Genomic DNA, 69384 nt, shown 5'->3' with positions numbered 1-69384 from the left:
CCCTCATCCCTTTCTTTCTTCTGCTCGTCCTTTAGGTTAAAGCAGCAGCGTCCCCCCTCCTTTTTTTTTGGCTTGTATTGACCTGTTAATAGTATTATCCACAGAGCGTGTGGCAGGGCCAGGGTCACATCCCTCTAGGGTTTTGGATCGTCAGCCCTCTGGCCACAGTTTGGTCAGAGAGTGGCCAATAGGACCTAAGCTTGTGGTCATCCTTCAATCTCGCTCCTTTCACATCAGAGGTCACACGAGTCAGAGGGTAATAAGTTTAACCCCTCGAGGGGTAAGGAGTCAGAGGTCACAAACAATGCTACAGGGAGAAGGTTTGCATCATCCATCAGTGGTACTCCTGATGCACGTATCGATGACACGTTTCTGCCAATCTCATTTGCATGACTTGCTAAGCACAAAGGGCATCCATTATAATCATATAAACGTGAATGAAGAGGCAGTTTGGAGTATTGGTCCAGCTTACACAATGTTTTGACCTCTTTGTGGAAATGTAATTCAATTCATTCTGCTGATGTATAAATTACATTACAAGTAATAAAATCAAGTATATATACAAGTTTTATAAAATCCATAAACCTTCATTAATGGTTATGCTGCTCAGTCGATTTCTTCAAAGAGTCCCTCTAAGAAAGAAAATATATTCTCTTTGCAGGTGTTTGGATGTCTTTTTCATATCTGACTTGTTTAAACGCTAAAAATTACAGTTATCAGTATTGAGCTCATTTAATTCACCCCTGAACTAATTTATCCAATATGTAGACTGCTTTTATGTGTTTGAGGCTCCAGCATGCCACACCTTTAAATCACGGTGCACTGAATGGAAGGCGCTCAACACGAGGCCTGCACGAACGATGATGGATTTATTTGTTAGGATGGGATCTTTTGGTGCACTTTCCCAATTTTCCACCACTATATATCATCGCTGCTTCACAGGTATCTTCAATTATATGTAATTATTCACCCTAAAAAGGAAATCTGATTAAAATAATCTTCTACGGTGTTAGTGTGACATTTTCTTAAATTCTGCCATAGATGAGCAAGTGAATCCCTCCTTGTAAATCTGAAATGGTGCTTTGCTGATGTTTCAGCATCTCCCAGAGGTCTCCTCTCCCTGGCTGATGTTAGCGATGTGTCAGCTTTAAGCTAGGCCTGCCTGCTAGGCTGCTGGGGCTGTGGTGGCGACCAGCCCAGCCTGGCCAAAAGCCAGACCAGACATGTCTTGGTACCCAACAACAGAGACGTGACAGGATCTAGGGTTCTAGGGATCTGGGGGGGGGGGGGGTATGCACAGTACAATAATGCACAGTACAATAATGCAGTATTGTTGATCCATATCATCAACTAAGTGTAACGACATTCATATAATGCTCATATTCTTCAGGACTGTAAAGATTAAAGATTTTTTCCCCTGGCTTTTCTTCTTGATTCAACAGTGTACCATGATGGGAGAAAAGAAAAGATGCGAGGGAGTGGAGTAGGGGATGAAAGAAGACATGCGACAAAGATCCCAGGTCGGTCTCCAAACCTGGATGTCGTAGTTACTGTACGTGGTATGTTCCTTCACCAAATAAGCCGCAATGACGGGCCTGATGTATATTTCTCTAAGGGAGACTCCCCATGCACATTACATGTATGACTTGTGGTGCATATACGTTAAACTGCGCACACTGTAGGATGTGTGCGTGACAATTAAGTGTGTGAATAAGAGGGATGTACATGTTGCTCAGTCAGCTATTGCACAGACAGAGACTATCAATCACAAAAGCACGGTGAGCCGCATTGCTCTTTTGCTGGTCCCTCAAGTCCTTTCTCGGGGCTGGAATTACACAGCACTTTACCTGCAACCCTGCATTTTTCTGGACTCTTGTCTCAACCCAGCACCGTAACTCGCACGTCTTTTTTAAAAAACTTTTATGACCGGAGGATAAATTTGTATGACGTAACTTATAAATCAGACACTTACACACAGTCAAATGCAATCTAATTCCCCCCTGTTTGTGTCAGGCTTTGATCCTCTAGTTGCAGTAATATCTGCACATGATGGTCTGTAATGCTTTAGGCTTCTACAGTCTTAAAATTCAAAAATACGAGAAATGTGTTAAAGACAGAGAGATGGGACACAGCGTCAGCCTTTTGTACACACTGCACAGTACAGCACACGTCATTATAGGTCTTACCCTCACTGTAACTACTTTACACCTTTTATTAGCCTCTACATGCCTGCTTGACATCATTTTCACTACATGTAACAGAGGTCAGTTGTTAAGAGCTCTGCAAGTGCCTCTCATTTTTCCTCACCTTTGAGCAACATCAATAGGCACTTTTCTCTCATGCCTTTTGTGTTTGTTCTTCTTAAAGAAATTCCCCAATTTTCTTTTTGTGAATTATTTTACAAAATTAAAATTTAACAACATATTTCATTAAAGTAAGCAAGCATGCCATCAAATGAACCATAGCTCTATGGTGTAGGTAAAAGCCAGCTATATTTGATAGACTAGTGTAAAGACCTTGGATAAAAGTAAACAGAGGAGGTGGCTGAGGGCGTTTGGCAATACTAGCAACGGTTTTGTAGAGCGCGTGTGATAAGCAGCAGGTGGATTGGTTATTGTTTTGATAAGAGGAGGTGATCGATCGTCTAGTCAAGGTCTTGCCTTTCAAACATAGTTTGGTCAGCTGAGAGGTTCACTTCACATTTATCTCGTGAACTACAGCAGCTAACATAAAGCATAAAGTGGAAAAAAGGCACACCACACAAAAGTACTTATGGTAATAACTACCTCACCTTCCTAAAACCTCTACCACAACTACATTATATTCATTCTTTGTCACTATTTCAGCCTATATTACAATAATAATAATAATACATTTTATTTATAGAGTACTTTTAACAATACTCAAGGACAAATAAAATATAGTCGGGAAAACAAAAATTATTAGAATATTACACATACATTGAAGTTTGAACAGTTTTTTCTCAGATTTCTCGGCATGTAGTTGTCAGGAAATGCTCTTTGTAAAGGTCACACATTACTGCTTGCAACGTTATGATGTGGCCAATAAAACAGCCAATAACTGACCCTGTGAAACATGCACAAATTAGACTTTGTCTGAGGTTTTATCCTCAGGATTGAAGATATATCATTTTAAGGGCCACAAAGTCGTCCTGGTAAAATTAAAAATGTACTTTTCAGTTTACAAATGTTTTACAATCAGGTTTCATCCTAAGTAACAATTTAACCAGGATCCCATCATACTGTATAGTAGTTACTAAAAACAGACTTGGATAAAGAAATTAAGATACCTTTCCACAAACTGAGGAGTAGATATAAATGATCTTCCTCATGTGTGCGCTGGGGTGCTGCAGGTTTGAATGTATACATCCCAGCAGCCCGAGGTGAGCCGTGTGCACACATTTTGAACAAACTCATCGACACAGTGTGGGGAACCACAAGTTATCACACGACGAGCACAGGGCGAAACTTCTTAGTCATGACTAAACATTTTAAAAAGTGATATTTCTCAACTGTGCAGGAAAATCGCAAATTGTTCCAGTTTATAATGTAAAAGAGAGCAGAAATTTTAAATTATGTAATGTAATCATACCGCGGGACCTGATTTCATTTAAACGAGGAACCTCTTATAAATGGAGCCTCAGATGTTTATGAGGAGAGGGGCGATATTCTTCTGAGTTAACATTTGATGTTCCCATTTAGAGGCTTTATAAAAATGACTTCATGTAACATTTGGTGATAGTGTATTCAGAACATGCTGTTTTAAGCAAGAGGAGAAGTTGATAAGATGGCGAGACCTCATCCGGTGTCAGCGCTGTCTGTTAAATCAAGGTGATGAACGGGGACCTTGAAATGACCAGAGACCTATAACAGAATGCTCCCTGTGAAAAGGCCAGCCGTCCAATGGGCCTAAATCGACTCCCCGCTCATTTACATGAGACATAAATTCACATTTAAATGGCAGAAAATTGCTTGGATGGCTGATACACTGGGGCATATGAAATTATAATTGTAGTCAGCCGTGTGTGTGCGTTTGTTTGTGAGGGTGATATAAGATTGAAGAGATGTGTGGAGGAATTATGCGTCCAATAACTGAGATGGGATATAAATATGGTCATGACAGTCAGTGGGATGTGCCATCGGCCCATTTCATCTGAGAATGCAGTGCAGGCCTAAATATCAGCAGGTCCCACACCGAGCGACTGGTAAATTAAAACCTGGTCTCCCCAGCACAATAGAGAAGTGTTTTATAATAAATCAACAGTCTCCTCTGAAGAGTGTTCACCTGAAAGCACATTGTTTTTAGTGTAGACAAGATTAGTCGTGCTGCAACTAACCATTACTTTTATTATCAATTTAATTAGGAGATTATTTTCTAAATCAATTGTTGGCTGTGTAAAATGTCGGAAAATATTGGAAAAGTCCAACGTGATGCCTTAAAATTATTTTCCTGTTTTGTCCGACCAACAGTTGGCCGACCAAGATGTTCAGTTCACACTGAAGTAAAATGGAGAAAAGCCGCAAATCTTCACTCTTGAGAAGCTAAAACTGGAGAATGTTTGATGTTTCTGTTTAAAATAATTACCGAAAGAAATTATTGATTTTTCAGATATTTGCTGTCAGCTGAATAAACGATGAATTGACTACTCATTTCAGCTTCAGAGATGAGTAATCCTGGTGTATAAATGCACGACCACTGATGACAACTTATATCAGGACTTTTGTGAAACAGCGTTCACTTTAATTTAAACACACATTAAACCAGTTTTTCTAATCTTGTTGAACCGAACATGTGGCGTATACATGGCTACATCCCTCTGTGCAGCTCGGTACTGTTACAGTTTGAACCCTTTTACTCTGCCAGATCTGTCCTGACCCCCCTCCTCATGCTCCTACTCCTCTTTCCCTCCCTTTCTTTATCCATTTTTTTGTCTTCCACCTCTGCAGTAGGACTCCTCTAATGGAAAAGCTGGAACAAATACACATGTCACATCAGTTCATGCAGATCCCAATTGTTTTTAGGCAGTGTGCACCTCCTGAGAGGTCTATGAGTTCCCTGCGTTTCTCAGCATGGCCTCGTAAATACAACCCCACACCGTTTCACAGCGCTCGCACACTGTGTAGCACACACTCAGGCTTACAGACTCATATACAGTACTTGTACATGCAGCATTTCTCTGCATACGCTCTCTCAGACTGCACCGTTATGTCCATCTGAGTCTCACCCCACATCATTCAGTCCAAACTGGACCATCAACAAACAGTACAATATGGCTCACCAGGAGGCCCCTTACAGACCTGTTTCATAATTTGGGCTGCTCTGTCCATTGTATCGGCCTCCTTTGATAAATTTACCTCCAACTGATACAATGCGTCAGTCTTTTTGTTAGAGGAAGACAATTGCTTGTACAGTGGAGGTCGAGGGCCTTAATGAAGTGCTAAAGCACACACATTGGCTATAGGGCACAAAGGTCATTTATTGCTCTTAACGTTAGATGACAGCTAACGAAGTAGACAACACTTTGAAAGGACGGAGACTAAAGTTCATACGGTGATATCATTATTTTATTGTTAAGTGCTGTATGCGGAGGTCATTAAAGCGTAAAATGAACTTGTTGAAGACTGAATTTGAAAAAGCCATTGATAAGTCACAGTGAGAGACTAACTGAAGAAAACAATGATTTGTGGTTTGAATAGATTGTCCATGTCAGGCCGGTAATGTGCAGCAAAAACTGGACCTTCCCAGCTAGCGGTTCAGAGCCCATATCTCCTTACTCCTTGTTTTTGTTTGATAATCCATAGTGCATACCTTAAGTTTTTCTTTTCAAAACCAAATCACGTAGATTAAAAGCACAGCTTAAGTTTGCTTTAAACCTGAACAGTTTTAAAATGTGTGACTAAAAAGTAAGTCTTTATTGCAATGAGATGTTTTTAAAAGAAATATATCAGATATCGGATGAGTAGAATAATCTTTATTCGTCCTTTTTTAATAGCAGTGTTGCATGATTTTTATGCTAAACTGTTGGGGGGACAGGTTGGGGGGGCCTCATGATGTTGGGACAGATGGCATTTAGCTCTAGCTGTGCCGAGCTCAGTGGGACCCAAAGCTTAAGAGGTTAGGCCTGTCAAAACCACTCTGTTCATTCACTGCCTAACAAAGTGTGGACTGTCAGCCTGTTCCGTTTAATAAACTTAAGATTTTTCTTTTGTCAACGCCTGAGCAACACTTTGCAACTCGGTGACCTGAATATCCCAACATGCAGTGGGGCTCAATGGAATAGATGGCTCCTCTGGCAAAAGATTTTCCAAAATGTGTGGACATGTGCCAACTGATTTGGTCAGTTGAACTGCAATAGCTGATAATGTTTTTGTTAATTAAACTGAATACAGTCGGGTCAAGAGGATTTTTCAGCGTGAGCTGTGCATGACCATTATGAATATGTGGATGTATTACATGTAAAACCGTGTGTTTTGTCGTAGTGGCAGAGAGAGAGGGAGGGGGATACGACATGGAAAGGTCCTCAGCCAGAATTTAGTCATGGTGAGGGGTCGTTGCGGTTTTATGGTAAAGGACTTAACCTCTAGGCCACCACAATGCCCCATATTCAGTATTTTGTGGCACCAAGTCCACATAAAATATGACATTTGCATCATACTTCACCACAAGAGGGAGACATACTGTAACCTGCAGAGTGAATTTCCATCATACTGTACAGTGCATCGCCCACACAGGACTACACTACACTTCTTATCTGCAACAAATAACCTGACGCAGAGCAGTTTGCTTCAGTTTGTCTTCTGTGATTGTGCAGAGTTGTGAACGTGCTCAGCTTTGTCGTCTCATCCTCTCGTCTCCTCCATCTCTCAATTTGTTTCAGTGTTCGGGGTCAAAGGCTGAAGGCTGGTGAGTGGTGACCTGAGTGAAAGGCCTGGATGACATCTGACCTCTAACTGGTTGTGGGCCTGACCCCAGAGGATACAGCTCAACAATGGAAGGCACGTGCCTTGGCCCTGTCACCATGGTAACAGAGGACCTTTTGGAACGTTGTTGGGGGGGTGGGTCAAACCTCAGGCTTTATGCTGATCGGTGTTAACCACCTGCTGCCAATTGACTCTTATACATATAACATGTACCCACCACTGTGTGTGTGTGTGTGTGACAGGGCACATGACAGTGACGAATCTTAGGGCTGACTGGGTAATCTCTGCAGGCAACTGTGAAGGTGCTTTTATATTCTCACAATCACCTGGAGAGATTCTGCAGTTTGTCTAATATAACAAAAACTATTAAGAATAGTTTCTGAACAACATATTTGTCCCTTTTTATCTGAATGTTTTCTCTACAAAATGTTCGGAGGAGACAGCGTGTTTACCAAAGGTTGGCTCAAAAACTGTCTGTTCACCTGCAACAGTGATCAAAGAGGATTTCACACCTAAGCTTAAGATAATGATCATTGCACAATAGAAGAAATCTCTGTGTGACGGTCTTGCTTAGTCTCTTTATTCCTGACTGTTACAAGTCAAAACATTTATATTGTTTAGAAGAAGAAAATAGGGCAGATTATTGACTTACAGTACTGAATGAGGGCCAACAGGTGCAGTCCACCTGGAAGAAAACGTTTCACATTTAGTAGTCTCTTTGATGTAGTCATGCTGCACAAGCTGCACACTCACCACAGGCGGGGGTAACCATAACCACCCTGATCCTGCCACCCCCCACCACTCAGCGAAATACACACACACACACACACACACACACACACACACACACACACACACACACACACACACACACACACACACACACACACACACACACACACAAATATCACTTTTTATCAGAATCTATGTAATGTAATATATTGTACAGATGCATTTGTTCTGTTTATTATTATTATTATTATTATTGTTATTATTATTATTATCATTACTACTACCAATCCTCCTGTCTGAGTCCTCTCCACACTCTTACCCCTCCTCCACCTCTGATTTTCATGTCTCATCCCCTTCTGCTTGTGTTCTGCTGTGTTTTGGTGAAATCTCAGCTGGCAACTGTGAGTCGTTCACTAGCTCCTCTCACAATGGCCTCTGGGATTATGCTAAACACAGCGCCTCGGCTGCTCTCCCCATCGACCGGCATCAGCAACGCCCTTTGGAGCACACAGGAAAGAGATGGAGGGCTCTCAATGAAGATGTCACTGCAATTACACAAGCGCTTTTCACAGACACCCCTCTCTGTCTGCTCTTCCTCCTCTCACATCCCCCTTCCCCACTTTTTAAAAAAAATTCTTTTCGACAGTCTTTTGAAGTGCAGCCTCATCTCTTGCAGCTCTTTCATAATGCATGCCCATTTTGAATTTGCATGAATTCACTTTCCAGATGCTTCTGCTGCCATCTTGACTTACAATGATGTGTACTGTACAGTATTGGCTATTGTATTAGAGCAGGATGAAAAGAATAAGAATGGCTTGTTTTTGTACTACTGCTCTCACCATTAAGAGATATTACAGGAACAAAATATGTTGCAAACTATTCAGCCTGTGTTTCCCCTGCACTGATGTTGGGGTGAAGAAAGAGCTTTCTGATGTGGATGATACTGCATCAGGAACTGATTGGCTGATGCTCAATAGCCAACAGTACCTGATGCATTGCCTTCAGCATCGAAAGAAACATCACAAAGCGCTGACTTTTTTTTATGCTCTGAAAAATGTACTTACTTGGTATATTTAGTTGTTAGTATGAGTTTAAAATGTGTATTTCTACCCCTAGGTCTGTTCAAAAGAGATAATAAACAGATTCTCAGCAATATACTTGCCATGTGGTTCCCCCAGAATGTGTGTGCGGACTGCGTGTGTGTATGTGTGACGTATGTTAGTCATCGTTGTGGGCTGGGGGATTAGGTAATAATGATCACAGAGATGTTGTGAAACTCAAAGCGGTACTTATGTTAAGCTAAGGTCCAATCTATCACTCTGACATTTAAATGTATGTTTCGTGCTGTCTGGTGTATTAAGTTCCCCTCGTGTTCACTGAAGTCCAGATTGGTCGCCTGGGTCATTTGAGGTCTTATTAGCATTTTGTTTCTATCACAGATGAACTATTCTGCAAAAATACAGTTTTTATAAATGTGTATCTGTAATGTTGGTGTGAGAGAGATCATCTGCTTTGACTTTAGTAATGTTTCTGTGGAGAGTTTCTCACACCTAGAGATGCACATGGTTGGGGGGGTGGGTAGGGGGATACAAATGGGGGGGAACCCACCCGCCGCGGCCTCGCCTCTGTGATTTGCAAGCACGACTGTCTCATTTGGTTCCAGTGAGAAATAGCACCAAAGGGAATGTTCTCTCTCTCTCTTTCATCAGCCTTGGATAAAATCTTCTATTAATCTCTATAAACTCTTTCAAAATGGCTTTGATTACTTAAAGGCTTTATCTTAATGTCTCTGCCTTTTTTATGCATCTGTTGAAAAGCATGCCAAGTAAAATAAACTTTTAGTTAAGAGTCTAAGCCTTTTGCACATTTATTTTTTCTAAGTGTGTACTTGCATCTACAGGTTTTTGCAATACCATTTTATTCAGTCATAATGTGAGCAGACATGAGTATCACTACAGTGCAGGAACCTGTTAAACTCTTCAAATTAAACACTTGATTTGTATCTTGAAAGAGAGGAATCTGGTTTTGGCTAAGAAAAGTCAGTTTGACTTCACACCTGCAGGATATGGCAACATCCAGAATGTATCTGCAATCCTCTGTCATCCACACCCTGTGAGGAGAGGTCAGGAGGTCAGCGTTAAAAGAAGCTTGTGCCAAGTGCCTCCTCTGTCCTCTCATATCAGCGAGCTGTTGGCAAACAGACACACATATGCACAATCACTTGCTGTCTCTTCACCCATGGGAAATCCAGGAAACCATGCCAATTCCAGCAGATGTTCCTGAAGTGCAGGCATCTTGTAAACACCATGAAATGTATTAGAGGCTAATGTAGTAGTTGCTGACAGAGGTCTTCAACACATGATTTGATTTTACCACCTGCTGCACACACATACTGTACATATACATACAGAAGCATCGTGGTCCCCCACAGCATGATGGCTTTCCCCAACCTTATTGAGGTATAATCTTAAAATAACTCACAAATGGTGTGAGAATGTAAAAATGAAATGGGAGTTCCTTGTAAATACTGAAATCATCCCAAAATATAAGAACAATACCACTAAACTCCCTAAAGAAGTGTTAAAAGAACACTGGTACAGGGAAAAGTCATTACATATTTAATTGCTGATTTTTTAAACTGAATAATCTATAATGAGTTATTGATCAATGGATTTTAGGATCAAGCTTTACTGCATGTGTGCCCAAATTAGAAATGCAGTGTTACTTGTAAGGCTTAAAAATATGTTTTCGTGAATAAACGTGCAGAAGTAGAACCAGTTATGACTATACAGGAATTTCTGATAACCCAGAATGTAAGATTTTATATTTTTATGGTGACTAGTCGTCAGTCCATAGAGGGAGCCACTGCAGCCTGCTGATCATTTACTGCAACCCGGTGAGAGAAAAACCCTGAGCTCAACCTGCCCGGTACACCGCCCCCAGCATGTCATACTGTACGAGCTGCATGTTCATCACAAGTGCTGCTTGCACTCCAACAAACCATCTGACATCCACTGCACAGTTTGCAGGATAAAAAGGCTTCGCGCGCTCTTGGATCTGCAGCAAAACAAAACACAAACCAAGGACGTTTTTCTTCTGCACGCCAAGAGAGTTGGAGATCTGCAGGTAATTCCAGGTACGTCTCCAAGGCGCCATGGGATGACAAAGCTACTGCATTCAACGCTTTGATCATGTAATGAAAACTGTACACACTAAAGAGCTGCTCATCTCTGCAGTGGCACTTGTTTCTGATTTTGTTTTGCCTGTCTCAAGGAATTTTCCAGTAACAAGTGTCAGTATCCTGAGACAAGGCTGGAATCAAGAGAGCGCACACAACATTTGATCGAGCAGCTTGTTAAGTTGGACATGTAACCTATTTAGTGCAAAGGCAGAGATTTAATCAACACGAGCTCTGTATGGCTGATTAACTCGTTCATTTTCCCGACACTGACTGACACACAAGGGCATGTTTACGCACGATCTTTACGCGTATTACGCACTAATCCTTTTGGAGAAAAACAGCAGAACAAGACTTCACTCAGTCGAAGTCGCAGATTTAGCTGGAGCGGTGCCAACATAAACATCACGCCAGCAGCGGGAGATGTTGGGACTCGTTAAGCAATGCCATCAATGATGTAATAACTGGTATTAAAACGTGTAGGCTTGTCAAGCAAAAAATGATCTTGCACGCTCTATCCACTTTGTTGCTCTGCATCTCGTTACAGTGCCGCTCCGACGGTTCGTCGACATGCTGGGGATCTGCGTCTTTCTTTGTGCGCTTCTCACACACGTCCTCTCTCAGGAGGCTGAGGAGCCCATCTCCTACACAGTAAGTGGAAGGTTTTTTAAATTAAATTTAAATGTTAGTGCAGGTTTTACCATAAGGTGCTCTGGTTGAGATACTCCACCTGCATTTCCTGATGGAGAACACAGGGTTTTTACAAATGAAAATCTTATGGTGATCATTATCTTTCCCTCACAGTGCACAGAAGGGTATGAATATGACCGTGTGAGGGAACAGTGCAGAGGTAAGAAAAAAGCCAAATTGAACTGAAAAAACTTTTCATGTTTAATGAGTGTAATCCTGTCTTCATTTTTCACCTGTTTTAATCAAAGCTTAATTTAAGTCTTACCTTTAACCAGTTCCCGTACAGAAAATGAAATGGTATATGAAATGTCTTTGTTTCTGTCTTTCTGTTACACTGCTCTTCCTGTGTCAGACATCGACGAGTGTACCTTGTTAGATGATGCTTGCAAAGGGGGGATGCAGTGTATTAACCACTTCGGTGGGTACCTCTGCCTCCCCAAGAGCGCCGTCATCTATATCAGTAAGGACGGTGAGCAGGTGCCACTGCCAGATCCTGTCCCCCCTGTTCCTCCAGTCCCACCAAGCCTACCACACCTCCCACGGGTGTTGCCAGGTGGCAGGATCTCTCAGCCTAGCCGGACCATTCGTTGTGCACCCGGATTCACTGCAGATGACCAGAACCTATGCAGAGGTAAGATCAGCTGCTCATAGGCTGGGTTTGAAAGGGGAAAAAACACTCCTCACCCTCTCCTTTCAGCTTTAAGATGATATTAAGTAACTTGAGAAACTAGCCTTTCATTTTTGACTACTTTATGCCAACACATGGAAACTGTTCCTCTTATCTCAGCAAGTGGTGTTGACAAGCTCCTCAGGAGAGAAATCGGATTCTGTCAGCAAGAACAGAGGTTGAACTACAAAATATGCTTTGCCATGCTTGCTCCATTTTTTTTTCTTTAATCTTGCAGAATATTCGAAGATTTGACTTTCAGCCAAGGAGGCCTTCATGAAACAGATTACAAGAGCCTAAAAATGTAGTGTAGATTGGATTCCCACTGCACTGACTGCTGTGTACTGCAGCATACAAACAAAATTCAATCTTGATATTGAAAAGTATTTGGCCTTAAGGGGTTCTTATCTCCTGAATATCAACAGCGTGCTTTTGTTGCGCTTGGCCAGATGCAGTGCTGCTGCCTGGAAGGATGTGTCTCTAGTGGAGCCACATACTGTAGGTATTTGATAATTACTTGCTAATGACTTCAGAGCCTCAATAAGCAAAGCTGCAAAGGTGAACTGTACATCCATCTGTCTGACAGTCATCAACAGCTAAACCATGCGTAGCAGCCAGATGTGCTGCAAGCTTCTTGTTTTTTTCTTGCCGTGATGTTATGTTTTCTAAACTCTTTGGTTGCTCACAGCATGATGTTTTTGGCCTGAGTTCAGCTACTTCCTAAAAACATAAAATGTGTTCTTATTTTGGGGTGTTGAGGTTGTCTGCTTCAAGGGAAAATCAAGAAGAATTTATAAAATTTGTGGAAAACCTTTACACCTATAGTGGATATTCCCCCGGCCTTGACTTGCTTTTGATTTTGGTAACTGCACAAGACTGTGTGGGTGTGTTTGAACGAGACTCTTTGATCCTCTCAAATGGGGAGTGGTTTAAAGATTTGCTCGCTCTCTCTCTCTCTCTCTCTATCACACGCGGACACACACACACACGCACACACACACACACACACACACACACACACACACACACACACACACACACACACACACACACACACACACACACACACACACACACAGTAGTGCCATTCGTTGCTGCTTTATGCCAGATGTTCATAGCTGAACCTTAGAAAGAATCTCTGATATCTCACTCGTAACCTCTTATAGCCTTTAGTTTGTCATCTGTCTTGGTTTAAATGTGAGAGAGTGGTTTGGGGGTGGGGGGTTGAGATATGAAGAGTTTGCTCTATAAATATAATGTTAGAAAAAGTGCATTACCGTACATGTGTTCAGTGGTTAGCAACTCTTCTTGCCAAAAAGGCAAAGGCGTGTGGTGAGTGGCGATGTGGCGAGGCCTGCGGTCACAGGGCTGCAGTGAAAGTAACAAATTTGATTTTACACCTGGGGCAAAGATATGTGTGAAGTGCTTTATGTGTTTCTCTGAATTGGAACCCAATTAGGTTTTATGGGAGTGTAAAACATGGCAGCATATCAGCTAAAGTAACCACATAAGCGAACTGGCATGGGCATAATACTTAGTCATTCGCTGGCGTGTGGTTTCAGTGCATGGGCTAAACAAAGATAGGCTGTTGCTGTCAGTGTTATTGCTTTGAAATGACTGCAGTTTTAACTGGAAGGCGTCTCGTGCTGGTTTTTTTCTGTATAGTGTTATAATCTTTGTTTACATCAGTCTCTGGTTTCTCTGTCATTACCCTTAACTTGCTACAATGAGCCAATTGTTCTTGGACACAGAATTGTCTCTTCTTCTTCTTTTCTTTTCCACAGTGGCTGTTTTGCACAGCTACGTATCTTGCTAGCGAAGGAATTCCCATTAATTTCCAATGGAGGGGGGGAAACCTCAGTGTATCAAATAGCGCTTACAGCAGGCTCCTTCCCTGCTAACTCACCACTCTGTGGAGGAAGCCTAGAGTGCCGAGTCAGGTAGGGCAAAGGGAAGGATGAAAGGCTGACACTGACTAAATAACCACAGAAGTGCCGGAGCACTAACCAAGCCAGGTTGTAACAACGTCATGGCTTGAGTTGTTTTGGTGACTTATTGCGGTGTGTGGCAAGATCAGCTAAATCCTCTGCACAAAATGGAGCCAATTTTCCAAAACACAACCTAAATTACTAAAAAAAAAGTTTCTGAAAAGGAAAAAAGCTAATATGAAATACACTATTCTTTATGCTGATTACAAGTTAAACAAACCACAGATTATATAATACACTTTACCTATATTTTTCCAATTAAATGTAGCTTATAATATTCATTTCCATGTGGTCAGCTATTTGCATATGGGCAAAAAAAAGCCCTTTGGCCCTCAGCGTGAACCTGAGCTTAAGTGTGTGTTGTTGTAGTGACACATAGGGGAAGCTGGCGCCCTACTACAGTGCTGCCACACAGAGGAACTATGAACTTTTACTGTATGTGTGACAGCTTAATGATGCCTCTCATTTCCATGACCTCCCCCTCCCATACAGTACATACATACACACACATACTTGCTGTGTTTTTCACCGGGAGATGCTGACAAGTGGCAAGGTGAGATCACTACCGCCCAGAAATTAAAGTCGTCCATCACAAGTAGTCGAATCTGTTGTGAAAAAGCAGATACAGTATATTTAACTCTCACTGTTTGTGAGTACACCCCCATGTTTAAGAAATACTAACATTACTTAACTTATCGGCATCTTTATATTGGCCAAAGATGCACGATATCTTATTTTACACCATGTGGGTTCTGTTATTCTCCTCCTGTTATCCCTCAGTTTACATACTTTAGCTGCTGCCTTTTTATTATTCATCTTTAAATTAGATACTCATGAGCTGCAGTGTGGGACATGAAAGGGCATGCCACTCCTATTTACCTGTCTGGTTTCCTGAGGTCAGGTAGGCCACATTACTACCTACATGCCTGACTAATTTCGGCTACGTCTGGACACTTCTTCACCTGCACTCGATGGAAATCTTTCCTAAATATGTTCTATTAAGACTCTTTAAGCCCTGTGTGACAGAGAACGTGTGTTCTTTTCCGAACAAGGCCGAGTGCATGCAATAACATTTTTCCACGAACATGCAATGCACTTGGGAGGAATATCTCTGGAATGTCAGTGGTGGTTGTTTTTTCCGTTTGCTCCCATCTTTTGTGATGGTAGGAATTACTCACCACCTTGACAGATAAGCATCGGATCGATCTGCGAGACGCAGGAATGCAGAGAGCAGAACAAGCAGAGAGAGCCCAGCGGTTGCAAAGCACAACAAGACGCTGCCAGCGAGCTTCATGATTTGACCTTTAGAATTTATACTTTATAGCTTCACTTGTTGTTGTCTCATCATGACATTTCCCTTCGAAGAAATAAACCCCAGCCACTGGTTTTTACCGATCCACAGACAGTGTAAAAAGATGTGAGGAAACACAGCAAGCAATTGCAGTTTTTCAGGAAATTCCTTCAGATGTTATCCTGTTACTGTTTGTTTCTCTGTAAACATCCATCAAAGATAAGGGAAAGCAGCATAGATATGGAAAATGTTGTTGCACAGAGGGAACACTGAAGTGAATACGATACAGGAGACACAGGATGTTAAATTAAGACATTCTGCAACAAATTTGTTGTTTGACAGGAAGTGAGATCAAACACACAAAGCCTTTGCTTGTTGAAAACTGACCCACTCTGATAATCAAACAAAAAGACACCTGAGACACTCCTTTGTGCCTGTTGAACCCTCCTATTACCAGCTAAGCTCTTGTCTTCCACCTGTGTTCAGACAGGTGATTTGCACTGTCCTGCATCAGTGCACCTTCAGTGTGTGGTTGTCCCAGTGCCCTGTGATTTTACAGGCCTGCTCAGGGAACCTGCTACTCTGCAGCTTAAGCTGTACCAACTAATTTTTGGTAAATGAGTGTAGCGTCTGAACATTTTAATTGCAGTTGCTTTTTAGCCATGCTAGCAGTGTGGTCCTATAGCAATGTCGTGCTGCTGGTAGGTTGAAACTGAAATATCTCAACAACTATGGGGTTAATTGCCAGACATTCCAATTCCCTCTAGATTAAATGTACTTGTTTTGGTGACCCCTTTATTTTCTAGCATCATCATCACATAAAAATGTGAATTTGACCAATCTTTGTTTTATGACTAAATACCTGCAACACTAAGGAAAATATGATTGACAATAAGTTACGTATAAATTAAGGGATGGTTTTCGGTTTCACAGTGCATGCTGATGTAGCACAAAATACCACTGTGCCTAAGTACGACCTCACAGAACTGATAGCATGGCTGTAGCCTCTTTCAAGCTCTTGGATATCAACTTTAGTAGCCGCCTCAAAAATCCAGTCATGATCTGTTGGTTAGTAGCAGTTATCAGCATTACTGATTTGTTTGACTTTCAAAACTCACATTCCGTGTGTAAACTGTATCAGAATCCCAGCCCATCAAAAGATATTTCAGCTGGTAAAAATGACCTATTGTCACGTTGGAGTGACAGATGCCATCTAGTGGCCGTAGTAATTATGACCTGGAGATGACGTCAATATAAAGTGAAAAATTCCCATCATCAGAGGTGGCCGGTTGAGTGGATGATGGCTCGAAAGATAAATGGGAAAAAGTGGATTTAGCTGCAGGAGACCGCTGCTTGCTTCCCACTTCCAACTGTGAGCGTCATCTTTCCAACCGCGAGTCAAGACAGTTTTAAAAAAAACGTAACTACAATTGTCGTGGTGTTTACTGTTGCCATGATGACGAAGGTTGCCTAACTGTAAGTAGTAACTCACACCACATGTCAAGTGATCATTTTAACCAAAACCATGATTTTTCCCTAACTGTAACCAAGTCGTTTTTGGGCCTAAACCAAACCACAGCGTTGTCACACCATAAAGCATGATCATTTTTTAACATAAAACATGACCATTTTTTAACATTGATTTGTAACCGTTTTTGATGTGGCATATTAGAAAACATTCCTGTGGGTCGTCCTGAAGTGCATGGTACAATCGACCTATGTGTCAGTTTAATTATGAGGTTGTCTTACAGAAACCTGTTGATGTTGCAACTCCTCAGCTGTTGATAAAGTTCTTAAAAAAGACTATTTAACCCTCTTTTATCGATAGATGTATTTTGACATTGGCAGTGTATCTACGGAAATGTTCTTTTAACCTTCTGATCTTAAAACAGCCAAAAAAATCCAAAGAACTTCAACAACTTACTTAAACAACCACAGCGATAACATCCAAAAACAAAATAAACACATTACACGAGGAATCTTCACATAAATGTCATTGCAGAGAACATTTCCAGTGGACATACCACTGTGACAGTATTTCTTCAGTTTCTTATGACTTTTAGTCTCCATTAATAAAATCCAGTCATCCTGCAGGCAGCTCCTCTTTTGGCCTGTGTACTTTGCTGCCAACTTTTCTCTGCCATCACATCAACGGTGGCAGAAAGGAGCAAAGGGGAAGCAGCTTTGCCGTGTCTCCTCGGTGCTAATGTTGATTCTCCCTGAGGTCGGTGACTGTTCAACAGCCAGCTGCTTCCTCCTCTGATGTGCTTACATGTGTTGATCTTTCCGTTTACCTCATGATGGAAAGGGACACAGTACTGCTATAAATCACTGTGACGCTCACATGCGCTGGCAGATGTTCTCCTCTTCTTGATTTTTGTTATCGCAGTGGTATTTTGGCCATATTTCAGCATCCTCATTTACAGGTTTCATTCCTTCCATGCCACAAACTTGGTTTAAAGGCCGTAAATGGCTACAGTCAGTCGGGTAAAGTGATTGATCTCCAGGTTGGATAGCAGGAGAGTTGCAGAGCATTTTCAGAGTAACAGGAAAGGTTATTATCTGTCGGAGCAAAATGGGAATGTAGCTGGCACACTGGATGGATTTCAAGAACGTCAAGACCCTGCCCGACCTTTAGAAGAGTGCGGAACAAACTCACAAATCAGTTAGTAAGTATCAGCATGACTGAAACTCCTGTTCCTCCTGAACAATGAGAGCGATGAGAGGGGAATCTTGGGAGGGGTGCGAATAGCCAGAGCATGGAAATATTTCATGCCCTAATACGGATGGAAATACACCAAATGTAAGGCTTGAGTGTCTTGAATTCTTTGATTTCTTATCAGCTTTGTGTTTGGGCTTGCTATGAAAGGGAAACACTACCACTCCCATTTGTCCTAAGGTCATGTACAAGACAGTAAAAGCTGCATTTCACACTGCACTATAGAGAGAATTACACACAAAAAAGAAACAACGTGCAGCACTTGCCAGGAGCGGTGATATTAAGGTGTTTAAGGTTGAGCAAAACCAAACGCTCAGGGGCTGGTGTATGACATGCTGATAAATTTGACGTTGTGAAATTTTATGGGCTATTAACATCGCACATCTTGCCCCCTGCTTTCCCAAAGATTGAATTATCCAATAATCAGAGGGAAACAGAGATGCTGTCCAACAGCAGGATGGCTCCAACTGTTCTTTGGAACAACTCCGGCTTTCCACTGCAGTGGTTCAGTGAAAACAAGACTAAATGCTCTCAAGTGATAATTACAACAAGCCCTATCATGTCAGAATAAATCTGGAGCAAATAACACATTGTTCTGAATTCAGGCCAAGCAATTTTTAGTCCCCGTTTTGGACACACATGCTTTTTTTTTGCATGCATATGCACGCACATGCACAAGCAGCAAGGAAGCACCTCTTGACAGTGTATGACCCATAAGGTGTAGAAGAAGGCCATTTAATATTCGAGCACCTCAAACAGGACCTCAGATACACACACCCACCTTCTTGTCCACACACTCACATTCTTTGAGCTGCCGCCATCCCCGTTACTCCCCCAATTCCCACAAGGCATTTAGAATTAATCTCCTTGAAAAGCAAGGAGTTTTTAACTCTGACATCACATATGCACACACGGCCGTAAATCTAACTTCAAATCTTAAAAAGCACTTTTTTGTTTAAAAAAAAAGGCCTCCACCCTTTCTCCTCATTCTTTCCTTCCACTCTTCTTCTGGACTGCCTTATCTTAGAAACTAACAGACTGTGTTAAATAAATGTTGATAAAAAAAATCTGACCTCAGAGAATAGTCACTTCTCCCCACACGCAACACATCATCACTTTTGATGTCTTGTTGCAGTAAAATCTGTTTTTCTGTGTAAACTGTATGGGCTGTACTGGATGTGGTAAGCTGTGGAGGCTTTATGGGACTGAGGAGCCAGCCAGTGTGGGATGCCCTCCCTCCCCACCCACACGCACACACAAATGTCTGTGGAACTTTGTACTGGCAGCTTCTTAAAGGTTTAGTGACAAAGTAGCAGTTACCGCAAGATATTCCTGTGAATGAACCTTTGGATTGCTTTCAGCACATATGCTTTTATTTAGAGATCTCGAAGCTTTTGTGAAGGGAGTGAGGATGACTCTGACTTTTCCGTACATAGAACTTCTTAAGAAGCATCACTAATTCATCACCTTTAAATAATTTACAGTATATCATGTGCAGGACGTTCTTTCCTGTAACAGTTCATGGTTTCTACACCTCATGTTTCAGAGTGTTGCAACAGTTGCAAATAATTGCCCTGCACCAGCAACACCTTGTTTAGTCATTCATGTAGCTATCTACGTAGCCAAAACCGCTCTGCCCAACAGTGGCATAAATGTTGTTGCTTTTTCCAACTGAGTGACACTCCAAAATCATCCCAAGTGCACCTGATGTAATTCTGATAGGCAACTATGACCCAAAACTGGAGCAAATGAGCAAATGCAGCTATATTTCAGTAGCTGATTCAAGGCCGAAGCCTTGAAGCCATATGTGGACCAGCTCTAGCTCAGATTTTGTCATAAATTAAGTCTGAACTAGGTTTGGCACTACAGCACACAATTGCTTATAACAATGTTTAAACCAATCGCAGCAGTAAAACAACTCAATCAAAGATGTAACCTCTCCTATTATGAAACCATTTTCCTGCTTGGCTAATTACCTGATTTGTCTTATAGAACCACCTTGAAATTGTTAATTAATCAAATAATCTATTGGCAAAATATTAATCTGTAACTATTTTGATAATCAAATAATTGTTTTAGTGAAGTAAAAATGGCCAACGTTTGCTGATTTCAGGTTCTCAAGTCACAATTTGATGCGTTTTTGTCAACTGAATATTTTTTGCTTTTGGATTTGGTTGGACAAAACAATACATTTGAAGACATCACCTTTGACTCTGGAAATTTAATCAAGAAAGTAATCCGTATTCATGTTCCCCTCAAGATGAATCTTAATAATTTGGTGATCCCCTTACTTTTTATCTACTTTTTATCATCAGGTCAAAATCTTTTAAATTGGGCGCAAAGGTGGTCGAGTGGTTAGAGAGCATGCCATATACGCAGCCGACCGCGGTTCAAATCCCGATTGGAGGTCCTTTGCTGCATGTCACACCCCCCCTCTCTCTCCCATGTTTCCTGTCGATCTACTGCTAAATAAAGGTGTCTATGCCAACAAAATCTTAAAAAAAAAAATCTTTTAAATTTTGTTTCAAAAATAATGAAATTGGCAGTAAATTGTAAACGTGATATCTGCTAGACTTCAGCATGCTAGCATCTCATTATTAATATGTTAGTATGCTGATGTCAGCATTTAGACCCAGGTATAGCCTAACAGAGCCACTCGTTGTAGACTCTAAAGTTAATAAGTTAATTTATCAGTTAGTGATGTCTGAAAAACTGGCAAACTCACTAAAATCATAACATTTCACCGGCATCACACTTCTGTTGTCTGCGTCTTGGCACTGTGACAACATCAACAGTGAACTTTTTTATCAGTAATCAGGAGTCTCGGACTTGTGTTGTCTGAATCTGCTGCCAGAAGGCAGGGCATTTCCAGTCTCAATGAATCACCAAATACCTCCAGTAAGTAGGCGTGGCTGTGATTCACATTCAACTTGATCTCAGCTTGCGACTGTTGCTCTGTCCTGTTAAACTATTTGTTGACATTCATTCAAATATTTTGTTGTTTTGGTTGATGCAACAAGACTGCACTCCCAGTGCTCCTGTCAGCTAACTGCCTGTCAAGGCTAGCTAACACTGTGGCGACTGTATTGTTGTCAGCCTGAAAAATTCTGCATGTTCAAATTACATCATAGATAAGTGTTGTTTTTGTTGAAGCTGTTTAACCATGTTTATAATGAATGCCACTAACCTGCAAGGTAACACGGATCTGAATATACTGTATCATTAACTGAAGGGATAACAACCGTATTGCTTGTTACCCAGACAGGACAGGTGCAACCCAATCAACCCACTTAAATCTTTATAAATCATGCAAAAGAAAGATTTATGTTGTGTTGTTATCTGTGGCCATACACACCACAATTGGAAATATATTATCCACATCCAGAGCAGGTAGATCACTTTGCCTAGGAGGCTGCATCTGAAAGTTGAAGACCCTGATGCACCAGGGCTTCCTGTCACAAAGGTTTTGGGCTTCTTCTAGTTGGTCGGTATCCCCCTGTTGGTGCCGGTTGCACTTTCCCAGATGCCTTTCAAGCCACATCAGAGCACAGATTTTCCAGGACAACACTGCTTTTATCTTTGTCCTTTTCTAAGCGGGTCAATGAGCAACAAGCCCTTTCTGTGCGCCCCCCCCCCCCCCCCGTACACAGTTTGCACCTGATGTCTCTCAGGTGCACCTCTAGATAAGCCTTGCTTTTGTCCCTAACATACTGACTTCATCTTATCACTGTGCCCCCATAGAGCTGAGCACATTTTAACCCTCCTCCTTTGACGAGTGAAGACAACTTACCTTCTGTCCACCTTTTGTTTCATGGGCTTTCCACAGCAAGTCAGGCCCATTTCTCACCGGCACTAGTCCCACTGGAGAGAGGAGGCTGTGGGATTGGCATTTGAGGTAGTCAAAGGGCATGATCTTTTCCAGCTGAGACCACATCACATGATGGATATCAGTTCAAGATATCTGTGCTGCATCAAGTTGGGCTTTCCTGCACATATAAATCAGATCAGTTTTACAGGTTGGATCATATGATCGTATCTGTTGAAGCAGCACAGCCGGCATAGGAAAGAGGAACACAACCTCAGATTCAGGTGCCTCTTTTCTGCTGACTATTATTAGGGTACATATGTGTCATATCACAATGCAGTAATAGTAATTCCCCCTCTGCTTTTGTGTATGTGTGTGTGTGTGTGTGTGTGTGTGTGTGTGTGTGTGTGTGTGTGTGTGTGTGTGTGTGTGTGTGTGTGTGTGTGTGTGTGTGTGTGTGTGTGGTATTGAGGATAACTGTCTGACACACTGTTAAACTGATGCCCACTGGCTGTCTGCATATGAAGGGTTGTGTCAGACCACCCAAGAGGAATGCTGGTGGGCCTGTAGGGATGAGAGTATATGGGTGTATTTGTAGTGTGTGTTTGTGTGAGAGAAATTGAGAAAGACAGAAGTTCAGAAAAAATGGGATGAGAGGGTTGCATCATGTGTTACTGTGAGAAAAACTTTTTTAAGAGGCTCTGGCTTCAAAGAAACCACAATTGAAAGTTTGTGTTTTAAGATCAACAAAAAGGAGAATCTTTCCCCCAATGAGTCATTTATTGTAGCCAAAGCTGGAATATTTATATTTCTGTTGAAAAAGTAACTTTTTTCACTTTAATATTCTGTAATATGGTTTAAGTCAAAAGAATAACTTGAAAGAAAAAAGGTACTTTACACTTACACTTCTGATTTTATTTACATAAACAGTTATTTTTGACATTGAGAATATCATATTCATCATAAGTGAGTCAAACTAAAGTATATACATTTACGCTGCAGTGAGAGTGGATCTTTTTCACTTAGGCTTTGTGTTGCTAAACTTCTTATTCTAACATGAAAACACTACTTATCATGTTATAACTCATTAATGATGGGGTGTGAGATAAAAGATCTGTTTGGATCTGTGCTTTTGAGCTGATGGATGTCTGTTGAGAGAGCAAGGCATTATGGTAGAAAGCACAACATCAGTAGAGCTGTTCAACTGAGTCTCTCTCACACACATATACACACACACACACACACTTCCCCCTTTCAAAAAGCTGTCCTGTTAGTAGAAGATATGATCTGTGTTTTCCCCTTCACCCAGAGCTACTGAGTAAAAGCCCTCTTTATTTGATCACCCGGTCTCTGTGCGAACACGTGTGTTTATGCCCATATGTGTGTGATGTGATGGTGTCAGTGATCACAGATTATACTGTCTGTGGAAAACAGTTCACACATCACAGATCACATGGTAAATACTGTCCAGACATGTTGCTCTGCTTTGTCTGCCATATGTTTCTACCTACAGTGGAGCAGGCATTAACTACGTGTAGCTTCTTCTCAGTGTGTCTGTGTGTGTTGTTGTGCGCGTCATTGCAGACATAGACGAATGTGCGACAAGCAGACACACTTGTGGCCCTGAACAGACTTGCTACAACACCAGAGGCTCCTACACCTGCCAGTGTCCTACTGGCTTCCAAAGGAATGGAGACCACTGTGTAGGTGAGTCTCTGTCATTAACAGACTCACAAAACACACTTTGTCCTCTCACTTTATCAAATGAATAAAACTGTAGTGTTGACCTCTTGAAAATGTTTCAGTATCTGAAACTGATCTAATTTTCCGTGGATTTTAATATTTGGCAAACTACCTTTCTATCAAACTCGGACCTTATTAATGTCAGTAAATCTGTCTTTATTTCCCCAGTTTAATTAATCAAGTCTGATTCAGGGGAATGAACATCCAACCAGTGTGTGTGCCTGCGTACATCGTTGTGTGTGTTTGTGTTTTCCTGCAGACAGAGATGAGTGTGCCCTGACACACTACTGCATGCATAATTGTGTGAACACCCAAGGCTCTTACTATTGTGAGTGCAACGCAGGTCACAAGTTAGCCAGCAACAACCACAGCTGTGTTGGTAAGTCATGTGCATGTGTGTGTTTGTGCAAACATATTATACAGATTATAAAGATATTTTTCTTAGATTCTTCTTTGTAATTCAAAGATAGCCTCTCAGACAAGTTATGTTGGTTTGGATTTCCAATTAAACTGTTGCTGGACTGCATATCAATAGATTTGTGCACCTATTGCTCTTTGCAGGCTGAATGCAAAGCACCATAATCATCATCGTCATTACTTCTATTCATGTAACACTTCTACAAAGTTTACAGGAAAGAAGGAGAGGAAGTGGAACCATACAGCAGGCAAAAAGAGAGATAAAACGTGATAAAAGAAGCATTACTTGGGGAAATTAATAAAAACACAAATAAATAAAGTTATAATCACATACATGTAAAGAGATGTTGCAATAATACACAACAGCAACACTCATCCTGTTTCTCTCAGTCCTCGTTTTTTCCAGGATGCAGATATTTGAAGGTCAGGTTTAAATTTGGTGCACAAGCTGCTGCATGGAATGCCTAAATGCTCAAAGCAATCACGAGACTGACTGTGCAACTTGAATTCACACAGCAAATCTCCCACTGAAATCAAAGACAGTTATTGAAAATGTTGTGTATTGACAGAGAGTTGTTTATTTCTCAAACATATTTAGAAATCCATCAAAACCCCATGACTTTGCTCCCAGTTATGTTGAAACATGTGCACATGTGTTTTGTTGAATGTGTGCATATGTGCGTGTCTTTCTGCCTTCTTTTGGCCTGTTGTGTTGTGGGGAAACCCACAGAGAATTTACTTGCCAAATTTACATAAACAAATTAAATAGTGTGTCATTTTTTTGTTTTTTCTTTGCGCAAGATATTTCTGAGTTGATTACAAATTTGTCTTTGGTCTCATCTTTGGACTTTCATAATAATGCACATTTCATACTTTATGGTTTGGATACTAAACCTAGTTTTTGAGATCTGGGAACATGATAACATTGGTATATTGAAGTCAGACGGGGCAAGAAATTAAAATGGTTAGATAGTCACGTTGTAAACAAGCCAAGTTAGTCGAATATTTAACCACTTTGTCTGGAGATAAAAGCAAACAAGCCACCCGTAATGTTGGTAATAATCTCTCATCGCTGAGGAGAGCTGTGTATGCACCACTATAGCAAATACAGCAGGCCAAACTTTAACCAGGTAATTGGTCTATAAACTGTGATGGATGTTTACAACTGACCATTCAGTTAATAATACCCAATGAGTTTTGCTAACCTAAACCCTGTATGAATGTCTGACAGATTGTGTTTCTGGCCTTGTACACAGCATTCCTAGATTTCACAATTTAACTTGGTGAGTATGTTAGTAATATAGATATAAGTGGGGGCCGAAGCTATGAAAACAAGTGTCAAGTTGCAGTAAACTAGAATAATCCGACAAATATATATGTTAACCTCCTGCATTTGTTCCAGATGTGAATGAATGTGATGTGCAGACTCCCTGTCAGCACCACTGCTACAACCTGATTGGCTCATTCCTTTGCCAGTGTGACCAGGGCTATGAGCTGGCCCAAGACATGGTCTCCTGCCAAGGTGAATATTCAGGCACACATACTGTACATACTATATACAGAAATACAGTTGTAGATACATCCATGTTTGTGCACACCGTCATATAAACATTTGTGTGTGTACATATTTCCTGGACAGACATTGATGAATGCAGCTTCTCCAGCTACATGTGTCAGTACCAGTGCAATAACAGTCCAGGCAGCTACTCCTGTGAGTGTCCAGAAGGATATCAGCTCCAGGGGAATAGGTTATGTCAAGGTATTGCACCTCTCCACCTCCTTCCATCAATCTTTTACTTAATCCCTTCGTAGTTTATTTATCTATTTTACCCTCCTTTCTATTTTCACACACAACAAGGTTCCCAACTGAGGCCCCTTCTCTCCCTCCCTTCCTCCTTTTCCTGAACTCTTTGAAGATAACCTTTGAGAGGAACTTGATCGTTCCTGCTATCATCCACTATTCTATCTCTCATGTGGGGAATGAAAGCTGCTCTCAACCAGCACTGTCATGGAAAGAATGCAGAGGTTAGGCAACACAAACACAGCAACGTTGTGTTGCCCTGCTAAGCCACCTCTGTGAATTTATATGCATGATGTTGGTTTCTTGAAGTGGATTTATTTGAAGCTCCGGCGCTCTCTCAAAGAGTGAGCTGTTAGTTTTTTCCTCTCCCCCTTGGTCAGGTGCAGTCTTTATAGAGAGAGCCATGAATCCGGCTTGTTGTGTCAGAGGGACCTTTTGGTGATGAATCCAGTTTGCTGTGCCAGAAATAGCCCCGTGGTTTGGGGCACTTTTGATGGGGCTATTTTCATGGTGCTGCAGGGAAAGAAGTGCTGTTACGCTTGTGTGGTGTTGCGTCGGGGGCTTCCCTCGACTACAGCCCTGCAGGCTTCCCTCTTGTGTTTCCTTGCATTTCCACAGCTGCTGGAAATGCATTTAAAACGCTAAAGCACCATTCCCCAAACTGTACTGAACTTAGCCTGTGTTTTCACAGCTCTGATTCATTAGGCATGTAGAGTTTGTGTGTGTTTTGGAAGTGAAGGATATTAGCATTGTCATCCAGCTATTTTTGGCTATTGAACAGTTTTTTCTCTCTCTGTCGCCCTGACAAACACCAGACATAAACGAGTGTGAGACGGGGACCCATAACTGCCAAGATGATGACATGTGCTGGAACTATTATGGAGGCTTCCGCTGCTATCCTAGAGACCCCTGCGAGGCGCCTTACACCAAAACCTCTGAAAAGTCAGTAAATATCATCCACTTATTTTGTTTCACTATTATCAGTGCAGCCAGTCCCGGCTGTGATCGTCATAATTTTTGTGTGTTTGCAGTCGTTGTATCTGTCGGTCTCAGACTGAATGCCAGGGTCTCCCTCCATCAATTGTCTACAAGTACATGAGCATCCAGGCAGACCGTACTGTGCCAGCGGACATCTTCCAGATCCAAGCCACCAACATCTATGCCAATACACACAACACCTTCAGGATCAAAGCTGGGAATGAGGGTGGGGAATTTTTTCTTCGGGTAAGTTAGTGTGAATTTTTTTCTTTGTGTTGCAAAAATGGCTGAGGGGAAAGTGTAATGGGTGGTAATGTGCGGAAAATAATTGCTTAACTGTTACAGTGATGTGATCCTATCAAAGTTGAAAGTTCAGACCTATATTAACGTATGACACCTGTTACATAGTCTTACAGTTATGCTGTGTTCCCCAATTTCCAAGATATTATTTGCCACTCTCCGCTAGCAATAAGTATCAACCTCATTGTGGCACTAGAGGAAGTTACAGAATTACCAAAGTCATTAGGATTCGTCATCTGGGGACAGTGAATGGGGACCGGAGTGGTGTACCAAAACTGCAATCTATAGAGGCCTTCTGCTAGCATGGCTAAAAAATTCTATTCCAATATACTAAATCCTACCAATGTTAAATTATATAAAAAAGAAATGTGATAAATCTGTATTTACATACTTACTTATTGTCTGATCATATTTTCTTGCAGCGTTCCAGCAATGTGAGTGCCATGCTGGTGCTAACCAAGCCTCTGTCAGGCCCGAGGGAGTACATTGTGGACCTGGAGATGATCACTCATCATCTGACCATGAACTACCGCTCCAGCTCACTGCTGCGACTCACCATCATAGTGGGGCCCTATGCCTTCTGAGCTCCGCAGCTCCCAGCAGCCTAACATAAGTCTGGTTCAGCAAACATAACAGTGTAACACAGCAGATGCCTGTATCAGCATAACATACTGTACATTTTCATACATTACATGCATACAACATATAACAGAGGCTGTCCCAGGTCAGCAGCACAGCACTTACAATAGGCTTGCTCATGACAGTCTAGATGACGCTGTAATGTGACCACTGGGCATCTTTTTCTATCAAGGCGCAGGAAGCATTATAATGTTTTCTATCAAGGTGCAGGAAGCATTATAATGAATAGTTTTAGGGTTCAAGCACTTAACATCTATAAAGTTGAAACATTTTTGACTTTAAGTGCCTGAAGTGGATCCAAGAAAGGCAGAAAAAGGTGCTGGATTCAGCATTTTCACTTGTAGTACTTGTTTGCTGCATTTGTACAAAAAATTGGGAACAGAGTAATGGCACTCAGAAAAAGAGGCCTAGTGGACACACATCCTAACTGTGATGAATTTTTGATGCAGCTGTACCTACATTTATCACTTTGTTCAGACCACAACTGCTTACAGTAAACCTGTGTGTGCATCAATGAAGCACTCTTTTATAAGTAAGAGGGGGGGAAAAAATAAAATATTTTCTATATAAATGTACATGAAAACTATCCAGTATGAGCAGCTTTTGAGGCAAAATCATTTACAGACCTTTTAAATCACAGCTTCTGTTGAAAAATGTTGTAGGGGTTAGTGCTGCTGCGCCATGCTATTCATGCAAGTTTGTGTATAGTTTTACTCATGAGTAATAATTTCCAAAGAAGTCCAGAACAGTTCAGAAGTGTAAAGGGAGGGAATTTGCCAGTGAGTTGAGTGAGTACTAAACTTTGTACGACAACAGGCTTGATGCTCATAGACTTTGCTCCCAGGAGTGAAGTCATGTACATACCTAGGTAACAAATCTGTGTGTTGTGTGTGTGTGTGTGTGTGTGTGTGTGTGTGTGTGTGTGTGTGTGTGTGTGTGTGTGTGTGTGTGCGTGTGCGTGCGTGTGTGTGTGTGACTGCCTTTTTTAATGCATGCAAGCAAGTGGAAGTGTGATACACAGAGGGAGAGAGAGAGGGAAAGAGTGAGAAAGAGCTTGTTCGCTGCCCTGGGTTTCTGTGGATGTGGTTGAGCTGTTTATGTGTTTCTGTGATGCAGTCTTAACAGCCCTCGGTCAGAGAGGCAATAACAGTGAGCCTCGAACTCAAGAACACGCACAGGAAATGTCGGCTTTCATAACACACCTTGGCATGATGCACTTCTGTGCTTGCTTAAAGCCGACTGACCGCTTCACTGGTGCCACAGTTATTCTCCAGAGGAACAGCTGGGCCTTCTAATGTCGGTCCCAGGCAACAAGTCACACTGGCACCAGGCTGACTTGCGTGATTGAGATAATTACAGTGCTTTGCCCTGTAGCTGGTGCATGTGGGACACAGGGGATTATTAAAGTGTTAATACAATGCCACCACACTTTTGGCAGAAATCTTTCACTACCTGCTTTTGCCTTTCATGACTCCATGTGTCTATTCTGGCTTATTGCTGAAACACTGTACACTGTGAACACGCAGCACTGAAAACCACATTAACCAGTGCAGTATGTTATTGGACTCGTCACCACTTTTTTGTGCAGAACAGTACAGAAAGTTATCCATCTTTCATGTGGTTTCAGCCGTAGTGCCTTAGAGGTATAAACACAAACAATATAACACTAATCTAATCATTCATGCTGTCAAGACTTCCTTCAATGAAATGCCTAATGTTTTTTTTCCTCTTCTATTTAAAATATATTTTTTCATATGTATCTTATATTGATTGTACTCTGAAGAGCAAAAGTTATATTGTTGAATAAAATATGATGGATAAATGGGACCAGGTCCTGCTGTTTTTCTTTTTCATATGCAACATTTTCAAAACAAAGCAGGAAATCGTTTTTTGAGATGTGCATCATAAGAAATGCAGCTCTGTACTGTGCACATGCCAAAGCGAACAAGACTTCTGACTTTACATGCAGTATGATGGAAAGTGCAGTGGTTGTGAAAAAATGCTCCACTGCTCTTCTCATGCTTTCGGGAAAATGATGATTTCATCTGAATATAACAATGATAAATGCAGTGAACATGATGCCCCAGCCACCATATCTATCTTATTTAAATAGAACCAGGGGGGATATATTAATACAGTATGTTGAGTCAAAATTGTGCTGAGGGACAAACGTGAAGCCTGCACATACACACACAACATATTTAGAATCTGAAATTGGTTGGGAGTGGTTTTATGGTAAGTTGTTACTCAATCATTCTGCTGTCTAGAGCTTTAGTCAGAGCAGCATTGGGACTTGTAAGATGATACATGATGTGTCATTGTTCCCCTAACCCCATCTTCAGCTCCTTGCTCATAGAAACACTCTGTTTTTGCTGTCCATGCATGATTCAACCACGAAGAGAAAACATTGCTCACCCACTTTTTCTATGACTCAATCATAGACTGAACTTCTAAAGAAGAGCAACATTTTCAGGTTCTTGATTAATATTCCACTCAGTGTAAAGGTGAAGGCAATTAACTTAATCTCCCTGCGTATAGCTAGACATTTCATTAATCACTATTAGATTTATTAAATAGATCAAAGCCCAAATCGCTGGCCAAGTTCACAGAAAAGAAAACTAATTAGTCATGTAAGTTTGGTAAGTGAATGTTTGTTAGCCTCTGTCACCGCAGTGATGCAATAACAGCCTTCTTTTTCTTTTTGCTTTTTGTACTCTTGAACTTGTTTTGGATCAGATGTTTGAGAGCTGTTCACATAAAACAGTCATGTATTCCAGTTCACACTGTTAAATCTGCCAAAAAGCAAATAGATGTTTCAGAATCAAGGAATGTATTGTCACATCAGTAAAGATGATAAACTGTTCATCCTCAAGGAATGTACAGTGTAATGATTTTCTACCACACAAAACATGAAGGTCAGGTTCTGTATTTCAGTGAAAGAAAAAATACAGTCCAGAACACCAAAATACAGTTCGCCTGCTGATTAACTTATAGGCAGGGCCAGATTAATCCACTAAGGAGCCTCAGGGCTAAAAAAAAGAGCTCTGGGCCCCCACTGACCCCCATATTTCTTTCACTCTCTATGTAACTCTCTGAGCTATTCATTTTTGCTAACTTGTCAAGTAAAATTTTATTCACTAAGATGCACCATATACGCACAATATACACATAAAGGCTCCCTGAGAGATTTTCTTTCAACATTCAGTGTTACTCATTGAATCACATTGTGTATCCTTGATGCTTAACAAATGTGTTAAATGCATTTCCCTCCACATACAACATCTGCAATGCTAGTTTAAAATATCTAAACCCAGCAGTGTTTACAACCATGATTGCGAGCTGGCTGACTTCTTCTATCTCACCTTTGTTGACATATAGCCACGTTTATTTAAGCATTCCCACCATTGACTGTATAGATGGATGTCCTGACAGCCTCCCAAACGTGAAGCCAAAACATCTTGATTGCTCCCTGGTGGCTGACTGCAGTATAGGTCATGAGTTCCGCTCCTTCCATGTTAGCGGAATCTACCAACAAAATAAATATGTTTTTCACAAAGATGGTTTCTGTCATTTGAGGCAATTCTTAACATTCTGTTTGTCCAAGTGCTCATTTTTCAATATGTTTGTTTTTAATTAGTTTTTTACGGTATAAAAAGGGGGTGTGACATTATGTTTGACAGCTGTGACAGCCGTTCTTAAACCAGCAGCTGAGGGGCGTGTCCTGTGGGCTGTCATCCCGCTGCCTGACTTTGCTGTGCAGACTTTGCTCCAAATGATGTCACACAAGCAAGATGGAAGCTCCTACAAAGAAGTTTTTTGGTTTTAGTTTTGCATAAGAAGGAAAGCAGGAAGTGGAGACGCATATTTATATACAATCCATTGTTACCACCGCAAACTGTTGATAAATCGAATAATGTGAAACTAGCAACCAGATTATGTATCATGGTGCCTGCATACTCACACATATGCTCATAGTGCTACTAGCGGTCAAAATCTCCCTATGGTACCTTTAAAGTGGCACTACAGTGATTTATTATTGCAACTGAAAGACTTTCAAAATACAAAGATGGTCAACATTGAAGGAGCTGAGGCTGAAATATCCTGACCCAAAGCCCCCAGTGTAAGTCAAGCTTCAAAAGCACTAGGGCCTACAATTCTCGTGATGCAACAATATGTATATTGCATCAATATGCAATAATAGAGTCTTTCATTAGACCTCTGCTGCATGTTGAAACTGCTTATCTTTCAAACTCAATGCCCCCAGTTCATAGCACACTTTATTTTCTTTCATTCAACATTCACTCTTCTGAAAGTTATCCAAGTTTAAGTCTTTGGTCTACATCACACAATGTTGTTGAAACTTACTGAAAGTGATTAATCATTTCTCACTGGAAATCACTTCATAGTGTGCAGGTACTTTATGTTCTCCCTGGCCTGTCTTGAGGTCTCGTTGAGTGGGTGTCAGTGAGAGAAGTAAGAGGTTTTTTAATGGAGAGAGAGAGTGCATGAAGAGGTGAGAAATGAGTAGTTTATTGGATGGCATTTGAGATCGGAAAGACATAAAGGGATGAGGTCACTTGTTAACACTGGCAAAAAGTGCCACACAAGGGTGGCATAACCGCACGAGGGCATTCAGAGGCAGATGCACACACATACATGCATGCCACTCAAGAAATTGTTCCTGAGGTAACAGGAATATACACACGTCAGACAAATTAGCAGAGCCACCCATCCATGTGCGCATGTTTGTGTATGTAAATTATGAACTCTGCTGGTATGGTATGCCGCCTGGTGCCACTGCATGTGGCTGTTGAACACGTGCCAGGTCGTAAGCATTTCCTGCCTGGTGCCCAACCACAGATGTCGTTTCAATCAGCCTTCAGTCATGCTGAAAAATAAATCCTGGAGGTCCATACCTGTGTGATTACATTCTCTAATTATAGTTTGGATCAGTAACTCTGAAATGACTAAACGAGACGGGCCCTCAGGGTGTTGTGAATGTAATTATATCCTGACAATTAATAGGCCTGTTCCTCAGAGAAGAGTTTGTTATATGATGACATACCTGACCGTTTTTAGCTCACCGGGGAAGCCTTTGAATTATGACATAATTACAAGGGAAAACATGATATACAAGGATGATAATTATCCCCAAGTACAGTAACAGTAAATGGCATAGCCTTTTATGATACAAGTTCATATCAGGGAAAAAGATTATATTTCTCCTCAGAGGGCCTGCTCAACAGTGTGGTGTTTATCATTAGCAGCTGGGTCAGAGGAAGGAAATACAGTATGTTGGACCTGGAGTGCATCATGTTAGGCTACAGCTAGTTTTATGAAAATGTGTTTAATGAGACAAGGTTTGTGCTGTTGCTATAGTACTGAGTATGCACACACACTAAGTTGCTGAAGACAAAAAAACAAGGGAAGGTAGAAGCTGATGCAAGTATAACATGATAAGAACGGATTCATTTTAGAACAATGACACTGACGTGCTGCCAAGAAATGTATTTGTTTTCGGTGGTATAGTGCAAGCCAGTGGAGGGGTTGAAGTTCCAAAATACAGCTGCCACATTGTGAGGAAGGAGTAGCCTCTCTGCTCTCAATAAGTTGAACTGGAAGAAAACTAGTCAGGTGCAGAAGATAAAGTCAAGTCACCTTCATTTATACAGCCCATAGAGCTTTACAATCTTCACAAAATATGACACCACGTATCTTTAGATCCTCTAATTGAATAGAGGAAATTCATGGACTAAAAAAGGTAAAAACTCAATTTGAATTCTTTAAGGTAACTGTTGTCCACCTTCACAGGGGTTTTCACTTATTTAGTAAGAAGTCTGCAGGTGTGAATGTATTTAAGTTGTTACCAAACAGTTTTGGTTCAGATGCTCTGCAGCCCTTCTCCAGAAAGAAGTGATCAAAAGGCCAAAGGGATTTTTCACAAACCCATAGGCTCTCTGTATCCACGGTTTGTTAAATTATTTGTAACTCATTTAAAAGGTATGGCGTATTAGAAAGTGTTCTTGAGTGATGGGTGAGTGTGTTAGCTGTGCTCTGGTGGGTCTAAAGTCAAGCTTAAGCAGGACATAGTTCAAGAATGATCATCTTATAGGCAAGGTCATCTTATCAACTGAGTTAAGCCTGAGATCACAGTGGTACAAAACATATTGGAGAGCAACTGTTTTGCAGCTAAATCTCAAAATACTCCCAGTTCCACTTCCATCTCTCCCACCCTGTCAGCCCACATCTGCCATGGAGTTTCAAGCCTTTTCATATTTTCCACTTTCCTGCCATCCCTCCCAATGCAAATCGAGAGTGAGTGCATGTGTGCATGCACTGTATGTAGTCTACTGTAGCGTGTGTGGGCGTGAGCACATGCATGTGTGACAGCGATGAAGACAGGCAGGTGAGGGGAGGCGGAGGGTGGGTGAAGGCTTTTGACGTGCCAGTCAGTAATACTTTTCCTCAGGTTGAGGTGTGCTTACTGGGAGGGTATGTGACGGCTGGAAAGCTCTGTAATGAACAGAAGGCTGGCTCCCTGCCTGATCAAATTCCACTGCAGCCTCATATCTATCTTGCCTACCAAAAATGTTCAGCATACCAGTGGGTTTTATTGACTTGTCAGAGCAGACAGCACAGTGCAAGCTCTGCCTTGTAAGGTGTGCAGTTAACAGGTTTCCAAAGCAGGAATGTCTGCTGAAGACTTCTTTTATTTGTAACACCTTGTTCTTTTTATAGCTGAAATTTATGATTGGTGATCAGAACTGCAACATGTGAGACAGTTGGGATTGCATTTATTCAAACTGTAGACCAAATAAATGAGACCATAAGCCTAATGTGAGCATGCAAAAGTCTACAAAACATCTTCCTTCCTGAACGGCCTCTGTGCTCCCGGTATTTCCCACACTTCTGCAGGATGTGTGCAAACATTTTACTGAGTGGAAAGCGTGGCTGGACTCTCACTGGTGAAACTGAGTCAGGCAAAAAGAGCTGTGGTAAAGTGCCAGTGCTGACAGATGCTACTCCGTTATCTGTCTCATAATGAATTTAGCCCCCCTACCCCCTCTCTGTCTCTCTATTCTTTCCTCTCACCCCCCCTGTCCTACAAATACAGTTAACTGCATGACCATCCGCGATGAATGGCTGTTAACAGCTGCCTGTTTTTTGATGGTTGCCTGTGAGAGCATGTAATTGCATTTGGCCCTGGGTGTACATGCACTCATTAAACCAGTGTCAGTGCCCATTACATTCCACAGCAGTGCAACTCAGGTACAGAATGCAAATCACAGGCAGAAACAATGTTTCAGCACTGATGACAAGAATCCTGATGGCTTCAGCTCAAAAGAAGACCATGAGACAAGTTTACCTTTGCAAGTACACAAATGAGTCATTCAGATAAACACAAACAAAAAATGGAATTAATTTTATTTCAGTGGTGTGAATGTGTAAATTCACACACACACACACACACACACACACACACACACACACACACACACACACACACACACACAAAACTAGGCGAATGCTATCAAATCTAAAATAGATTCAAGCAAAACACAGCCAAATATCTCACTATTAAAAGGATGTGCATTGCTGGAATCATTTAGCTGCTCCCAGTTGTTAGGGCTCAGAGGGGATAAGATCTGCTATGTTGGGATCCAGTCCATCCCGGGATCAGATGCAGAATTCCAAAAATGCCCTTCTACATGCCAAGATTCAGTGTTGGACCCGATTTGTTTTGTTGAACTATCTTATCTCTTTGCATATTGTTCTGGTATCTCTAACTTAGAACATTATGAAGACAAAACATTTCTCAATGAAATTTACTTGAGAACTGACCCTGACTCTGCAGATGGGAAAGGGGGGCGGTCTTTCTGATCTGGCGTTATGGGACCGAGTTTGTAGTTAGTGAAAAATAAACTACAGATTCCTCAAAGCCATAAAAACAGACCTAATGTTCTCAGTGGCTTTCAGGTCCTATATCCATCAGTTATTGTGATACGTTATGTCATGCTGTGTCCATTGTTATGGTTGGGGCCTCTCTGCTGTGTGAGACAAACCATCAGTCATGTTACACTCAGGAAGGTGCACTGTCTGTCTGGATCCCACAATAATACTGCAGAGACAAAGAAGATGTGACATCTCAGACAAGGGACTCAGTAATGAAAATTAACTCCTGTTACACTGCTTGTCCGTAATCACAATACAACACGTCAGTGCATTCATGATTTAGGAGACAGAACATAAGAGCTGAAGGTAATTCAAAAAATTCTGATGAGTGATGGCGTTATTTGTCTGGCCCTCATATGTCCAGTATTACAGATGTGCAGCATATTGCAGGTGCAGCATGACACCTAGTGGACAAAGCGCGTATGCACACCTCAATGCATACATCATCATCACCACACCCAGAAAAAGCCCAGGTAATGATTTATAGATGAGAAAAACAAATCTGTCTCCTATTAGCAGCCATTTTTTTGTTCTCACCTCACTCAGGAAAATTACACTTATTACAATACTGTCAGGGATGGCTGGAGGAACAACAGGAGGTGTAATGCTGTCATGATCCAACAGATGGCAAAGTCGGTCCAGTTTACTGTGACGCAAAGGCCTTACCCTTGAACTAGGCCTCCCTCTGGACTGTGTTTACCACACTGTCATTCAAACAACACACGAACAAGTACATCAAAATCACTTAACTATTATTGTTAAATTAAGGAACTGACACAAATCACAAAAACACAATAAAGACATAAATAAAATAAACTGGGCATTTTGCTTACATTTTTCTAGCCTTAATTGAAACATTTTATTCAGTTATTCTGCAAAAATATCTGTATGTTCCTTAAGCGGTGCATGATGAAACATGACCATTTCAGGTTAATAATAAATCCTCAGGTTGTAATATGGACACGCTGTACACTCCCTCTGTTGGATCTGGTTTAAATCTGATCTACAATGTTCCAACTGTGAGCTTAACAGTTTTCTGGTGACTTGAATAATGAGCTATAAAGAGGAGACAAAGGGAGTGTATGTGTATGAGAGAGAGAGAGAGAGAGAGCGAGAGAGAGAGAGAGAAAGAGAGAGAGAGAGAGAGAGAGAGAGAGAGAGAGAGAGAGAGAGAAGAGAGAGAGAGAGAGAGAGAGAGAGAGAGAGAGAGAGAGAGAGAGAGAGAGAGAGAGAGAGAGGTCCCTCCATCCTTCCTGGTGGGAGGTTTGAGATGCGCTGTGCAGACCCGTCCGCTGCCGACGCATCTTGCTGGCCTGCCCCTCTCTCTAGCTCTATCTCTCTCTTGCTCTCTCTCCCTCAGCCCCCCCTCTCCTCCCCCTCCCCCCCCCTCTCACTCAGTCTCTCTTTCCTCCTTTTCTGTCTGCCACTAGCCTACCTGAAGGGAAGTGCACAAAGCCAACAAGAAAATCTGGCGTGTCGGATGGGCCCTGTGCTCGCTATGCTGCGGTAAAAGGGCCGCTGTGCGCGGTGTTTACAGGGGATGTAAAGAGGGGACGGAGGCACCGACGGACCGCGCCGTGTCTGCTCTGCTCTGCCCAGCCCGCTGCATCGCTGAGCGGCCTGTGAAGCGCACAAGATGTCGACCAGAACGCCATTGCCCACGGTGAACGAGCGGGACACCGAGAATGTAAGTGGTGTTATTCAGAGACAGCGAGGTGATACCGGACGTAGGAGCAGAATAGTAATGACCGGGCATCTTGATAGCCTATATTTTGCGCACTGCTCGGTGCAGGTTTATGGCAGCGGTGTTAAAGTGTTGCAGAGCGACTCGACCAATGAGCACACCGGGTTTTTTCCCTTCTTCCCTCTGACGGGAATTAAAGCATGGAGCCTAGAATAACCTAGAAGAAAGGTGCAGTTTGGTTCTGTCTGCCCCAGTTTCTGAACACAATAGCCTCGACAACGCACTGCGTCAGTATGCTGGCTTTAATGGCACATGCAAAGCTTGAATGTTAACAGTAAGACTTAATCGGTGCCTTTATGTGGCCTGTGAGAAAATGGTGTTGCTCCACTCGTGCAACTGGGGGTATTTTCTGGTCCACAACGTCAATATTTAGGGAGGGTGGGGGAGGATGTTGCCCTACTTTTCAATGGCAACGCTTGGTAGCATCGCAATGTGACATCCATCACCTATTGGGCCCTGTTGTAACTGCACGCTCAGTGCTGTGGAGGAGGAGGAGAAGGATGAGGGTTATTATTCATCATTTCGCTGCCACGACACTGATGAAGCAGCATACAGGCATGTATTCATTAACAGGGCACAGAATTTGCTTCAAATGCTGGAGATTTCTCATTCATCGTGTGAAGGAATTTGTGAACGACCACACAACCCCCCACGCGCGCTCACGCACGTGCACACAGAGCACAGCATAATAATAAAAAAATACCTGTTTTTTGAGATCAGTCCAAATGAGGACTGCTGTATGCTGACAGGCTCTGACATATCTAGGTTTGTTTGATTTTTTTCCTGGAAACAAGACTAGGCACAGACTAAAGCCTCCTCGTCTTACATTATGTTACAAGCACGAGCAGTGGAAATAGCTAGAGGCAGTATTTTAAAGGTTATGTATCTGGAACACCAAACTTTACAAACCCCAATGATAACTTCAAATGATGATATCAACCATCCTCAAGAAAATTCTCAGCCAGTGTTCAGTAATGCACCATGCTTAGGGGAGTGCTTAGGGCAGTACTAATGTAACTGAACAGTCTAATGTGGCTGTAGGTCTGACAGACATAGATATAGACTGCTAGGCGGCTATTAAATCACTGCCTCAGCAGCACTGGCAGTAGCCAGCCAGCCTAGCCTGCCTGTGCTGGACTCCAGCATGCAGCCTCAGGGCCCACTAGCAGCTGAACTGAATTGCATAACAGCTTATTACTCAGAGAGATGAGCTTTTAGTGCAGCAAAATAGAAGAAACTCTTTACTGACTTTCTTATTTTTATGTGTTTGTGTGTGTGTGTGTGTGTGTGTGTGTGTGTGTGTGTGTGTGCGTGCGCGTGCGCGCGCAGGTGTGTGTTACTTTTTAATGTCTGGCCTCTCTGAAGACGTAATGTCCGTGTGTGCTTGAATCTTTATGTCTGGTTTGGAGTTAATGGATGGAAAAGTGAAACAAACTTTTTGTAAAAATCTAGCACTGGTGCTTCAAATCGCCTGTCTGACCTGATGCACCTGGGTTCATTTAGACCATTTGCAGCCAGGCTAAGTGTACGACTGCATATAGAAATATAGATCAGATCTAAAGTTGACGTATAAAATTTCAGTCCTTTAAGTGTGGACCAACCGCATACTGTATATTGCTTTGTCATGGAGCTCTGAGAGAGTGTGGTGGTGCATTAGAAACAAAGGTGCTGACTTTGACTGGCATTTAATCAAAATTTCTCCTTGCTCAACTTTCTCTCTGTCTGCCACACACACACACACACTCTTGACACTGGGGAGTGTTTGAATCCTGCAGTGTAGCTTTCTCTCTGTCAGGATGTAGGCTAGCTGGGGTGATGCGCACCCTACAGGGTGTAGCATTTCCCTGGTGAAACAGGAGCAGGGGAGCCAGGGTAACCGGACTAAGGCTTTATTCTCTGGCTGGGCGTGGTACTCAGGAGCAGAGGATCATGGGATCTCTGACCTGGACTGACATTAGCAGCTGTTGTAGAGGAGAGAGAACAGAGTAGCAGAGACGGTGCATAGCCTGTGCCAGCGCTGGCTGTACTTACAGCAAGCTGTTCCTAATTCACCTTCACATGCCATATCACAGGGACACTTGTTGTGACCGATTTTGGCCTTGGAGCCACTAACATTGTTATAACTCCTTTTATAACTCTTGACTCAGTGCTGGACATTATGTAGGTGTCAGAAGCAAAAAGTTAAAGGAGTTCTCCTTCTTTTGTTATCAAGTCGTATCTTTTGGATGATAAGGTTTTTAGGTTAGGAGGTTAAGGTGTCACAGAGGGAGAAGAGGTAAAGTGATTCTCTCACACATAATTCTTCATTGGGCTTGGATACAGGATACCACTTAATGTATATATACATGCATACGTACATGTGTTCAGACACATGTACGTATGCATGTTTGCACACATACAACATTAGATCCCCTTATTGGAACTGAATCTCAGTTAATGGGTTCATCTCTGATTGCACAGGGAATATCCCAGCTTCGGCACACACAAACCTCCACTGCAGCACTCTGCTGCATCATCGGTCTGTGCAGCCAGTGTAGCAAGAGGAAGACTCCTTTTGGAGTGTGCCAAACAGTGAGTGAGGTTCAGGGACTTCTAGTATTGGTGTCTATGTAAATCAATGTTCCAAGTTGGGGATGAGGATGTTTCTGATTTCCACTCATGTGACTTTTCTGCAGCACTCTTCGGTGGATGGCTTTGTTGAACCCCCAGTTCCCCCAACAAAGTCTGCAAGCCGCCACAGCCTGCCGCGATGTCGCAACTCTTTCACCTCTACAGAGGAGCACCCCCACATTGGTAATTACCGCCTCCTCAAGACCATTGGGAAGGGGAATTTCGCCAAGGTTAAACTGGCACGACATGTCCTGACTGGACGAGAGGTGAGAGAAGTTTGATTTGTATTTATTAGTCATAGAATTGCTCTTTTCTTTATCCCAAAACCTACTATGTCAGCCTCAATCTTTCATGACTTTATCTGCTACCTAGCCCTATCCCTAGAATTACATTTTGTTTTGCATCCAACAGAGCAAGGACATGTTTATTTTCTTTATGAGCTTTTAAAAAAAACAAAAATGTAATGCTTGAACAGGTATTATGTATATGAGAGCTTGATTTTCTCCAAGTTAAAACCACTGACTTGTTGGATCTCATGTCATGTTGTACTTGGCCATGTTAGCCATCCTGGTCTGTTCAGATCAAGCTTTGTGTTTCTGTCTCTCTCACACGTACACATTCACAAACACACACACTCATACACTGCTGACCCGTCAAAGTGATAGATGCCTTGCTTTGGTGTGTCTGTAATTAAAGCTCCTGTTTCCCACAATGACCTGCAATCTGTTCACTGTCTTTCACTCAGCAGAACACACAGCACTCACTGACAGCTCTAATGGACCTCAAACATCCTCTCATGTCTATTTCTTAGCCACCCGCATGCTTTAATCCTCTGAGTTTCATCAAATATTTGTTCATATCAGTGTATTGTAGGCGTAAATATTCTCCCAGGTCAAAGCAATAACAGTTTGGTCCATCCAATGTCCTTTAATGCGAATGTTTAACAGGCGTATTGGGTATGCAACCCACTGTTTGTAGAGAAGGTCAGACACTGCTTTGTGTGCCCGAGTGCCTTTGCTGGCTCATCAGAATGCAAAGACATGGATCAGAGTGAGAGAGAGAGTGAGAACAGGTGGAAAGAACACAACCACACTATAACTGATGCTATCTTAACGAGAGTCCTGTGAGTCTCCAACTAGCAATGATTCTGCTCACAGCTAAAATAAAAACAAAAAAGAGTTTAACTCTGTAGAAAAATATCAAAAAGAGCTCTGTGGAGCAAAAAGGTGATAAGACAGAGCAGCAGTTGCTTCTACATGACAGACTGTCCTCTATCTGCTGAAGAGGGTCATTACAGGGTGTGGGCACACGTCACACGCATGTACGCGCGCACACTCACACACACACACAAACACACACACACACACACACACACACACACACACACACACACACACACACACACACACACACACACACACACACACACACACACACATATACAAACACTCAGGTCCACTGATGGAAACTCTGCCATATGCCCTCATCTCTTATCCACTGTGGAGAGCGGAAGGTACAATATTATCCTTAATCAATTTATCAATTTAACTGAAATATAAATAAATATAAATTATCTACATAAATATCTAAATGACATGACAATATCATGTTACTATTTTACAAAATGTTGTAGAATATTGCAACGAGCAAACAAATATATTTGTGTTACACATAAAGAGTTTTTTCTGGTGCAGTGAACAGTGATTATTTGTGTGTATATTTGCCGTATTATGATATATATAAAAAAAATGTTCACATACTTTGTTGGCCGAGTATGTTGACACATAAAAGGAATGACTCCAGCTTTCAGTAACTCTCAGTATACTCACAGATGCTACAGAGAACAAACAAACTGATAGAACCAAATATAGACATACAGCTGAACAAAGAAATAGGCAGACAACAAAATGCAGCTATTAGGTAGCAAGTATGAAAATTTACATATGGATTTCACTCAAGTCTAATAAAGTAATTTGAATTTATATACCCCACAATCAAACATTTAGTCAGAGGGCTTGAGAATCTCTACATTATACAACACCCTCACTCTTTAGACCCTTGATTATGATAAGAAAAAACTAGTGAAATTACAATATGGAGAAACAAATCAAATTGTTATTGAGGTCCTGTATATAAACTGTGCAATACAAAAAGGCCCACTGGAAGAGTGCATTGCAACGTAGAGAAAGCTGGAACAAATATTGGTCAGAGCTTTTTATGACATATGACCTGATACTCTGCTATGATACTTCCCTTTAGCGCACAGAGATCATGACACTGTGATTGTGGGGAAAAAAGAGCTCAGAGGGAAATACAAGCACAGAGGAACATGTAAAGGACTTCAGCAACACAAGTGATGCTATGACTAAGTTTCCCCTCATGTGTGCGTGTTTTATATCTGGGCGCAATCATAAGACCTGTTTACGGTACAGCGCATATGGCCCGTGTGTTACAAATGCGCTGAATAATTAACACGTTCCCCCTCTGTCACTGTGGGGCTGAATTATTCACCCTCAAATCCATTAGAAGGAGAAAAAACACATGAGAACAGCAAGGGAAATATCAAGGGAAATATTGGTACAGTGTAGAGCAGAGGAAATGTGATGAATATCTCTTACTCATGCAGAGGGAATAGTGGAAGTTGGAACAATAGAGTGACACATGAGGACACCTGCAAACACACGCCAGTACGCATATGCACACTCACGCATACATACAGATTCATGCATGCCTCCACCCAAGTTTTGTCCATGACAGGAGGATGCAGAGAGGAGGGGAGCAAGGTTTGTCTCGGCACCTGCCCACCTAAGAAAGGTTGCAAATTGACACCACCTGCGTACTGCGTGTCTACACACAGCGAGCCTTCACTCTGTTCTCTCTTCTCATTGCTAGACTCTGCTCCTTTTGGAGCATTGTTATCATTTATGCACTGTAGTTTCCAGGTTCAGTTTAAATAAAATGTACCAGCAATTTATAGATCATAGGGAAACCTTGATCGTGATTAAATAAACTGCATTTTCTCCAGCATGACTCAGCAATTTGCTTCCTGGTTTTCCCCTTAACAGGTTTCTTGGGATTAGAGTCTGAGTCTGCATCCACTGAAGCATGCTTATTAAGCTCTCATAAGGAAATAGTGACAGTTGTGCTGTTTTTATGAATCGCAGTTAAAGCATTTATGGTATCATTTATTTCCTAATGGGAGGTTTTCACTCTTTTCTATAGAGAGATCAGAGGGGAAAGATGCAACCTCTATGTCAGAATCTCATTCTGGGGATTCCCAACCTCAAGAAAAAATGGGCTTAGTTTACTTACTTCTTCAGTGTGGTTTTGATGCTGTTGTCCCACAATGCATCATGCATTTGAGTTAGAAGAACTGCTTTCATTTGTAATTGTAACGGTGCATTACATTGTAGGTGTCTTTGACCACTGGGATACCATGATGCCCCGTTGGAGTGATTAAGTCTGTTTATTTAGTTGCAAACTGTTCAGTCTACTGCCCCAGCCCAGTAACGCAAAGGTCCAACTGAACTTTTTTTTTAGTAATGATTAGTTCCTCCATTTCCATTGTGAGTTGTGTCCCATTGTATAATTTTCTCACTCATTCTGGTGTTTTTTGTTTTTTTGTTGTTGTATCACAGGTCACTTCTACTTATGAAAAAAACTGAAAACACAGTGAAAAGCAGTGTGCAGCCCATTTGAATGAAACTGCATTGCTAGAAAATAGCCTGGATCTGAGTTTGTTTCCTGTATACTGTTGACATTTCAAACTGCAACAAATAATAAACACAAACACAGTTTAAACTCTGTGAAATGGTCTCTTTGCATGCAGCTGAAGAGTCCAAACTCCCTTTGAGGCCCAAAGAGGCTACACTGCTACAAAGTGGTTTGAACCAACCAACCAGCAACCAACTAGCAGTGCCATCCTCACAGGGCTGCACTCTCCATAGCTTGGCTGAAAAAAAGATTGTGTGGTTCACCTTTTAATGAGACTCGGCTTGCCAGCACAAGTTGAATTCACATTAATCCTGTCAGTTTTAAGTAATAAAACTGTGTAATTATCGTTGTAGTGAATCATGCATGTTGTGTGATGACAAAGAGGCCTTGTGTATCTTTTCAGTGTAATTACATTACGTTGTAAAACTGCTCAGTCCATTATTTGTTGCATAATGTATGGGTTTACTGGTGAGTCTGCAGTATGGCTCACTGAGGCTCTAGTGGCTTTGTAAAAGCTGCTGAGCTCTCAGAAAGTGAAGGGGAACAGGTCTGTTTCAGTGTGCACTTTGGGGTGATTATTGAGATGGATGGATCATCAGACTGCTACCCAGCAAGATCTGCCAAGGCAACAGAGCTGCAGAGTCATACAAACACAGTCCTGGCAACCACAGAGGAACAGTTTACTTACTTATGCTGTTCTCTGTCTGTCTGTGTGTGAATGCATTTACATACAATATACTTTATATTCATTATCAAGAACAAATGAAGAAATATTTCATTTTTTCTTTAAATCTCTTCCTATTAAAGCTAAATCTCTTTACAAACAGCCAAACAGAAGCATTTTAAGGTGTGTTCAGACTGAACTTACCAATTCAGCTGTGACATGTTTTGACAAAGCTTCCTCGCAGCAGAATAATGAGATTTCATTTCAACACAGGCTTTTACTTTACAACTAAAACAAAAATACAAATCCAGGCATTAGTTCTGACATCTTTGTTATCTTTCTCTCTTTTTCCCTTTCTTTTCCTTTCTTTTCCTGTCTTGTCTCTCTAGGTGGCCGTGAAGATTATAGACAAAACCCAGCTGAATCCCACCAGTCTACAGAAGGTGAGTTGTGTCAGTGTTTTATGGCCACATGGTAATATTAACGTCTCAGTGTCAGTGTTCCTGGCTTTTCCATTAGTCATTCCTGAGTTTTTTGCTACTCTGCTTCTTCACTCTTTGAACTCAGGATGTACTATTTTGCATAATGTAATCAGATGTAGTCAGGAGAGACCACAAGGCATGTTTAATCTCCAAGCCCCCCCCCCCCACCCACCCACCCACCCAAACTTGACTCTATTGGTTTGTGGTTAGTAGCAGCTAAAAATACCCCAGCCTGCCTGTTTGTCACTTACCCCTGTCTAGCAGTCATAACCAATTACAACGAAGGGTTTGGGACTGTTTCCTGATTACTGAGTCCAAATCCAGCTCTTTCTGCTCATTAAACACACATGCACGCACACACACACATACATAAAATCCTCATCAGATTAGACCATGTGGAAGGAAAGCGGCCGCTGCTACAGTGTGAGCCAACATCACCTACTTTGTGTTTTACATCTAAAAATATTACAGCTGACTGACGGTCATTCTTTTCATGGTCCTGACTTAATTGCAGCATTGCTGCTCTTTTAATTTTAGTGTTTTGTAAAAGATGAGCAAATTGCTAAGCAACATCATGGTGATACATTATAATAATGGACCTTTATAACCACCACACCTACATAAACGGCAGCTAATGTCTTGATGGATCTCTTGGCCTCTATCTCTCTTTGAGTCACCAGGGTTAAAAAATATTAGCAGTTGGAAGTACCTTAATGACCAAATAATAACAACAATTAGCTTCCCAAATTTTCTGCCACCTCACATCAGTCTGAATGAGTTTTACTGGAGGCTAATCGGCAGAGTTTGATTAACTGTATTGGGCCAATATGATGCCTAATTTGTCTCTTGGCTGAAATCCTGATTGCGGATCTGTAATTTTTCAGCCAATGAGTACAAAAGGCACTGTGAGAATTTCAAGATCTCACTTCCACACTCATCGTATCTGACTGAGATACATTTTGTTGTGTTAGCTCTTTTGTTAAACAGCCCATTATTTGGTTTATAATCTGTGCACACACAGTTGGGTAATAAACATTTAAAGGCGGTGTGCGTGCATGTGTGTGTGTGACTCTTAGATTGGAATATAAACTGACTTTGACTTAAACGATTTGGGTCTTGTTTAAGTCATGAGTGGAAGCATGCTCGATGGGTCGTGCTGTCCGCTGTCAGTAGCAGGGCAGACATATCATGTGTGACTGCGGGCCAATCAGGTCTCTCTGATTAATTATTCAGTGGGCCTTTCACATATTGAATGGAATAGATCTGAAAGGGTCAATATGTAGAAGTCTTATGGCGTTTTATGGGGGGTGAGCTATTATTGATGTAAGAGCGTGTAGGCACGTTGGTGTGTGTATGTGTGTGCTCATTTGTTATATTTAATGCATTTATGTATCTGTATCTGAGTGCAGAGATGTGTTTGTCTGCCTGTGTGGGAGACTAAATGCATGCATAGCTGTATATTTTAATGTCTTCTGCCCAGTCCTATAGATTGTTGTAATGGTATACAGAAGTGCCATCTGCAATGCAGAAGTTTCTCTTATAATGCAGCAGTCGTCTCCTGGATTGAATCGATTTTCTCATTGACTCAATGTCCTATGCCATTCTTGTAAAAGCTCCACTATGGCTGCATTAAAGGGAACATCCACCTTAAAGGATATGGCTGATGATATTCTATATTTTTCTTTATGTCAAACAATATCACGTGCAGAGTCAAACCAACAATGAATTAATCCTACTTACAAGTATTGTGTGTGTATCCAAAGCTTAATTTGTCTTATTCCTCTGTGCTGACCAAAAACTACTAAAAACATGTCAGTGAGCAACACTGCACTGGGTGACATGATCCTTCATTACAAAGAGTTTAGACACTATAGTTTGTTTAGAAACAGCTCCAAAAGACTAATGAAGGTGATCCCCTTTTGAGTCTCCGTCAAGTAGCTCTGTGTAATGCAAAGGCCACTGTAGATGTGCTGGAATATAGTTCATATTGTATAGAATTTATATTTTTCCTTGTCTTTTCAACTTGTATGAAGTTAGCATTAGAAAATGAAGTGCTTTATACCTGGTTGGTAAAATGTCTGGACCACATGATTACATATGCAACAGAAATCCCACTTTTGACCTTTTAAATCCTGTGTTCTGCTGCCGATGGCTGGAGGAAATAAAGAAATCAGGCTCTGACCCTGAAGTCAGTGCTTATGACCACTGTTGCCCTCAGAGTCAGATCCAGACATTGTTAATTTCTCAAGAACTTTAGTATAAAGTCCAGAGGTTGTGAAATGTAGCACTCCAAGATAGTAAAGCTCTGTAAATTGGAACTGTATTCCCATGTATATGCAGCGGTGTGGCAAGGCAAGTTTATTTGTATAGCACAATTCATACACTAGGCAACTCAAAGTGCTTTACAAAAGCTGAAAAACACATTATAAAAATACAATGTTTAAATATTATTATGTGGAGACCAAAAATGTGCTTTCTAAACAAACTAATGTGACCATAAGCCTCATTGTGAAGAAACATGTCACCCAGTGAAGCGTAGTGGCTCATTAACAAGTGGTTAGTAGTTTTTGGACAACACTGGAGGTCTACAGCACAGAGGAATAAGATATATCAGGCTGATTTTAAGTTGGATCAGACCATTTTAGGTTTGGCTCTGCACATGAAATTTTTCTGTCATTAGAAAAATAGAGAAAATTACCCGCCATATCCTTTAATACAGATTTTCTTGGTTGCTCCTGCAATTGGGCTGGCTAAGTAATATCTGGGAAAGTATAAAGTCTAAGCTAGAAACAAAAACATAAACATTGTCATTCAGTATTTCTCATTCCTAGTCCATGGAGTCGGTAGTGCTGCTAGTTATCTGTCTCTCCAGACACCTAATTGAAGATAATAGCAATGATTTTCAGATTGGACAGCTAGAATTAAAACAAGCTCAGGGTTCGAGGAAAGAATTGAAAACCACCACTGTGATATAAACAAACAGATCCACAGAAGTACTGTGGACCATTTTATCCTTCAGTCAACTTCATTGCAGAGTATCTAAAATCATGAAAAATGAAATATTGTCTTGCATTTGAGATTTCCCACTGGGTACACTCTACAACTTCGGTCTTCAGTGACATTAACATGTCTTGCTGACATCAGTTATTTCAGCATTTTTGCCTCAGTTGCTCGTTTTGTTGGCGGCTGTCTTCGTTTTTCATTTTTCTTCAAGTCTAGACTGAATTTTACTACATTCCCAGAGGGTGTCTGGGCGGTTCTGCCTGCTCTGTTCCAATCATGACTCTGACCATGGGAAAACAGAAAAGAAAATGTAACGATGAATAGATGGTTAAATTCAAGAAGCCATACACAAATTCTGTTTGAGAAAGGATTTTCCTTTTTTTAACATGAATGACATTGTATTCGTTCTGCACTGGACAGTACATCGATCGATGCACATTTTCATGGTTAAATATGGCATTCTGTATAGCTGTGCAGGCTACTCCTAGAGCAACAGACGGGCATAATTATTGATTCAGTGACTCAGGCATCTTTACATGCATGAAGAGTAGAAGTTGAAGCATTCTTTGGTGCTTCTGGAAATCTGGTGTCTAAGCTGACCTTGCTGTGCTTCAAAGATGATTAGACATTTGGCTCTAAGGTTTTTTGTTTGTGATCTTGTTTGTTGTCGATGTGGGAGAGCGAGGTTTGAAAGGTCTGATTTGGCCACATCACTGCTCCACTGTTAACGGCTCTTACATGTTAGCCTGTCAAAATGCCACTGATCTCTCTTTTTTATGGTCTCAGAGGAGCCAGGCTGTGGGCACACCATCTGGCACTGTAGGTACAGCCAGTGCTCTGGCAGATCCTATACAGCCATACAAACACAAGCGTTCATGACACATACAGATATTTACAGGAGGGAGTCCCTTGCTTTATCTAGCTGGCAGAACCTCAGTTCTTTTTAGAGTTTCACACACATTCATGCATACCCATCCTCGTAATTACACTGACATACACATGCAAACAAAGGTGTCCTCTCACTTATCTCTCATTAGGATTTAGCTGAGGTTCACATTGCAGGGATGAAATTCCGCTGAACTTTGTTTAGCTTATCTTTGTCAGTCTGGTGTTTCCCTGTGTATTTGATTTAAAAGAGGTTTGTAGAGCCCAGAATGAGTCATGAGGTTAGAATGAAGCTTGGGTCTGTTCCTTTATGGCCCATAGGCATTCTCTGGCTTGGTGTGACTTTGTAGCGGTTTCACTCTAACAGGAAATGAGGTCAGCTGAGCTTCTAAAGCACCTCCTTAGATCTGCCACAGGAAATGCATCACATGTCATCCGCGGTCATGGATGTTGACGTTGTCATGGTTTTTAGGCATTTTAGCCCTAAAATAGGCCTCACTGTTAATCCCCTCTTTCAGTGAGCAAACACTGCTCTCATCCCACCATCCCATCTCTGTCCCTTTCTAATCTGTAAATAACAATCGTTTCTTTTCATTACTTCAGTTCAGTGAGGATGACAAGAGCGATGAACTACAAAAGATTACATGATCGGGTAGTCAGACATGTAATTGTAGACATGCTATTTCACACAATTAAAGCTTGTTCTGTTAAAAATGTTAATATGCAAGTCACATTCAGAAAAGCCATTTACTTTGAGTGGCACAAAACAGAGTGAAGAAAGTAAATGAAGCGATAGAAACACTGACCTTCTCCAGAATATCTAAAAAAAAATAAAATAGATTTCATGTCTTGTGTGGTGGTGTGATTGTAGTTACTTTCTGCCAGTTGCAAAAAGCCCACCATGGGGTCAAGCTCTCTTAATGGCTGTTGTTTATGTCTGTCTTGCGCCTGCCACTCTGCATTAGCCAATGAAATGCTGTTGGAGCCCATGGGCGAAGGGAGCTTTGATATTGTTCAGATGAGTGGAATGTGATTGGACAGACGGCAGTGTTGTCCGAGGTGAATCATAAAACAAATCTAATGTTGAGGCTGCTAAGATATGCATGGATTTACATGTGGATATGTTTTCAGTGGTTTCATGGCATTGATTATTTTCATGGCCTTTTTGTCAAAGCCAAGTCTATTGCTGTCTAATGAATAAGAAGTGGCATATCTTTGCAGAAGCAGAGGAAAATAGGGACAGAAAGATGTGCCTTTTCTTGTTGTGGTTATTTTCAGTGACTCATGAGTCGAGGGCAGGAAAGGAGAGTTTGTCTGAATGTCAGTGAGGCTTTCAATGCATCTGTCTGCCAGTATGTTTGCCTTTCTGTCTTTTGCTGTCTTTCTTTGACAAACAAAGCCGTGGTTACTTACTGATGTATGGTTTTGAATCTGTGCACATGAAAACATGCATGCTTACACTCGTTAAAGGGATGAGGGCTTCCAGGCTACTCATCTTATCAATAATCTCCATGTTGAATGAGCAGCTGTGCTGCTGTGACTGAAATAGTCCAGCCAGTTCCTGTAAGTGTTCCCAGTCTGATATCTGCTGTTCTGCTCCTTCTGCATGGGGACTCTACTGTAATTAAGGCTAGTTTGGGAGTCTGGGCGCCCCTGGGTGGCTGGAAGTAGGTCACTGGCACAGACTACTGAGATTCAGGCGCATCGGAAACGGTGTGTTTTCATGTGTGTGTGATACACATTTTGTTTTTGCAGCTTGTCTTGTAATCATTTTCTTTCATCACTGTCTCAATTCATCAACCGCATCAAGTGCTTTTAATCATGTTGGCTAAAAAAGGTAATTTAGCCTCACAGGAAGTTTAGCCCAGACATTCAGCACTTGCTCACCTTGACCAGAACAACCTTAAAAACTGCTTTATACCATGCTGCGACTCACCTTCGTGCCAGTAGATATTATTGGCTTTAATACCAGACTGGATCAAAGGTCCCAAACTCATTATCTCCTGTCAGCCTCCATGGTGGCAACATCCCTATTGAGCTTGTATTGACAGGCACTGTGTTTGTTGTCGTTGTTTTGCACAGGCTTCTCAGATTTGTTCTAAATTTTGTTTCCAAGTGGCTGCACGCGTGCTTCCCATGTGAGGGGCTTTAGGGCAATGACGCAAACAAGAGAGAGGGAGAGGGAAAGAGATGGAGTGAGGCATAGATAGAGATTAAGATAAAACACTGAGTCTTTAGTCCATCACTCATTCAAAATCATAAAGAATTTTTGTCCTGATGGATGCGTCACATGTTAGGGCACGTGCATAGACGGATGCATATCTGAGGTTTTGACCTATGTGTTTATTCTTGTATACTGCAGGACATCTTCTGGTTATTGTGTCAGTGTGTTTCCACTCTAATTGACTTGTTACCATGGGGGAACCTCTAAGGCCAACATAGCAGCTGATGAATATAGAGCAGGGTTTGCCACACAGGAGACGCTCCCTATTCTGAGCCATTCAGGAATTATGGACAAAAATGATGGTCCCATGACAAAGTCAAACTCTAAAAACTGCATTAGCAACATTCCTCTAAAATGTTTAATATTAAAAAGTTAAACAGATAGCTGTCATTATTATATTATCATTATCATTATCATCCCCAAAGAAAAAATTGCAGTTTTAAAGCAGTATAAGAATGATAAAACCAAGGCAGATAAGAAAAAAGTAATAAAGAAATAAATAACTAAAACCATAACTAGTGACTATATACATAGATATATGCGTGTGTGTGCGTGCGTGCGTGCGTGCTTGTGCGTATTATATATACACCCATACACATACATAGCCGGGCATTGTAGTTTTTAAAACATTTTAGAAAATGTTACTCAGACAGGAGTAAATCGTGCGTTTTTTGGGGCCTATTTGCAACTGCGAATGAATATGCATTTGGTGCCCTATTGAGTATTTACAGCAGCAGGATGGTGTACTGAACGTGGCACTGACCACAGTAAACCACAGTGCGCCACGATCATTGTAATGAAGAAACAACAAGTGATGTGTTTTTGATCTTTTGGGACAACAATGGAGCTCTATGGCTCAGAGGAATAAGCTGTATCAGGGTTAGCAACATAGGCAGTTCATGATAGGATAAATAAGATAAGATTAATGTGTTGTGTGTTTTCTTTCTTTCTTTTTCCTTTTATGGAATAAGTTGAAAATAAGAAATGTATAGAATATTTCCAGCCTGACTTTTTAAGCCCTTTGCAACAACTCTGTATGCTGTATGTGTGTATGTGTATATTTGTGTGTGTGCTTGGTCTAATGAGGGGAGAGGTGTCAGAAAGAGAAAGCAGGCGAACAAGTACAGACAGAGAACAGAGGAAAGAATTAGAGGAGAGAGTACCTGCATGTTGTTGAACCAGACTGTAGCTGAGAGGTCCCACAGAGTCGGGCCTGCTCACACTGGTATAATGGCTGTGTTTGATGACCTAGAAACATAGACTATCACAGCACTTATATAAGACCTAAACGGCCATTAGAAAAGTTGTACATATATACTGATATACACACGCATGCATATAGATCTCCACTGCCCATTCCCGTTCTTGATTTGACATGTTAGATAATAACATGTAGCCTAACAGTCATTTTAAAATAGACAGGAGATGAAAGCATCACTCAGGAACCTTTTAGCTTAATCAAAGTGGTCAGCAAATGGCAAAATATGTGTTCTGTCTCAGGTTGCAGTACAGTAAATGCTAAATCCTAGTCGAGTGAGTGTTGAAATTTAACGCTCAACACAGCTTCGGTGCAGCACAACCGGGAATCAGCAGTAATGTAAATGATTCAACAGGACCTCTAAGTGGCTGGAGGAGCTTGTCTGACATGAACAGTCACTGGCAAGACAGAGAAGACATGGTTTTAGATTATTATAACCCTGTATGCTTTCCTTTCTGCCTCTGTACTCAGCTGTATTACATGATGCTTGAAGAGAGTAGAATTTTCCAAGAATGGGTAGAAACATTCCCCCTCTGCAGTATCAATATAAAACTCATTAGATGTTTAGATTCCGCTATGTTTTTGGAACTGCACAATTAAAGTATCAAAATGATTTTGCTGCTCTTTTTTGTGTCCGTCCATGTTAAGATGATTATATGAGGTTGCAGAGGCCTAACTGGCTGGACGCCTGTGCACAGCTACCCTGTCCTGCACCGGCTGGCTGTGTGTCGACTGGACTGCAGCTTGTTGGTGGAGTTGTAATTCTGCTCCTTATCTGTGTAGGCAGGGTTTAGTGCAGGGTTGACACTGCATCAGTCATATTGCTTTACATAGTACAGTAGCCCCATGATCATCAGGTCCTCTCATGTTCCTGTGGAGTGTAATCCAGTTACAGAGGAATACACACTTTGGTACTGTGGAATTTGTTGTGGCTCAGCTCCCTAATCAGTGCTTAACAACGTTCTACCAGTGAATTCCCAGCAGAGATAGAGGTGACACTCATCTTGCACGTTTTTGGATGCATTAAATGTTCCTCTGTGTTTCAACAGCTCTTCAGGGAAGTTCGAATAATGAAGATACTAAATCATCCAAATATAGGTAAGTTCAAACAGGAATATATGACAGCTACAACTTCTCAAACCAACACCCAGCACCAAGTAAACCCAACATAACTTGAAAAATCAGAGATCACACTTATATCCAAATGATCCCGTTTGTTTCCTTCTAATAAATATCGGCTGTGGCTCAGGAGGTAGAGCGGTCGTCCTCCAATTGGAAGATTGGCGGTTCGATTCCCGGCTCCTCCAGTCTACATGTCGATGTGTCCTTGGGCAAGACACTTAACCCCTAGTTGCTCCCGTTGCTGTGCCAACGGTGTATGAATGCGAGTGAATGGTTAGATTCCTACTGATGTGCAGGTTGGCACCCTGCGTGGTAGCTGCCTGCCATCAGTGTATGAATGTGTGTGAATGCGGTGAATGAGTTGTAGTGTAAAGCGCTTTGAGTGGTCGAAAAGACTAGAAAGGCGCTATATAAGTACAGTCCATTTACCATTTACCATATATTATGATAAAAGCAATAGATGAACAGTATTTATAACTCTATTCTATTTTTTGTTAAGTGGGTCATCTTAAAATAAGAATAACACCAAATTAAGTTCCACAACTGACAAATATCCTCCATAAAGCAACAAATAGAAATGTGTATGTATGCACCAGGAGGATCTTAACAGTAGCATTAGCTAAAAGGTAATGCTTTCTTAATAACTAAGTGATTGCAATGTAGATTTATGGAAGATATTGACTTTTTAAAGTAGTGGGGGCTTTGTTTTAATGCATTGACAAAACTCTAACCAGACCAGTGAGCTCCAATGACTCTAGAAGCTTTATTGGCCAAAACATTGGCCAACATGTTTTTTTGCTAAGTTGCTAATTTATTTGATTCTTAACTTCTATTCTTTCTCTCCCTCTGCCATTTTTCCCCAATTTCTCCTGCAGTGAAATTGTTTGAGGTGATTGAGACTGAGAAGACACTTTATTTGGTGATGGAGTACGCTAGTGGTGGTGAGTGAAGCATTAAAGCATATCCACTAAATGTGTGTTATTTGCTTGATTTTGCAAGCATATTTCTGATAGTTGTCCTCACAGTGTGGTTGCGAGAACCATTTGAATAAACATGCACTCAAACAAAAACACTGACAGTAGATATGTGTGCAATGAGGTCATGTACATTTAAGCTGCCTCCAATGTAGTATTCATCACAGAAAACTCTTTACAAATCTGTAACTTGAGCTCAAATACTTGCAAATCACGCTGTTTGGTGGAAGCTTTTATCTTACGAACTCTTACATGAATGATTACATGATTACAGCAAACCTCACATGATGACAATGGTCTGATTGAGAACTGTATATTTTGTCTGTCTGCTCCAGGAGAGGTATTCGACTATTTGGTGGCTCATGGCAGAATGAAGGAGAAGGAGGCCAGGGCCAAGTTCAGACAGGTGAGTCATCAGTATTGTAGTGTCAGGCCATTCAAAGCAAAGACTGCATGCACCAAGATCAAGCTTCGTCACCGACTGCAGAGGAAAGATGAAGTGCAGATAGCTTGGTCGAAGAGAAGGGAGGGTTGAGAACAACTTCCTTATAGAGGCTGCTCTGACACCTAGTGGTGCCACAAGAGCAACGAGGCATCTACAGCACTTCATGTTTCTACCTCTTACATGCTCACTTACCCTCTGACAATGAGTAGAATCAGCACTTCAATCCTCTAATTATTCAGTATAGCTAAAGCAAGATCTTGATAATCCAGTTGTTTCATGTCCACACTGTTCATCTTTAAATCTCTCATGGATTGTCTTTGATGACTCAGATTAACTATGTGTGAAACAGTGTGGGTGTCTGTGTGCTCAACACTCAGAAAGGTAAAAGTGTTAAAGCATGCCTGAGTGCACACAGGTGGGTGGCATATCTGTCAAAGAACAGAGTGTTTTCTGTTTGATTGATATTGTAGCTATGTTGGTGAGATTTCCCGGATAACTGTCATAGCAACAGCTCACACAAACACACACAGAAAGTGCAAAATGATTTTGCATGCAGGTCATAAACCTACAATAAAGATTATAACAGCCCAGACTTTCACAAATAGCAAAATATATCATGCCCAATCTTCAGTAAGACTTTTGGGGAGATGAAGTGGGTATGGGCTGTGGGTGGGATGGAGTGATACTAGTAGAAGTTTAGGAGAAAAAAAGTGTTAAACTGACCCTTAAAATGGACCGGTACAAAAGAGGCCCAGGTTTTTATGAGCAGCCTCTGCAACTCTAGTCCCAGAACATAATTACAACACTGAAAATCCATTTAGTGTATAATGATAGGCTTATTTTGGACTTTTAGCAAAGTAAAATAAAAATATATTGACAGCTATGATGGAGTTCAGGATTCATCCAGAAGAGCTGCTTTATTCCACATCAACAGTTTCACAGTGTAAACTTGGAATTTGTGTGTAAAAGCGAATCTATCTGATGTATAGCAGAACATGAATTAGCATGAATGATCCTGTTGGTGTGTTAATTGAGTTACCACTGTGGTGCCAGGTGCGTAAATGCAGGTGTTTAATAAAGTCACAGCCAGCATAGCCAGATGCGAGCAACAAACAGAACATCAGCACTCCTACTCATGTTTCTACAAATTCCCAGATTGTATTTAGCGACTCTTTGTGGAAATGTGAAGAAAAAACATGAAACACAAGAGACAGAAACCATTCCGCTTACTGTAGAAAGTAACTTCACTGCCTGTAATACATCTTTGGTCTGTATACATCTTTCACATTTAAAATACCAGTTTTGAGGACCAGGCTCAACAGATTTGGGGCTGAAGCAGTGACGGCCTTCAGGAGCTACAAAATGGACCCAAAGCTTTGGCACACATGCTAATGTACCAAATAAAGAATCTGATGTTGTGTCACTTACAAGTACTGAGGGGAACAAATTTCCATGTTTCATATATAAGAGGGACATGACCCTGCATCATCTGCAGGTTTTTCACACCTGCATGTTATACATCTTTTATACAACACTACATCGGTCTATCTTATTCTCTTTCTCTGTAATGTACTTTGTAACTGCTGATTTTGAAGTGATACTCTTACCCAACATACCTGTGCTTAGTGTCTTACAACATGTTTATTTGTATTTCAGATTGTGTCTGCTGTGCAGTATTGTCACCAGAGGAGGATAGTACACAGGGATCTAAAGGTGAAGACCTAAATGATCTCTCTAAAGCCCCATTCAGATGAATAAACCTCTATAAATGTTTAGAAATCATAGAATCATATACATTTTTAAGTTGTCTTCAGTATCAAAGTAATCCAGTGATAGGTTTCTGTATATCCACGACTCCATTGCAAACAGGAACCATTAATGGAAAATTGGGCATTCTTTTAATGACTTAAATTTGCCATTATATAAACAAATATAGGCTTAGAACGGCAAAACCAGAATACCATTTCCTGCCTGTAACTGACATTACAATATCTCATTGATGATTCTTTAGGGGGGTCTTACTTTCCTGGTGGTTTTATTTTTTTCTGTCATTTTGGTTAAATTGTCCCACCTCCCCAAGAGAAATAAATCCCGTCCCAGTGGGGCTTTACTCTCTGTCATGCTATCCATATCTCGCTTGTCTATCCTTAGAAAAACACACACAGATCGATCATGTTCTGCCAGTGCTGATAACCTGTCAAACCGCACCCTGATCTTCCCCATCTCTCCGCACCTTAGGCAGAGAACCTGTTGTTAGACGCAGATATGAACATCAAGATAGCTGACTTTGGCTTCAGCAACGAGTTCACTGTAGGCAGTAAGCTGGACACTTTCTGTGGCTCCCCACCCTACGCTGCTCCAGAGCTCTTCCAGGGAAAAAAGTATGATGGACCAGAAGTGGACGTCTGGAGCCTTGGAGTTATCCTCTACACACTGGTCAGCGGATCACTGCCCTTTGACGGACAGAACCTAAAGGTGTGTAGGTGTTATGTTTTTTTCTGATGTGTAATTGGCTCTGTTAAAAGTGCACAGAAAATGTATTAATCTAAAAAGTTGAGGTCTTAGTCAAGTTAAATTTTTTGCATTTAACTTTAACACTGTACATTTCTGATTAGCCATACTTTTACCTTGAGTAAAGCAATTAGTTTGTTCATTCTTCATACAACTACAGTTTTTGTGTGTACAAACAAAAGCAACAACTTCAAGTGAAGACAGATTCTGGATGTTTCAATGAGGGAGAATGAGAAGATGTAATGTAACTTTTGCGGAAAAAAACATGTCAGACTCAGTTAATATTTTAAGCAGATGTCCTGAAACATGTCTGGAGGGGATCTTTAACATTATGATACGCATAGCCTAATTATTTTGAAGCATCCTGTGACCTTTAATCTGCCCTCCAAATCAGTTAAACTATGAAAGGATGCAGCTGTCTCTGCAGTGAGGGAAAATTAATTACTTCCAATATACTCCCAATAATAAAACTAATAGTACAAAATATAAGAATGCTCCACATATATGCATAATTGTTTGTGTCTGAGTTTACATAAACAGGGAAGTGTTGTAGCCTGGTGTCATTACCAGGTTTTTCATTTTGTATCTGGAGAATGAAACTAAACGGATTATTTTAACTGAGATAGGATGTTTACAGGCATCAACTTGAAACCGGGTTACTTAATTTGCAAATGAACATTGGGATTTTCCCATTTCTGTCATGTACATTCAGGCTAGGTTTATCCACCCTGAATTAATAATGCAGCAGTTTTGAAATACTTAATGAGCAATTAATGCAAGAAAAAGAGGAAATATTCCACATTTGGTAAATTTGTATGAATTTTCAAAGCTCCCTTGAGAGTGATCTCCAGTCGTCCCTTTGTTAAAGGAACATTTCACTGCTCTTTATTTGATTTAATCCTTCTTTCTGTGTGTTGCTTGTTCTGTAGGAGCTGAGGGAGAGGGTCCTGCGGGGAAAGTACCGTATTCCTTTCTACATGTCCACAGACTGTGAAAACCTACTGAAGAAATTACTTGTTCTCAACCCTGTCAAACGAGGCAGTTTGGAGGTATTACCAGTATTTTTAATCTACATCTTCGCAGTTATTTGTTCTCCATTCACAAATGGTTTGCATAGCAGCCTGCTTTAAAATGATGCACTGAATTGTAATTACTGCTGTTGTTAGTTATGAACCAACAGAACACTTCAATTTACAGTCTGTCAGATAGAAATTTGGAAACATAATTCATCTGCGATCAAAGAGGGGTCTTACATTATTCTGTGATTGAAGAATGCTGAAATAATGAGACTAAATGGAATTTGTTCAAGCATTTTAAGAAGTAAAACTGGAATAATACAACAAAATACTATAGCGTGTTTCTCCTTTGCAAACATCATGTAGTTGTCAGTTCAATTCATACTCTTCTGTGCAGAGTCAATACCAACCCTGCATTCAGGACCAGGCTGAAGCTCAATAGTAAAGATTTCTCCACCGATAATAACAATTGATTTCCTTATTGTTCAGCCCAAGCTGAACTGGTGATCAGAAAGATTCCATAAAGAAGTCATCCATCTCTCATCTTTCTGTGTTGTCATTTGAAGTGCACTTACATGTCATATTGCATCATTACAGATTTGTGTCATGACTAATTATCTGCAATTAAAAGATTAATGATTGAAATTACAGTTGAACTAATTTCACTAGATACACGTGAGTTCTAATTGTCTCGTTTCTTTGTTAGCAAATCATGAAAGACCATTGGATGAATGTGGGTCATGAGGAGGAGGAGCTGAAGCCTTACATCGAGCCTGAGGCGGACTTCAGTGACTCATCCAGAATAGGTGTTTTTGATTGTCTATGTGAGCGTGTGCATATGCACGCGTGTGTGTGCGTGTGTGTAGAGGTCACTCTAAATGTCTTGTCCAGGATTAACTGTGATTTATGTTGTCTGCCCACAGAGCTCATGGTGACGATGGGCTTCCCTAAAGATGAGATCACAGAGTCTCTTCAAAGTCAGAAGTACGATGATGTCATGGCCACTTATCTACTGTTGGGCAGAAAAGCTCCAGAGGTTAGTTTCATTGTCTTACACCATCTTTACATCATCACCAGTTGTAATGTCATGTGACCGTAACCCTCCTCCTCTATCTTCATATGTCAGTTTGAAGGGAGCGAGCCACTGACTAACAGCATCCTGGGTCAGCGACAGCGACCGACCAGTGAAGTCAACAACAGCTCCAGCGTTTCTCCCGCCCATCCCAAGGTCACACGCAGCATCTCGGCCAATCAGAAGCAGCGCCGCTACAGTGATCATGGTGGGGATGATGATGGTGGTGGTGGTGGTGGTGTCGTAGAGAAGCCAAGTAAAGTAACCCCGTCCTTCCCAGCTCTGAGAGTGCTGCTGGCTGTGTGTTGTGTAGGGGGAAGTTGCTCTTAGTCACCGAGGATTGGCCCGATGAATAGATACCAGTATCCTGATGTGCTCCTGAGCAAGGCACTACAGCACTACCAGCTTCACTGGTGTTCTTATATTACAGGATAAAGCTGATAAAGCTTCACGTTATTCCATCCCTATAGATTCAAATGGAAAAAGGGCAGTACATCAAACCTAGACCAAATAATTTCTGTGCTTTGTGTAATTTTCTGCTTAAATGTACAAATGTGTGACTCAGCCTGAATACTGCACTGGTTGCTAAGCAGCTTCCTCCTATGTCGTGGGGCCATTGTGTCTGGCGCCATCTGCTGGTTGGCTGCGTTCCTGCAGCTCCCTCAGGAACAGCACCTCAAAGCATGAGGAGTGAACAGCTTTGCTTTGTACCTGCTCACCTTGGCTTCTGTAGCTGTAAAACATATTGAACAAAGTGTTGTTGCACAGTATAACATTTGACAGATGGGATGAAATGCAAATTGTGGCTTTGAGTGGCTTTGCTTGATGTTGTAACGAAGACACTTTCCTTGTCTGTTTGTTTTTTAAAAAAAACCCTAGTATCGGAGCGGCAGAAATACGGATATCATTGGTGGAATTAATGTAAATCCGTTCTATTATGTTTGTCTTTCTTAGTGGGTCCATCCGTGCCGCCGGCAGTATCGTACACGAAGCGTGGCCAGGCCTTAAGTGTGGAAAGTGACCACAGGGAGGAGTGGGATGGAGCACGCCGGCTGGAGCTCAGCACTTCAAAAGGAGATGTTCCTGCCTCACCAATAGGAGTCCAGGAGAGGAAGAAAACTACAAGTGCTGTGGGGGTGAGGAAATAGAGTTAACATTCATACACATGCATTCATGTACACATATGTATAAACAATTTAGCCATTAGGTGGTAAGTAGAAATAACAACTTCATATTTTTGTGCCTCATTGTATTATCTTTTTTTTCAACCAAAGCATTCATCTATTACGTTCAAATATTTTCCTTTTGGGTGTCTCTCTTTACAAACAGACCAATGGATCAATGACTCGCAGGAACACATACGTGTGTGAACGATCCTCCACTGACCGCTACTCTGCTATTCCCAATGGCAAAGACAGCAGGTAAATACAAACACATTGCTGCTCATCTAGAGATCTTTGACATCAAAGTAATTTCCTCTTGTTACTTGTTGTGTAAGGTGTATGTCATGGTGCAGGCCATCTAGAGCATGAGGGCCACAGATGACATGTTGTCCCCTTGGCTATCGAGTTGGCCCTTTGGCTGAGTGCTTAGTTCAGTTGTGTATGGTCTGGGAAACAGTGGTTGGAGACTCATTGTGGGAGCCCTCCTTTGCTACAGTGCACAATATAATTTCTGTAATACAGAACAAATGAGCAGGTTTGGTGAGATGTCATAGTCCTTGACAATAGTCCTTGTGTGCTAATACTCTCTTTCCTCTGGTCCCAGTTTAACTGAGGTGTCGGGGAGCACCCCATCGACTGCAATAAGTTCGACACGACCTCGTCACACCAAGTCCATGTCATCGTCAGGACACCCTTCAAAGAGCACACTGCCCCCCATTGACGACAATACAGAGCTTAAAGCCAGGTGAGCAGCCTGAATCTGCCATTGTCACCTGTGATAAAAGAGGCTAATGGATGATCACCCTAAGCCACTCGTGTATTTAAATGTAAAAGTCCAGTTGTGGTGAAAATGACGATGACTGACTGTATCATTTACAAGCGTGCTGATATGCAGGATCTTTTGACACATGGTTATATCTCTTGATTATGTTTGTGTTGCAGCTCCTCTCCACGGGGTCCGTCCACCTCTCCATCTGCACACAGTATTAGCACCCCGGAGAAGAACCGTTTCCCTCGTGGCACCACTAGTCGTAGCACCTTCCATGGGGCTCAGCTCAGAGACCGGCGGAGTGCGACCTACAACGGCCCCCCGGCCTCGCCCACACTGTCCCACGATACAGGGGCTCTCGCTCAGCAACGAAGGGGCACCTCCACTGGTATCATCAGCAAGATCACCTCCAAGTTTGTCCGCAGGTCAGTGGAGACACCTGACTGTACATATAGGTTGTGCACCTTTGAGGGAATTACAGTCACTTTGGCAGTTGAAGTGAAATAAATGTTGAAATTGCAAACATTCACTTGAGAGTCTAAACAGCCTCAAAATCCTCTGGGATAAAAAGACAGATTGCTCCACTTTACACTGCCTGTGTGACTTATGTACCGCTGCTCATGAGATTGAAGGGATGATTGTTCTTTTCCTTTTTATGTCTCTGCATGCTGTCTGAATGTTAGATGTTAGATGGTGAGCTCAGTAACAGATCTTTGCTCAATCGCTAATTTTAGTGAAAATCAATTGGATCAAGTAGTAGCTTTGCTCAAATTAGGGAAATGCAAATTTAGACTCTTCCAAACATGGATTACTAGTCAAACCAAACTAAGTGCTGTAATTTACTTTTTTTTTTTTTGTTAAAAATTGACTTATTTATGTTTACTTTCTCTTTTAGTAGTGGACAAACTGGGGGAAAAAAGTCAATTAAAGTAAATGCTCCATTCTGAGTGGGACAGAGTAACTGATGATATTGTATATATCCGGTAATTGAGCTTAGCTGTACACTACAGTCATCTATTTACCTTTTAAAGTGCATTCAGAGACTTAAAAAACAGATCTAGTGATTTGTCTGTGACCGGTTAAACATAAAAATAATATAATTGTTTTTCAGCAGTGAAAACAAAGCTAGCATCACACACAGGCTTCCTGCCTCTTCATAACAGATACTCTGTGATCTCTGATTCCCAAACCTTTTTGCTTATTCTGCATTCACTGTTACCCTTTGCTGTCAATATGACCAGAAGGGATGGAGCCTCCTCATCCGTACAGTAGTCAGATCCTTTTGTTACCTTCACGCTGGCCCATTCGGTAGAGGCTCACAGCTTTCTCTTCTTTTCTCCCCGCATAGAGCTATGTCTTTCAGGTCGACCAGGAGGTAGGAGAATACAACGCTTGCTGCACCTCTTCCCCCTGACAAAAAACAACTCTGTTCCCACTGTGACTTTGGCCCGTGTTTACTTAAACCCTTACGTACATGCCCACTACACCACATCCTTGCCTACTGACTGACACCCTTGTTATGCTGTGTACTTCCTTCCCTTGTGTCCACTGCCTCAGGAACAAACCTTACGGCTCATCGGCTTCTCCTGTACTAAGCCACCATATCTGCTTTTCAAGCTGCTGGCTTTCCTCTCCTTACTCTCCCCCCGTCTTCATGCTGTGCTTAAAAGAGAAAAGATCAGTCAAATTGTGGAGGCTGAACTCAAGATTTAGCTCTTTTCCACTCCTTACAGATCATTGGGGATTAAGGAACGGTAGCGTACAGTAGACCGGATGATGCATTTGTGAAGGAGCTAAATTAGTATGTGCCTCTAATGTCACAGTCACCTCATTGTATGCTGAACCCTGATACCCAGGAGTGTGGATTCTTTCCTGGCATGATGCCTGACACCCCCTCTCCCTGTCCAGTGATGATGAGGGTGGTGTTGGTAGAGGGTGGTGGAACCCATGTTTAGCTCACAGGAGTAACGGTGTATTCTTGGTTTATTTCAGGGTACCTAGTGAGGGAGAAGCCAGTGCCAGGACAGAAACATCAAGGTGAGAACATGATTGAGAAGTAGATTTCATAGAGAGTCTGTAAGCAATCTCTACCACCTTCAATGTTTCTCTCTCTGTGCTCTGTCTCTTGCTCTGCTGTCTTCTTCTGTTGTAGGAGTGCGTCTGGTGATACTAAAGAGGAAGTGGGTCGGGACTCCAAGCCCCGCTCACTGCGTTTCACCTGGAGCATGAAGACCACCTCCTCCATGGAGCCTGCCGAGATGATGAGAGAAATCCGAAAGGTACTGGACGCCAACAGTTGCGATTATGAGCAGCGTGAACGCTTCCTTCTCTTCTGCGTCCATGGCGATGCTCGCCAGGACAACCTGGTGCAGTGGGAGATGGAGGTGTGCAAGCTGCCCCGCCTTTCCCTCAATGGCGTGCGCTTCAAGAGGATATCAGGCACATCCATTGCCTTTAAGAATATTGCTTGCAAAATTGCCAATGAGCTCAAACTGTGACAGCAGATGGAGTCCCAGTCAGTCTTTGGTGAGCTCTGGTCACAGTCTCATCTCATCACTGGATTAGTGTTGACTTGCAGGACAAAATTCAGCACTGAAGGTCCTCACCATGGAGAATCAGGGTGGACTCGGCTGGTAGTGTGTAATACTGGCCATGAATGTACTGTACAGGGTAGTGGATCAGAGAGATATCGCAAGGTTTAACCTCTGTGACGGAGAGATAGCAAAAACACCTAACACCTTTTTCTTCTTCCGTCCAGCCCTCTGTCTCTCTCATCAGTCCACTGCTCCTCGTCATAGGACACATTCAAGTAACACATGCAGTATGCAACTGAAGATGACCATCCTGCAATAATGTTTTCAGTCTCTTTTTCTAAACGCCTACTACAAGATCTACTCTCCTCGCTGAATAACCATTAAAATTACTGAAAGCTAAAATAGCCGCTTTTCCACCTGTGTTAAGTCAGTATATAGATCAGGCTGGAGCCCATACTAAAACTATGTAAAAAGAGAATTGTACTGTATGCATAACATCTGCAGGTACTGTATTGTATATTGATTTTGAGTTCTGTACAGAATTTTATTGTCAATACTGTCTTTTTTCATGGGATTTGAGTTCTTTCCTAATATAATTGATGTCTCTTAGAGCATTATCCTTTTGGTCTGTGATTTTTTTAATTCTTTTTTTTTAAGAGCCACCATCTGAAAATAGTGTTTTTAATTTTATTTAAAGAGCTCTAAATTATTTTGTGGAATATTAAGGGATGTGCTCCCTTGCCTTTTATGTTATATTTTATTTGCCTACGGAAAAAAACACTAAGTTGCACCACATAGACTTGAGTAGTATGTTCAGTTAAAACTGAAAAATGTGTTCACTTTATTTTCTCTCAGCAGTAGGTAGGTGATTTGGGATCCTGCTGCAATTGCACAAGTTTTCCAGGGTGATGTGTATGAACATGAGAGTATGCACCTGTATTTCTTTCATGTTAGTTTGGTAGTCCTCAATTACATAAAAGCAGGGTTTAAATTTGTTTCCTTTAGAAAGCAGAGGACAGGATGTCTTTATCCAAAGGACTGAAGATGCATGAAAAGTCAAACAAGCACCTTGAAAGAAAGAAAGAAGTCTCATGGAGCCTTTCTAAAGACCCTGATTTATTCCTGCCACTGGTGTGATTCTGCAGGTACTTGTGTATCTCCTTGCTTGTGTTTTTCTTTTTTTCTTTTTTTTTTTTTAAATTCAGCAAATTTTACTGTATTTATTCCATTACATTGTAATGTGCTGCTTTGTAGAATTGAGGCGTGCACTTTGTTGGAGAAAATAAAAAGGATTTTATTTGTTTGTATTTATTTTATTCAATGTCTCATGGCTGAATCCAGAATTACACAACTTCAAGCAATGATGTAGATGTGTTAGTGTGTTGTTTTGCTTTGAGGACCTGAAGCCAAGTCATGCTACAAAGCACCAGCAGGAAGCTCAGATGAGAACAGTTAATGATGTAAACTTTTATTTACTCTAAATAGCATGATATTAGTCAATAACGTAGTCCTAATCATGACACTATTGATGTATTTTGCATACATGTTAGTCAAACGTTTAGCATTATGAACATCCTCAGTTTTTCCTTTACGTCAGTCAAAACAGTTCCAAGCATGCCCAAAAATGTATTCCATACATACGAAAAACTGTATTTTCAATACCTAAAACATCATATAAATCATCAACGATAAAAACATAAATTGCAAGAATACACAGGTAGATTCTCAGACAACAATTCTGTTGATAATTCGTCAAATAATTAACATTTATTTAAAACAATAGCAATCTCCTTAACAAATGTGTATCTTAACTGGCATGGTCCCTCTTAAAACATACAAAAGCTTCATTTACAAATCATTTTCGCGTAAAAGTGGAAAGACAGAAAAATGTAAACATTTTGTTTTGGCAGATTTGTTCAATTTAAAGGTGCAGTGTGTAGGTTTTTAGTAGCATCAAGTGTTGTGGTTGTGGATTGTAACAAACTGAAAACACCTCTCTTTCCAAGTGTGTAGGAGAATGTATGCTGGCCACGAAACTAGCAAAAAACACTAAAGGACCTCTCTAGAGCCAAAGTTTGGTTTGTCCATACTGGGCTACTGTAGAAACATAGGGGTGCAACATGGTAGACACAGTGGAAAAGGGCCTGCTCCTTAGATAGATATAAAGGGTTCATTCTAAGTTAACCCCCCAACAATGATTCATATTTTCAGGTGATAATATACTAATTAAAACATACTTATAAATGTTATATTCCATTTTTGCTGATCCTACTAAATCCTACACACTGCACCTTAAACATGTTAATAGGTTAAAAAGTATCATTTCGTTATTACTTTCTGTAGATAAACATATGAGATTACAAATGTATAAAGATTGTTGAGTCACATGAATGCCTGAACACACACACAAAAAACCCTACTGATCAATGCTAGATTTGGACTAATGGATTAATGAACATGGATGTTGTAGTCATCAGGATGAGATGGCCTGCCTGAGGCCCTGGTCATGCATTAATGTTTTGGCAACATACTGGGTCTAATCCTAACTTGAGATGCATGCACTGAACTCAGTGTGCATCTCAGCCAAATACATATGGTTGAGATACAAGCCTTTATCTTTTATGTTTATCATGCACTGATTTCAATGGAAGATTTTAAAAATAAATAAGAGAAATGTCTGCCTTTCTCAAGTTAGGATCAACTGATAATCCCTCTCAGTGTTCAGCACCGAACCTGTTGCAACAACCAATTTCAAACACCCAAAAACACTCAAATAACGGAACTCCCAGTCAAGAAAACAATCTTTCAGTTGCTCAGATCAATAACCAGGTGCTCATAAATCTGAGTTTTCCCTTTGAAACTGGAAGCCAGCAGGAACTGCCGGTTATCTATGGAGACTGGAGAGATGGCCCTTGGTGCCTGGATGTTCAGCTCCTGGAAGTGGACAAACTCACCCTTTTTGGCATCCCAGCGGTACACCTGGGTGAAAGAGTAATCGCTGCCCAGAATGGCGTACTGCCAGTTGCCCACAGGGAAGGGCTGGAAAACCATGGAGCCACGAGAGGGCATGGTCTGCATCTCTCGAAAGAGGGCCCCATCCCAGCGCATCACTTTGGAGTCGCCAATGAAGCGGGTCAGACAGATGTAGAGGTCAGATTTGACCTGGAAATGCTTCACGGCATAGACATCTTCCATCTCTGGGATGTCGGTGCGTCGGTCAAACAGCTTGGTGCTTTTGTTCCATTGGTAGATGACGGGCCTCTGGGAGCTGCTGGAAAGGATCAGGTGAGGTTTGGAGGAGATCTCCATGTACTCAACGTCTGTGTCCCTGTACCACGGGTGGAGTGACTGGTGAGAGTAGAAACCATTCCCGTTCCACTTGTAGATGGTGGTGGAACCAGCCTTGGAGCTGTCCGCCATGACGAAGAAGGATTCACCATCAATGCGGAAAGTTTCAACATCGTTTGGTTTGCGGATTTTGAGTATGTCAATACCCTGGAGCTTAATGAATTTGTTGGCGGAAGTGTCACGCTTATAGATGTGTGAGCCACCAAACAGCTGAGCCACAATGATAAAGAGCTGGTTGTCAATCACCAGAGGTTTGCAGATCACTGTGGATGTGCCTGGTGAAGAGAAAGAGGATCTTCACATCTCCATCTAGTGGTTACTTTTCCAACTTCACCTTCCCTCTTTTTTAAACTTATACAGCTCATTCACAATGACATTACAAAATATTTGAAATTACTTTTACTTACTGTCAATATCGTCAAAGTTTCTGAAGACCATCTCCACATGATCCCACTCCAGAAAGCTGCATTTCCCAATGAAGGGCTGAGCAAACACCACATACTGGTCACTCCCAAAGGAAAATGCTTCCACGGATATGGATTCGAACTTCAGGGACTGGTAGGAAGCAAACTCTGTGAGAGAAACAAAAACACACTTTAAATAACATTAAAAAGCCAATCATGACAAATTTGTGAGAATGGTGTCAAGTGTCTTTAATCCACCTGTGGTGATGCAGTCGAATGACTGTGGCACCAGATCATTGATCTTCTTGTCCAGCTGTGAAGCTGGGCCTTTACAGTAAATCTGGTCCACGGTTGCATTGGTGCTGTAAATCCACTCAACCAGCCACTTCAGCTTACAGTCACAATTGAACTGGTTCCCTCTCAGGTCACTGAAGGGAGAGAAACCACTAAAATAGCCTCCAAATCCTCAAAAGCGTGACAACAATGGTCTTAGCTTTCAGAATGCATTTTCATTCTCAAACTCTGCAGTCACTGAAGTATAATTTCTGGGTTTGCACTCTGGCCCTCTCAGGCTCACACTCTGCTCTCATTAATACCAAGAGGGATGGTTAAGGAGAGCTGAACATCTTACGAGGGTAATATTCCTCACATGTAATTTTAATGGCGTTATATGCGCCAGCTGCCCACACACTTTTCAAGCCTTGGCTGAAGTAGAATAATGATGCAGCGACCTATATATAGACTCACTTCACAAAAGCTAAATTATACATTATGTAATACAATATAATTCATCTTTTTTATTATGTAAAAATAAAATTCATACTTACACTTTGGTCAAGGCCTCAAGACCCTTAAACAAATCTTTGGGCAGAGTCTCAAGATTATTATAAGCCAGACTCCTGGAAAAGAGGGAAAAATGGCAGCCACACTGTGACAACTCATCAGATATTTTACCTCTATTATCCTTCGCTGTTCATATTACTAAATACAAACGATACACATATTCAACTGTTTGTGTTATGTTGTGAGGGGAACGCAGCACTTCACAAAACCTAAAAGTGGATGTGGTTATGCAGTGTTTCCTTGCAGTTTAAGATACGGATATCTGTTACAGAGTTTATTGCCTCCCTGGAGACTGAAGGCAGGAACATTGCTTATTGTGAGTTTGAGGAAATATTAAGCTATTTTAAGAGCTGCTTTCTCAGCTATGTTTTGGCTTCCTCTGTAACAAAAAAGAGGGGGAAAGGTAGCTTTCACTGTTAAGAATGTTTTCGTAGAGCTGAATTCAATCTTATGACACTTGAGTATGTGTTTGACATCTTGGTCTTTGCCAACCAAGTGAGACTACCTCAACTTATTTTACTCTGTCTAAATGAAATGGAGATGGGTAATTTGATCTTGGTTGATCCTCCCACCCAGCACAATGTAGGATTTAAGACAATTTATTTACTTATCTTACTTAATCTGTGACAAAATGTGTGGTGTTCAGCGTCAAAGTGTTATTAAATTGGATTATAAAAGTGAAATGATTTGCTTTATAATTCTATTAACTGCTGCTCAGAGCAAATGTCTATATGTCAATGAGTGTTGTGTACTAAAC

At 41.4% G+C, this 69384-nt stretch overlaps 3 protein-coding genes across 5 annotated transcripts in view; 2 read left to right on the top strand and 1 right to left on the bottom strand.

The window, feature by feature from the left end:
• The first annotated feature begins 10650 nt into the window (after positions 1 to 10650).
• LOC133991727 (EGF-containing fibulin-like extracellular matrix protein 1) lies at positions 10651 to 29716 on the top strand. Of its 2 annotated transcripts, XM_062430251.1 has the most exons (11): positions 10651 to 10809; positions 11399 to 11502; positions 11656 to 11701; positions 11894 to 12172; positions 23596 to 23718; positions 24014 to 24133; positions 25574 to 25693; positions 25811 to 25930; positions 26788 to 26914; positions 27004 to 27196; positions 27673 to 29716. In XM_062430251.1, the coding sequence occupies exons 2-11, from the start codon at positions 11422 to 11424 to the stop codon at positions 27832 to 27834; spliced, it is 1371 nt and encodes a 456-aa protein (XP_062286235.1). In that variant the 5' UTR covers positions 10651 to 10809; positions 11399 to 11421; the 3' UTR covers positions 27835 to 29716. The 2 variants fall into 2 exon arrangements, with proteins under 2 accessions (XP_062286235.1, XP_062286234.1); XM_062430250.1 differs by lacking the exons at positions 23596 to 23718; positions 24014 to 24133 and having other exon boundaries at positions 10726 to 10809.
• A 7640-nt stretch (positions 29717 to 37356) lies between these two features.
• Positions 37357 to 64476, top strand: LOC133991457 (serine/threonine-protein kinase MARK1-like). Of its 2 annotated transcripts, none has more exons than XM_062429872.1 (18): positions 37357 to 37529; positions 40262 to 40462; positions 44964 to 45017; positions 53476 to 53524; positions 54424 to 54489; positions 54858 to 54928; positions 56624 to 56680; positions 57206 to 57442; positions 58408 to 58527; positions 59201 to 59300; positions 59418 to 59530; positions 59621 to 59774; positions 60521 to 60702; positions 60896 to 60987; positions 61334 to 61474; positions 61672 to 61923; positions 63491 to 63535; positions 63651 to 64476. In XM_062429872.1, the coding sequence occupies exons 1-18, from the start codon at positions 37479 to 37481 to the stop codon at positions 63994 to 63996; spliced, it is 2331 nt and encodes a 776-aa protein (XP_062285856.1). In that variant the 5' UTR covers positions 37357 to 37478; the 3' UTR covers positions 63997 to 64476. The 2 variants fall into 2 exon arrangements, with proteins under 2 accessions (XP_062285856.1, XP_062285855.1); XM_062429871.1 differs by having other exon boundaries at positions 59621 to 59822.
• A 2240-nt stretch (positions 64477 to 66716) lies between these two features.
• The window catches only part of LOC133991759 (leucine-rich glioma-inactivated protein 1-like), a 4135-nt gene continuing 1467 nt past the window's right edge, over positions 66717 to 69384 (bottom strand). The window contains exons 5-8 of the mRNA XM_062430300.1: positions 68612 to 68683; positions 68043 to 68212; positions 67788 to 67952; positions 66717 to 67655 (exon numbers count right to left, since the gene is read on the bottom strand). Coding sequence (XP_062286284.1) covers positions 66838 to 67655; positions 67788 to 67952; positions 68043 to 68212; positions 68612 to 68683 — 1225 coding nt within the window. The 3' untranslated portion in view covers positions 66717 to 66837. The remainder of the gene's footprint in view (positions 67656 to 67787; positions 67953 to 68042; positions 68213 to 68611; positions 68684 to 69384) is intronic.

This window comes from Scomber scombrus, chromosome 12 (genome assembly GCF_963691925.1).
Source record: "Scomber scombrus chromosome 12, fScoSco1.1, whole genome shotgun sequence".
NCBI classification, from domain to species: domain Eukaryota; kingdom Metazoa; phylum Chordata; class Actinopteri; order Scombriformes; family Scombridae; genus Scomber; species Scomber scombrus.
The sequence above is the reverse complement of the archived record's forward strand: the minus strand, read 5'-3'. Positions and strand labels throughout refer to the sequence as shown.

What these genes read in the sequence shown, in the direction of transcription:
- LOC133991727 (XM_062430251.1), top strand. Translation starts at nt 11,422, where the DNA reads ATGCTGGGGATCTGCGTCTTTCTTTGTGCGCTTCTCACACACGTCCTC. An exon ending in TGTGAGGGAACAGTGCAGAG is followed by an intron (nt 11,702 to 11,893) that starts GTAAGAAAAAAG and finishes TTCCTGTGTCAG; the next exon opens with ACATCGACGAGTGTACCTTG. An exon ending in CAACAACCACAGCTGTGTTG is followed by an intron (nt 24,134 to 25,573) that starts GTAAGTCATGTG and finishes CATTTGTTCCAG; the next exon opens with ATGTGAATGAATGTGATGTG.
- LOC133991457 (XM_062429871.1), top strand. Translation starts at nt 37,479, where the DNA reads ATGTCGACCAGAACGCCATTGCCCACGGTGAACGAGCGGGACACCGAG. An exon ending in TCAAACGAGGCAGTTTGGAG is followed by an intron (nt 58,528 to 59,200) that starts GTATTACCAGTA and finishes TTTCTTTGTTAG; the next exon opens with CAAATCATGAAAGACCATTG. An exon ending in AAACTACAAGTGCTGTGGGG is followed by an intron (nt 60,703 to 60,895) that starts GTGAGGAAATAG and finishes CTTTACAAACAG; the next exon opens with ACCAATGGATCAATGACTCG.